The sequence below is a fragment of the Metopolophium dirhodum genome, chromosome 1, assembly GCF_019925205.1.
Source record: "Metopolophium dirhodum isolate CAU chromosome 1, ASM1992520v1, whole genome shotgun sequence".
In the NCBI taxonomy this organism is placed as follows: Eukaryota; Metazoa; Arthropoda; class Insecta; order Hemiptera; family Aphididae; genus Metopolophium; species Metopolophium dirhodum.
This window is the reverse complement of record NC_083560.1, coordinates 92,360,760-92,415,306: the sequence shown is the minus strand read 5'-3', so window position 1 is coordinate 92,415,306 and position 54,547 is coordinate 92,360,760. Positions and strand designations below refer to the sequence as shown.

General features: G+C 30.9%; 3 protein-coding genes across 3 annotated transcripts; all 3 read left to right on the top strand.

The window, feature by feature from the left end:
* Positions 1–28,186: 28,186 nt before the first annotated feature.
* LOC132945685 (uncharacterized) lies at positions 28,187–31,800 on the top strand. The gene is made up of 8 exons (XM_061015451.1): positions 28,187–28,193; positions 28,686–28,982; positions 29,113–29,207; positions 29,310–29,512; positions 29,597–29,721; positions 30,737–30,795; positions 31,015–31,139; positions 31,788–31,800. The coding sequence occupies exons 1-8, from the start codon at positions 28,187–28,189 to the stop codon at positions 31,798–31,800; spliced, it is 924 nt and encodes a 307-aa protein (XP_060871434.1).
* A 3,662-nt stretch (positions 31,801–35,462) lies between these two features.
* LOC132945678 (uncharacterized) lies at positions 35,463–36,251 on the top strand. Its single transcript, XM_061015445.1, has 3 exons — positions 35,463–35,576; positions 35,823–36,122; positions 36,243–36,251. Exons 1-3 carry the CDS (start codon positions 35,463–35,465, stop codon positions 36,249–36,251), a joined length of 423 nt encoding a protein of 140 aa, XP_060871428.1.
* A 13,124-nt stretch (positions 36,252–49,375) lies between these two features.
* Positions 49,376–49,900, top strand: LOC132945670 (uncharacterized). The gene has a single exon (XM_061015438.1). The coding sequence runs from the start codon at positions 49,376–49,378 to the stop codon at positions 49,898–49,900; it is 525 nt and encodes a 174-aa protein (XP_060871421.1).
* Positions 49,901–54,547: the final 4,647 nt, after the last annotated feature.

Below are 54,547 nucleotides of genomic sequence, written 5' to 3'. Positions count from 1 at the left end.
GCATAGAGGGAGTCTAACCACTCTCTCTTGCCTTAATAGTTTTTTTGATTATTATGAAAATATGTTTTATTCAAATTACGTGTATCATTATCAGGCACCTGACCGATAGTGTGCTGATTCATCACGTTATTTACGTCTACATTATTTTGATTGATACCATTTGTAGCATGCGATGGATTTTGATAATTTTGGCCTACGTTTTGTTCGTTAAAATTTGCACCTTGATTACTATTATACACATTATTTTTATAATATTGCTGACTTTTTTGGTTAGGCCTATTTTTATACCTATCATCCCACTTTGGTTGTGTATAGCCATTATTACTATTAAAATGATTTGGAGGGTTATATGTATTTTTTCGATGGAAGTGTTTATTAGGATCTATATATTGATTCGGTCTAATTTCATTATTTGTGTTGTAATTATTATTTGGATAAAAAGTATTGTTTGGGTGATAATTTAGATTATTAACATAATCGTTTGGAATAAATGAATTATTCGAACTATAGTTTTGATTACTAAAATTGTTGTTTGGATAAAATGAATTATTTAAATTCTGTTTTTGATTACTATAACTATTATTGTTATTATTGCATGGGTCGTAATTGCACATATTATTATTGAATGCATTGTTTGGATTATTTTGAAGATTGTGATATGGGCTAGGACTATTCACATGCATATTATTATTAAATTTCTTTTTCTGGTTAAAATTTCTATTACCATTGTTAATATTATTTAATTTAGATTTTAAAAATTCATTTTCTTTCCTAAGAGTGTCAATATCTACGGAACTTATATTTTGAAAATCTGTGTGCATCAATTTCGAATTTTCTATTTTCTTTAAATTAATTTCCAAATTGTCTAAAGTGTCATTATTCATAATAGTTACGGTGTTATAATATTCTGGTGTAAGTGCCTCTAATATTATATCAATTTTCTCGGTTTCAGGAATGGTGCAATTTGTTTGACTGATTAAGTATAAAATATCTGCTAAGAACTCCGATATTGTTTCTGTCGATTTTAATTTTTTATTTCGTAATTTGTTTCTTAACATACGATTCCTAGCCGGCGATGCAAATTTTTCCTTAAATATTTGTTCTATTTCATCAAAAGTCGGATATAAGTTATTAATTGTTAATGTCTTGTATAATTTATAAGCGGAATTTTTTAAATATAATGGCAAGTAAGTTAGTTTTATTTGCGGAGACCACTCATTAGCAGTAGCTACCACGTTAAAGTACTCGAAAAATTCTAAAACGAATTCATCGCCCGAACCGTTGAAAATATTAGGTACAAATTGTTGAGGTCTTGCCATTTTATTTTTCGTATTTAATTTAACTATATTATCAATTTTTGAACTAGCGTCCAATTTATTATTTTGATTTACCTCTACGGATTCAAATTTTAAATTATTCGGTTGCTCAGTATTTTTAATTGGTGAAAGTGATTGGTCTATTAAGAGATTTTCTAACTGTTGGGCCACGTCTTTAGGTCCAACCGTATCGGTACCCTTATTTTCTAATTCTACCTGTGAGTCTGGTTCGCTAATATTTTTTTCACAATGATTTTTCTGGCTATTATTGAAATCTAATGATAACTTATTTTCAGTAAAGGTAAGATCTGCAGTACTATCGTTATAATTATCTTTATCTTCGGTATCAAGAAGTCCAACTCTAAAAGTTTTTATTGCTGATTTCGCGAGATCCCTTAAGTGTAAGAGAGTTGACGATTCTTCACAATGTATGTTACAAAATTTTAAAAAACCGACTACTTCAGATTTATCTAACAAAAGTATCCACGATACCGTTTTCTGAAATATTATGAATTCAAATTTTTTTTCTACTGGTGTTAGTGCATTAAATTCATCTTTACTTAAACATTCGACTTCGTATAATGTGCAAAGCGTAAATTTTTTAACTAACTTAGCCGATAAAGGTATCTTTCCAAATTTCGAATTTTCAAAAAAATCTCCTAAATTATTCTCATCGATTTGTCGTAATATGCCGATCAATTCTGTTGCATTTATTTCTGAATCGAAGTGTTCATTTAAAAATAAAATATTTAATTTTGTTACTTTAGCAATCTGATTATTAGTATTTCGTTTAATATAAAATTTGACATCCATTAAGAATTATTAGGCCAGTAACTTCACATAAGATTCACATGACACCCAACAATAATATCACAACACAAGGGGTGTACCTTAGAATCGAAATTTTTCTCGAGAAAAAACAAAATATATATTCTAAAAAAAAATCGGGACTCCAGGGACGGGCGCCTCCACCAACTGTAACGTCTCCTCTTCACCTGGGCTCTTACCCGTTTCGGTGTCGTTCTGTTTATATTAACGAGGTCTCGGAGACTCGACCTCGGTGTGTGATATTATTACTAGGGATCAGGGTTACCTTATGTGAAGCAAGTACTCAACGTAATGTATATAGTTATATATATATATCTGTTATTGATGTATTATTATTATTTACTACTAGTTACAATATTGGAAGTATACTTATAAATTATAACTCCGGGCTACCGATCGGGCCATGGTGTGTCGTGGGTGCCGATGTCCAAATGTGGGTTGAGCTGGTCGTCCGCAGGTCCTCTTCAGGTCGTTGTCAGCCCTCGAGTTCCACTATCGACCACCTCACTGTCGACTCTATCATAACTGCCTCCCGCCAGGCGTCCAGGTCGGTATTTACACGATGTGAGCTAAACATCGCGTCAGCATAATATATATTTCATACATATATACACATTTGTCATTACTAACACTCAGCATATTAGCCGTGCTCAACGTAGGGAGTAATGTACGATGTCGATGACGATAATTGTTACATTATTATACTATATATAATAATATTATAGTAAAAAAACCAACTTCGTATTATTTTATTTTATTTTACTTAATATTATAATAATTTATTAAATTATATTTTTGTTTTGCGTCAAAATTGACTTGCGCCTAAAAGTGGTGGCGTTCAAATTGCATGCGTCGAAATGACGTATGCGTCCAATTGTCGTTCGTTTAAATGGCTGCGTCCATTTGACGTGCGTCAAGATTGCCGCGTTGAAATGACGCATATTCAAATTTCCCCGGACGAATGTCAAAGTCTTCCAGTCAAAACTGATTGACCGGGGAAAACCCGAGAAATCGGAGTGTGTCTGGAGTTTCCAGTAACCGGTCCGGAGTGTCCGGTGAAGTGTCCGGCAGAAGTCATGGGGAAACGTTACGGAGTAGATTTTCCGGTGGAAAACGTGTACATATCTCGGATAGTCTGCTCATTCCTCAAAATGAGTTGAATATGGCCCGTGCGTCAATACCAGAGTTTTCCGGTAAGAGGGAAGAAGACTCAGTGTGGTTTTTGCTCCAGGCTGAGGCAATACTCGAAGAAACTGGTATTCACGTAGCTCGATTGGTGACCGTTTTGGCCCCTTAGCTGAAGGCACAGGCAGGAACATGGTGGGGAAAAATGAGAGCGTTGGTTGCCAACGCAAGAGTTCAGGTCAGAACTACTGGAAAAGTTCAACGGGGACGAGTTGCAGTCGAGCCTGCAATCAGAATTGTTGAGCACTACACAGACCAAGACCGAAACACTGGGGGAGTATGTCCTACACAAGTACCAGTTGTATCGAAGGTTAAACCTTGGTCTGACAGAAGCAGCGGTGGTGATGACAGTGATTGGGCTCATGACCGAATGAAAAAATAGTTATCAAATTATAAACTAAAATTTACATTTAAGTAAATTAAGCAAATAACTCTAAATATAAATAAAACATTAATTGAGCGGGAAATTAAAAATTAACTTGGTAATTTCGTAACATTTAGTTGTACTATAGTTGGCGCTCAAGATCAATGTGTACGATTAGCTAGATAATTGCGGACCCATCCCCCGCGCTCCGCACGTTCATATGTTCAAAATGCTTGTGGTTACATCAGCGAAGAAATTAGACGAGATGTTTTTGATTCTTATTACAAACTAAAAAGGGAAAAAACATTTTCAATCATGAAAGTAAGACGCGTTACAAAGAGAAAAAATGCGTTCGTAATTTTTTGCCACACAACCGTTATGCATTAATATTGCCCACACAATGCGCCGTGTTAAGAAATTTTTTTTCTTTCATTAGTTCATATTATGGTTATTATATTTCTTCGAATGTATGATATTATCCTGAACATGATAGATTTTAAATATTACAGCTGGTATAAGTGACGACGGTGTTTTGATTGTAACTAGGTATTGAAAAACAACATAATGTGTTTTTTATACCTTTAAATTCTAATATAATACCATTTAAATATTATGTTTATACTCGTTGATTATAGTTATGTACAAAGACATAATAGCTTAACAGTTAATAGCTTATATTTTATTCGCGAATTTAAATAATCAGTGGCGGCTCGTGGATGTTGGGGTGCGACTTTAAATATAATAGCGGTAGCCATAGGTATAAACAAATAATTTAAATATACGAAAATATACATCTTACCATGACAAAATAGATCTATTTTGTATTGCATCTTACTTTTTATATAGTCGCAGGTCGCAGTAGATAATGGAAATTAAAATAATAATAATAGCGATTAGCAACCAACAATTTTAAAAATAAATTACCCAATATGAGTATAAATATTTTACTGTATAGACGACGCCACCGGTCGTCCAAACCCGTATATAACATCGCAGCAACAATAAACGTACCAGCACGCACACGATTACGCGCGTCGCTTATAAGTTATTAATTATTATACACTAATTCTGAATATTGCTTGTACGACGCTGCCGGTCGTCCAATATCCGTATATAAGAACACAGCTTAAACGGACCCGCACGCACACGATTGCAGTGCGTCGCTTATACATGCTTAAAGGTGGTTTCACACGAAGCGAATGTTCGCGCGGCGAACGTGATTTTAAATCACCGCGAACATTCGCTCAAAATTAAACAGCTACATTTAAGTCACAGTATTCAGACATAAATAATCGCTTGGGTACGAATGGCGAACAATCGCAAGAAATCAGTCTAGTTTAATTTTAGGCGAACATTCGCTGCGGGCGGCTAAAATTAAACACATTGTTTTGACTGGATTGATACACACCGCGTGATTTCCGCCGAGAATGTTCGCCGTTCGATACTTCGATCATTCAAATATCGACCACCAAAGTATCAATATTGTTGATATTATTTATTAATTTATATTAATTTAATATACCCAGTTGTAAAAAAGTGAATTTTAATCAGTGAGTTAATCAAGTTAAATTTCATATTTATTATCTTAAATTTAACATTCATATTTATTCATTTATTATTAATATGAGTTACGACGTAGAAGATGGAAGTATCTGTGGAAGATTCTATATGGAATATTAGTAAGTTATAAATATTATTTACAATTTCTGATAGAAAATTGAATATAGTTAATACCTTTCAGGGGTCGAAATTGAAAAATCGCAGTAGTTTTTGAAAGTGTCTTTAAAAACAAAAAAAAGTGAAAAAATGCTTTTTTTTTACACAAAACCAATTTTTGAAAAAATCAATTTTATTATGAAACTCAAAAACAAATACCGTAGACACTTTTTACTATTTTCACCAAATATTTATATTTGCGTTTTCCATATAATATGGTGATGTTTTCGATATTTTTTAACTTTTTTTAAGCTATTTATAAGTTTGAGGAATTTTTCAAATTTTGTAAATTTTTTTGATAAAAACTTCCACTTGGTAACAAAGCTTGAAAATTTAACACAAGAGTCCTCATAAGATGCTTTAATAACCGATCAAAAATATTAAAAATATATTATGTTATTATAAAATACAATTACTTTTTATATGCATTTAAAGTTCAAATGTTGACAAAATTCATCAAAATTTCAAATTTGTAAATTATTTTTGAGTTCAAAATTCATAAAAGTTTTTCTTTTCAAAGGTGACATTAAGTATTTTAATAGAAGATTCTCCCAAATGTCCCTACCTAAACAAAAATTGCTTATCATTTGTAATTTTATATAGGTAACTATTCTTTTATTTATATTGTTTTCATAGAAGCAAAAGAATATCATGATAAGGTAGCAAAGCACATATTAAGTTGAATGAAAGTGGCAACAGCTGTGTTGAAGAATTTTGAAACTCTTGAAGAGACAAAGAAGCTGAAACAAAGTAATTAATGTTTAAATTAATTATAAATAAATTATAATAATAGTTTGCATTTAAAAAATAGTATTAATAATAATGCTACCTATACATGTTGATTAAATAATTTAAATTTTTGATTCTGAGCTGAGCGATTAATGTTCAATACATTTTACGATGATGTGTTTTTAAATTATTTTTTTTTATGTCTGTCATCACCTTTTAGGACAGTAAAAATGCTTGGATTTTCTTCAACAGTATCTTTTCTGACAGGAAAGTGGACCTAGTTGTCAAAAGTAAAAATTTCCAAGTAGTTTTCAAAATTGTTGTAAATATTAAAATCATTTTAAGCTTTTTGACGGACAATTTCAAATTTTTTTAGTTTTATTTTCTATAAATATCAATACAATTTTATTTGTTAGGCCAAAAAGAGTGAACATTTACTACAAAGTTACTGAATTTTGACTGTCACAATAGCAGTTAAAAAATATTGAAAATACCTAGGCACAATTCATTTTTATAAGTATTTTAAGTTAAAATTTTTACAAAATTTATCAAAATCTCTAAAATTATCAATCATTGTAGGTAATTAAAAAATGTTCAGTTTTTATAACTAAGGATCAACAATTTAAAACAAAGATTCTCATAAATAGTTCATACTTTAACCAAAAATCCAAAAAATATATAAACAAAGTTATTTTTTACAGACATTATAAATTCAATAAAATTGAATGTTGGGAAAAGATAATGAAAAATTTATCTAGATAAAGATGAAAGATAATACGTGTGAATTTATTTAAATAAAAATATAATAGATAAAAATTTGAAAATATCTAGACGAAGATAAAAGATGAATACATTTTTATCTAGATAAAAAAATAGATATTTAAAAAAAAAAATGTTATTTGTTGGTTTGAATTACGAGTATTTCATATTTGAAATATCCACGAAGGCTCAATAATATCAAAAGGTATTTATTGAAGTAATGAAGTTATTTATTAAGTCACAAAAAAATTATTAAAAAAAAAATTACATATTAATTACTATAGTAAATATTGATAATAGATTAATATGTTTCGTGCTATTATATTAATTCACTAAACATTTCTACTAAAAAGAAATTTCCAAGAATTTTAGTTTGTATAATGTTAACATATCTTTATTCAAACTCTAATCCAATATAGATTTGTACGTAGCTTATTAAGCTTACGTATTGAGGAATATTATTTTAACGAACCTGGTTGAACATCCACACTCACCAACTACATATTTTTTTTATATATACAATAATTTGATATGCTTAAATTTTACAATCTAATAAAAATTAAATCGATAGCATTGCTGAACAGTAAAATATTACATTAAAATATAAAAAACATAACAATATTCGTAGTGTAGAAAAAGCAAATTAATTATATTCAATCTAATACTTTTGACTAAAATTTACAAAAAAGGATATCCGATACAGAAATTAATACATTTAAGATAATCATATACAAGTAAACAAAAACTTGCTTATAGCATATTTACATCGGATAAATTAGATCAAATTAATAATATGTTGTTGTACACAATTGATAAAGTTATGTAAAAATTTCAAAAAAAAAAAAAAAATTCAAATTATTTATAAATTTCTGATTTAAATAATTTCAAAAATAAATTAACAAAAAAAAACATCTATCATTGTATAATTAAAAGTAAATACGGAATTAGTTGATTAATTTAAATTATATATATGTTACGGTCAAAGTGTATAAATCGGGCATTGTAATACAGTGCCCGGGCATTGTACCCAATTCTCGTCATATTTGGGCAAAGCTGAATCTGATTTTAATTTGGTGACTTTGCCCGGACATTGTAATACAAAAGCCGGGCATTGTGTACAGTGCTTAACTGTCTGTGGGCAATGTAAGTTTATCGCGAACATAATATTTTTGTCTCAGAATTATAAATGTATATGTTACGGTCAATGTGTATAATCGGGCATTGTAGTAAAATGCCCGGACTATGTATACAATGCCCAATTGCAATGGACAATGTGGAAAATTATATACTTTGCCCGGGCATTTTTCAGAATGACCAAAACCCAGTGGGCAATCAAAATTAAAAATTACAATTGGGCATTGTATACAATAAAAATATAAATAAATAAATAAAATAAAATAATATTAGCCAGTTTCAACGTAAAAACCAAATACTTTTTGACCGATTACCCTGTAATCTTTATATTGTAGTCCGACCGATTCGTGAAATATGTTAATATTTTGCAAATTAATTGCAAATAATTGCAAATTGGTTTTCAGAATTTGCAAATAATTCATTAATATATTATAAGCAAAAAACCGATACGGGGGCCAACTTCACGCAGCCCTCCGACTTTGTCCGATCGATTCGTGAAATATGTCAATATTTTGCAAATAATTGCAAATTTATTTTTAGAATTTGCAAATCAATATTTTTTTTTTGGCGAATTTTATAAGTATTTTTGCTAGCCCCCTGACTTAGTCCTATCGATTTGGGAAATGTCAATATTTTGCAAATTAATTGCAAATAATTGCAAATTGTTTTTTAGAATTTGCAAATCACTCATTAACATATTATAAGCGAAAAACCGTTACGGGTGACCAACTTTAGAATTTGCAAATCAATATTTTATTTTGGCGAATTTTACAAGTTTTTTCGTCAGCCCCCCTGTTACGTGCTGCCCCTTCAGGGATTCACTATGTAGATGATTTGAAAATAATAGTAGTCAAATTAGATTTATAAATACAATGTTTTATTAGAACAAAATGAAATGTATAGTATCGCCGTGGTAATAGTAGTAGTAGTAGTTGTCGTCCTGTATATGGCTAGTGGCGTGAAGTCGCTTCTGCGTTGCTGGTCCAGGTACATCTGTCTTTACTGTGTTCCCAGCCCTCATATATATGATGTCGGTTCCTTTGATGGATCCTGCGCATGGACAGGGCGTCCTTGAGGTGGATGTAGCTGGTTCAATAAGTTGTTATTCTCGCAACCGTCGCCTCGTAATGATAACTTGTTGTTGGCCGCTCCCTTGATTAGCTTGCCAAAATAGAATGTGGTTTCTAACTATGAGGTTACGTCTAGGAGATCATAACAACTCAAGGAGAACTGCCTCTGCGAGTAGAATAATACTTATACACTAACACGTGAATTGAGTACGTAAAGCTATTCCTTTACACCTCCCTGCCAAAAAAAAGATTATTAGCCTGTAAGGTTAAGAATCTTTAACAATAATATTTAAGTTCAATAGTCAACAGTAGTTGATTTTACAATTTGGTATACATTTACATTTACAATTTGTTATAATATTTACATTTCATTACAATCTTGTTTATAACAAGTTACAATAATTGATAGATATATATGTTTTACATTTACAATTTTGTTATAATAGGTTACAATTTGTTATACATTTTGTTGCGTTTGCTTTTTTTTTCAGAATACATAATAATATAAAATTTTGATTACCTGAAATTATAATATTAGAAGTGTTAAAATGTTAGTTTATTATATAATATAAGTTTATATTTCCCCTTTTGAATACAATATTTGTTAGTGATAATAAATCTTCCACCAATTGAACAACATAATTTCATTTACTTAGGATATTCGAGTATATAGCTTGGATATCTTGTTTTTTCTATTAATTTAAGTAATTCCTTACATTCTCCGTTACAATGGTCATTCATATAGTTCAATAAATTTCTGGTTATCTTATTTAATTTTTTGAAATCATAACGTTCGTTTAATCTTTTGTTTGCTTTTAATATGTGCCTGTTAAAGCATACCGATTCCATCTTATTTTTCTTAAGTTTATAAATATGTACTTCGGTGCTTAATATTTTTTTTAATTCTTCGATAAATCTAAAATAATATAATTGTGTTAAGTCTACGTAATTACCTTCACCGTGAAATTATCCTAAAAATCTCTATATATATTTTTATTTTTCCTATATTTTCTACCTAGTCTATACAAATATATCGGCCTTATTTTCGCGACTACATAGTCAAAAATGACATCAGCAATTGGATCGTGACAATGCGTGATATGATGATTCGTCTTGCACACCAATCCATGTGCTTCTAATAAGTTTAACATCCTGCCGTTTTTATTAAGTTTTCCTATGTACCCTGAATATAAGGTTTTCCTTGTTTCTATGTTAGTTAGTTTTAAATTAAATTCATTATTATTCCTATCACTATATGCTGTTATATTTAAAAACGCTAAAATACCCCTTAACCTTAAACTTTTTACAATTGTTAGATCTGTCGTTCCGTTCAAAAAAACTATTATTGGCTCCCTGCTATCGATGTGCAAATATTTATGCCTAAGTTAGGAACAAACCTATATTGAGACTGACTATTTATCTAAATATCTTGCAAATAGTTTATTTTAAACCACGATGATTAAATAATTCTTAAAGAATTTTAACTGCTAAGTTTATACTTTGCATGTAGAGATTACAATCCCGGGATCCCGACTACTTTTAGGTACTGAAAATACCGGGCCCAGTATAAATAATCCCGGGATTGTCGGGACTACGTAACAGCGACTTTATAATTTAATTCCCCGGGTATTAATTCCGATTAACGTGTTTATAAGATAAGATAAGATTATATTATGTTATAAGTTATGACTTATGAGATTATATTTACGACCGATCGGTATCCGTATGAACAAATTAGTATAGGTACTACACTGTTCTCTGAATACATTCAACACGTAGCGCTACAGTTAAGAGTCACGCTTACGGCTCACGAGTCTTTTTTTTTGTATGTTTAACTGTGAATATTTTACTTTAATACTTAAATTATAAAATGTCACACTCACTTGATACTGTTTTTATTAAACACAAAAAGATTTGGATATATCGTCGTTGTGGAGTCATTTCCTAATCGCAAACGATGGAAAAAGTGCGCGATGTAAACGATATCCAGCCGTATTGAAGACGTTAGGAGGATCAACAAAAGGTTTACATACCCATTTGTCATCAGTACATAATTTTAAAGTATTATCTGAAGGCAATCGTTCATTAACTGGGAATGGACGCGGAGAACCGGTAGAAGAAAATTCGACACCGCCAGCTAAACGCAAGTTTGTTGAATATTTTATTTAGAGTGATACACTGGATCATGTTTTTGGCTCGAATGACAGCTTTGACTGGTTTTCATTTTATTGCTTGTATAACTTCAACTGATTTAAGACAGTTATTAATATCCAAAGGTTACTCTGATTTATCAAAATCAGCCGTAACAATTCGAAATCGTGTAATAAATTTTAGTTTAACAATCAGGAAAAAATAATTGACGAATTGAAACAGTTAAAAAATACAGGTGAACGATTTAGTTTAACTTTTGACGAGTGGACTTCCACGGCTAACAAGCATTTTATGAATATTAACGTACATTCGCAAACAAAATATTGGAGCTTAGGTCTTATTCGAGTTAATGGTCCAATGACAGCTGAAAACTGTATTTATGTATTGAAAGATCGACTTAGTCGATTTGATATTTCACTAGATATTGTCGCAATTGTAACCGATGGACCAAATGTAATGTTAAAAGTAGGAAAACTTGTTAACACTGAACACCAGCTATGTTTCGCACATGGTATTCATTTAGCTGTTTGTGATGTACTTTATAATAAAAAAAATGTCCGAGATGAATCAACTGCAAATGATATAAATGAAGATGACGATGAAGATAATAATGAAGATGACGATGAAGAATTAGATTTTCCGGATTCAGGTTTAAATATTCTTCCGCAAAATGATATTATTCAAGACATGCCAGATTTAACCAATGAATATAATATTAATGTGGTAATAAAAAAAATACGCAAAGTTGTAGTATATTTTAAAAGATCTTCGACAAAAAATGACACTATACTTCAATAATATGTTAAAGCAGAGAATGGAAAAGAAATAAAACTACTCCTGGATTGTAAAACGAGATGAAATAGTCTTCTTGCCATGTTAGAACGTTTTATTCTTTTAAAAACCAGCATTCAAAAATCGCTCATAGATCTAAACCACCCAGTCAGTTTAGACGATTCTGATTATAATTTAATTATTGAGATAACAGATATACTCGCCCCCATTAAATTGACAGTGGAAGCAATTATTGGTCGTCGTGATTCCAATTTGTGCACAACTGATGCTGCTCTTAAATTTCTTTTCAAGGAATTGTTAGAAAAAAATTCAATACTTGCGAATAAAATGAGGACATGCTTGAGTGATCGTATAAAAAAACGGCGACGTCCAGAGTTATCTGGCGTACTGAATTATTTACAGAATCCTCATGATAACTATGATCAAATTACATATTTGAAAGATTTATTTTCAATCCCTAAAAATGATTTTATTAGAAAACAAATAATAAAATTAATTGAAAGGATACATAATCCTATTAGTCCTACTCCTAATGAAGAAGAACAAAATTGTATTGATCAAACAATAAGTGAATCTATTACACTCACTCAATTGACATTACAAGAAAAGTTGGAGCTTGAAATAGGAAAAAATAAAAGAACAATTGATCCTCAAACACAAAAAGGAACTGATTTCATTAAAATAATCAAAAAAGAAATGAATCTGTTTGAAAATGGAGGAACTCGCGGGCATCATTTAGAGCTAGCATTTAAGTATTTAATGTCTATTCCTCCTACTAGTATCGAGTCAGAACGTGCATTTTCAGCAGCTGCCTATATTGGAAATAAGCTAAGAAGCAGACTGGGAGATGGAACATTAGACGCTCTATTATTCCTGCGTTCATATTTTCAAAATCTGTAGAACATTTAATTCTAATGTATAATAATTATAAAAACCATAATAATTAAAATAATTAAATAAAACAAAAATATCCATAATGCTTTTAAATATTTTTTACCGAATTTCGGGATAATCCCAGGATCTCGGGATCGTAAAATAGGACCGGGATTGTAATCACTATTTGCATGCGATACCTACCAATATAAGGAACCTATATGGTTCAAATTTCAAGTTATTAAAGTTAATTATAAGAAAAAAATATTTAGCTCTTGTAAATTAAACCTATATCAATTATTTCAATTAAAAGTATTAATGCACATTTTACTAAACTTTAGAGGACCATAGTTAATAAACTAGCGAACCAAAATTGATGATTTGACTATCAACATTTTCAGGAAAAAAAGGTTTACCAGAAACCATTAAAAAATATAGTAGTTATTGAAAAATAAAGTTGATTTTGCTATTGGTACACCTGCGTGCTTAAAAATTTTGAAATTGTTAGAAAGAAATTGCCTGTTAAAAATAAAAAAATACGTCTTCGTTTTACCAAAATCCTATATAAAAATATCCATTATCGTTAAAAACCCCCGCGTACAATGTAAATTACTCTATTCACAATAATATCATCATAATATATTCTTAGTAATATTGTTGGTAAACTGACTGACCGACTTCGCTCAGAATCGTTTTTCTTTTACAATTATATCATTAAATTCAAATTTAACATAATATATTACAGTGACCCACTTGTAAGCTACTGTACAGCACATTGACACCCACTTGCCCACCTTCTTTTTCATGACTATTTGAACACTTCAGTGCATATATTAATCCATATTTAACATTTCATGTTTGGTTGGTTTTTAATGCATACATATCCATGCTCTATTCATGAGTATGTATAATATTAAATATTAATATTGTTGGAAATGCTCATAATTCACTTAAATTAAGAAATCGTAAAAAACTGACTGAAGAGAACACAGATAATTTTATTACCTCAAAGTTTGATAACAGGTCAATTCACTCTTATATAAAAACTAACAGAACTATTGTAGGAAAGAGAGCACTCAAAATAACAAGTATGGTTAGCGTATACTGTATCCTATAATTAATTGTATATTAGATCATAAATAAACACAATAAAAAAAAAAACACATAACACTCTACCACCAGTATCCTGCCTCTCTGCACACATAGAAATCTGGTGTTGAATTTACAATAAAACGTGTCATTATTGAACACATTTGAGTGTAGATTTCCAGCTGGAGTAAGCTTGGTGTTGAAATACTATTAGCAAAAAGTTAAAGATAATTTAGTTCACCCAACACTTATTGAGTGTAGAACCAATCATTTACTAGGATCAATTTGACTTATTACTTGATTTGAGATAACAATACAATAGTGTTAAAACAACGGCAAACGTTAGTTATTATAAATAAATATTACTTTTAAATACACCCAAATTTGATGTTGGCTTGGCACTAGTTGTTGTTTGTATCACATTATAAATATTTCATTTTAATTTATAAATAATTGTTTATTCAACCATAACTGTTGTTCAATTTGTTTTAGGTACTTAAAGTTAATTTGACACCACTAAATGTGTTTTTAGTGCTATTTTTGATGTAGGAATCTTTGTTAATATAACTACCTATGTAGTGAAATTTAGTTTACCGTAGTTGTCAAAGTGACACTAACTGGTCTTAACTGGTTAACAACTTGTTGTTAAAATTAAATACTATAAATTATATATTCAAATATAATATACATAATAGAGATAATATACAATTTGTAGGTACATTAGGTAATGTAATATAAAAATCATTTTTAATAGGTACACAATACTAAATACAAAATTTGAAGGTCTACAACATACATCTTAGAGTGACAAAAAGTTTTCCATTACCTAAAATTCTAGAAACTGTAGGTGTTGTATCTGCTAATTCTGTCACATAATATCCAATAAGTTGGGGGTTACAAATTTTATTTTCTACTCCATATGCTGAAAAATGTGGATCAAGTCCAACTGTCAATAAAGGCTTAACTACAAAATAAGGGATTCTTGTGCTATTTATTAACATTTTATGTATTTCCCCAAACAAACATTCTCTTGATATTACTTCTAGAACTAGTAGCATGCCATTTTTATATTTTATACCTTTATATTCCAACCATGTTGGAGAAAATGAATCACATTCAAATTCTGGGGGTAAATCAAATAAGTTGTTTGAATGGTCTTCATTAAAAGAAATAGAGCTAAATTTTAAATCTGGTTGTAAACCTGTACGAGATAAAAACGATTAATCGAGATAATGTATGGCCCAAGTTAATTCTACATGGTATTGCAATGGCTATTGCTTTTATAGTCTTATGTTTTGCCTCAAATCTTATACTAGATGTTAGTATAAGTGGTCCATTTTTTAGAAGCAAATGACCATAGTGTAATAAAAAATGGTATTTAGGTTTAAGAGTGCATTTTGATATTGACATATACAGTTCGTTATGTTCAGAAACCAACTTATTTAATTGAACATGACACTCTGGTTGCAAACATCTAGAACAACATACATCTACTATTTTATGCAATAAATTATACAAGTGCCAAACTTTATTTTTTCTTGGTACCAAATCGCCCATAATGAGGCCAAAATATCTAACAAGGCACAACATTTCAGAAGCCGACATGATAACACATCCATTTATTAAATTAGTTGAACTTATTTTTGGAGGAGTATTTTTAATTTCAGTGACTCTATAATCAAAAAGTTCTAACCTATTATTCAAAACCTCAAGTGAAAAGAATTTTAAGTCGATAAGATTGCTTATGATAAGAGCCTATGATATGGCAACTCCTTCTGTTAAATCATGCATGAAGTCACATACCGAATTTCTTGTAACATGATAGCTGGGTACCTCGTTAAAAATACATATTTCTTTTAACCCTGTTAATGAATAATTATTATTATTAATATCAGTAGCGTAGTTCATTTCATTTCTAAGCGTTTCGGGGCATTCATTTATCATATTTTGGAGTACAGATTTTGGTGATCGACAAATGTGGCAATAGAAATTTGAAGAAAAGCTTTCAACAAACCCTAAAATGGAATTATGCCCTAAGTTGTCACCTAGAACTAAACCTAGAGCAAAATAAATATGATGGATTTCAAAATTTACACAAATTGAAATTCCATTTGTCTGTAAATCAATTAATTCATCAATAAGAGCTCTATACATTTAATAATTGTTTATTTTATGAGTTCCTCTATCATCTGAATGAAATAAATATGCTACAAAAATATTCTCTAATGATGATAAATATTCAGGAGGTAAGGCAGGAACTGAATAATATACACAACCCATCTTATGTATCCCTGAATGTGACCCCAAGGGGTTACCCATTTCACAGTCATCGTAATATAAAAAAAGGTGGATAAGTGGATGTCGCTCTGCTGTACAGTAGGTTACAAGTGGGTCACTGTAATGGATGGTGTTAAATTTGAATTCAATGATATAATATATCCTACATATATACCCTATAAGTATTGTAGTATTTATTGGAGATTTCATAAACGGGGGAAAAATGAGGACGATTATTATTGATTAGGTATACATAGTTAGAGAATAATTTGGTTTGCAATAATTTTGAGCATATTTTGGGTTCAAAGAATAATATTTAGCTTATTTCTCATATTTTAGAATATATTGTAGTATTTTTATTTTTAAAAAAAAATCATAATTGTTTATCTTACCAGTTACAAGTCAGGATTTTTTCTGTTACAGAAAAAAAATCTTATTGCCAAAAAAATATGAAATTATTCTACAACATGTTTGAAATATTGAGATTTATTGTTCATCTATCTCGAATACCGATGGTCAGTACTCAGTAATTACTTTGGTAATCTTTGTCACTCTACTCTCGGACTGTGATGTGAATAATACATTTAACAATCATACAATAATACAATTTTTAATTACAAAATAATTATTAAATTTTGTCAAAATTTTAACTTTAAATACTTATATTTTTTTTATTAATTTATTACAAATTGTGCATTTGTATTTTTTAACTGCTATTGTAACAATATATCAGGAGCCTTGCATTAAAGTTTTACGCTTTTTTACCCAACAAATAACATTTTATTGCTATTTATAGAAAAAAAATTGAAAACTGATAATATGTCCGTAAATAGCTCAAAAAAAGTCAAATTATTTTCAAAATTATATGGTGGATAGAAAATGCTAATATTAACATTGAGTGAAAAAATTTCATGTAGTTACCTACGGTCATTTGTTTGAGTTGCACCAAGAACCAAAATCGATTTTCTCAAAAACAGATTTTGCGTAAAAATTACCGTTTTTCCATAATTTTTCTTTTGTTTTTCACGGCGCTTTTAAAAACTGTTGGGAATTTTTTACTCTTGACTCCCCAAAGTACCAACTAGATTCACTTTCCTATCACAAAAGATACTGTTGAACAAAATCTAAGCACTTTTACTGACCTAAAAGGTGATGAGAGAAACAAAAAAAAATAAAAAACACACATCATTGTAATATCAATACATTCATCGCTCCGCTCAGAATCTAAAATGTAAAGGATTTTAAATTGTACTTAAATAATGTTGATCTTACACAAATTTATTTTTCATTAATCAAAAATGACGTAATTTTTTAACTATATTTTAAAAATATTTATTATTGTCAATTGAATTAAAATAAAACTCCCCATCACAAGCTATGCTTATTAAAGGAGTTTCAAATTTTTGTATTTTATCTTGTATGTACCATATGTACGTGTTTCTTAAAATTTGCGAAATATACTATTATTATTATTATTATTATCATTATTTTGTACTATATACCTACACTCTACAGATATTTATTTAGTTTGACTAAGTTAGTTTATTTCAAAAATTTCGAAAAACTAGATCCATTAATCAACAAAATATATATAGCATTCAAGACAATGTTATAAATATTAAGCTGGTCAAACTGTAAATGTTAATTGATAAAATGTGCCATAATGGGAATTAAAGAACCAAGTAGGTAAAAAGGTGGATAAGTGGATGTCGCTCTGCTGTACGGTAGGTTACAAGTGGGTCACTGTAATGGATGGTGTTAAATTTGAATTCAATGATATAATATCATTGTATAAGAAAAACGATTCTGAGCGAAAACGGTCAGTCAGCCTATGATTTTACCAAGTATATTTGATGATATTATTGTGAATAAAGTAATTTATATATAACCTATTTACGTGGAGCCTTGTTTTAAATTTTCAATCCTTAGCCATAAAAGTTAAACATTTTATACATTTTTAACTACAAAATAATTAATAAATTATAAATTTGATAAATGTTGTCAACATTTGAACATTAAATGCTTATAAAAAAAAATTGTGACTATGTATCTTTAATATTTTTCAACTGCTATTAGAACGATTATCAGGAGCCTTATATTAAATTTTCACGCTATTTTACTCAAAAAAAATTTTTTTATTGATATTTATAGAAAAAAAAACTAAAAAAATTGAAAACTGACAATGTCCGTAAACCGCTCAAAAAGAGTCAAAATATTTTCAAAATTTTATGGTGTATACAAAATAAACATTCAGTGAAATTTTCAAGTATCTACAGTCATTTGTTTTAGAGTTACACCAAAAACCAAAATCGATTTTCTCGAAAACAGATTTTGCGTAAAAATTCCCGTTTTTCCTTAATTTTTCTTTTGTTTTTCACGTCGCTTTTGAAAACTACTGGGAAATTTTTACTTTTGACCCCCCCAAAGTACCAACTAGATTCACTTTCCTATCAGAAAAGTTACTGTTGAAGAAAATCCAAGCACTTTTACTGTCCTAAAAGGTGATGACAGACACAAAAATTAAAAAATTAAAAAAAAAACACACATCATTGTAAAATCAATACATTCATCGCTTCGCTCAGAATCTAATGATGGAAAAACAATTTTATTAGTAAATAAAGACCTAATCCTTTTCCAAGTATTACCATTTAAAAAAGAAGTTAACACATTTGTAGTATTAATAGTCATTAGTATACTTTAAAGCAGTTTCTATACATTAGGAAGTTCAAAAAAAGCTTGTAAATTGTTTTTTAGTGAAAGTAAGTGTGCTTGAACAGGTATCATCATTAACCTTTCTACATCGGATTTTTTTATTTTTTGTTTTGTATGGCCAACTACAATTGTTTTAGGCTTAAAAAAGAGATTGTTGATTTCAAAATATTTAATTCTTAAATATTCACTTTTAAAATCCATAAATGCATTTTCAAGTACCACAACCATAAATATCATTTATTTCAGATTTTTCAGAACAATTAGTTAACAGAGGTAAAATACTACTTTTTAAAATTTATGTAATATCATTTGAAAATAATTGACTGACTTCATCAATTATATTTTGTACTAATATACTAGTTAAATTTGGTTTTAAATATAAATTAGAAATACATTTTAAGATAATACTTGTTACAACATCTTTAAAAGTTGTACCATCTTTAGAGTTAACATTTTGATTAAAAGTGTCTTCACTATCATCTATTATAGATTTAACTTTGTGTTGGTCAAAAACATTTGTGTTTAGTTGATCAGTAAAAATTTCGTCAATATATTCATTGATATAACACCTATTTATATATCGATTTATTGATATTTTTAGATTCTGAACGGAGTGAGGAATGTATTGATTTTCAATGATGTGTGTTTTTTTTTTGTGTGTCTGTCATCACGATTTGGAATAGTAATAATGCTTTGATTTTCACAAATAGCACCGTTTCTGAAAGAGTAGTGAATCTAGTTGGTACTAAAGTGTAAAATTTCCAATACTTTTTAAAAGAGTCGGGAAAAACCCTAAAAAAGTAACAAAAAAACGGGAATTTTCACGTAAAACCAATTTTCGACAAAAACGAAAATTTAATTTTACTGTAACTCAGTAACTAACAACTGTTAACACTTGAAATTTTCACCAAATGTGTATATTCTGCGTTATCTATACAGGGTTAAATTTTCAAAGTGTTTTGACTTATTGAGCTATTTATAGACAATTTAATTTTTCGTTTTTTTTTTGAAATATGAATAAAAAATATTTGGCTCTCCAAAAAATCTTGAAAATTTAATACAAGGTTATTTATGAGTTGTTCTTAGTGTAGTTAAAAAAAATCAAAAATCGTTTGTCACAATTTTTTTATAAGCGATAATAGTTCAAATTATTACGAAATATGACAAAATCCCAAAAATATGCAAGTAATTTGGCAGTTAAAAATTCATAAAATTTTTTCTTTTCATACCTAAGGTTAAAAACTTCAACACAAGGTTATCCATAACTTTTTCTTCAAGAACTTTAAAAAAAACTCGATCTGTGGTTTTAGAAAAAAATTTTATGAACGTTTGAAATTTAAATTTTTACAAAATTGCGTAAAATAACGATGTATCGAAAAATGATTTTCGATATTTGTTATTATTCAAAAAGTATAAGTCACAGAAACTCGAAAATGTTACCAGTTGTTTAGATTGGCATTTTCATTATATAATTTTATTTTCAAGATATATCACTATTTTTTAAAATATTCGATTATTTTAATTTTTTTTTTTAAATTTTGTTAAAAAAAAAACTCGCTGGGACAAAATACTTGAAAATGTAATAAATGATTCCACATGAGTTGTTCTTACTGTCATTCAAAAATTATAAAAAACATGTGCACAAATTTTTTTTATCAACGTTTGAAATGCATATATTGACAAAATTCGTCAAATTCATGAATATTTGTTAATTATTCTGTACTTAAAAATGTATAAATCATTTTTGATTAAGCTAAGAATTGTAAATTTAATACTAGGTTGTCCATAAGTTGAGCTTAGAATAATAAATAATAAAAAAAACTGATGATTATTCAATTAAAAAAATTTTACGAGTGTTTAATTTTTAACGAAATCAAAATTCACGCACTAAAATAAAATAATAACAATATTTAAATATAATATATCCTAGACTGACAAATCATCTCCGTTCAGAATCGTTTTTCGTATTCAATGATACCTATTATTGCATTAAAATTAACAAACACATTATAGTGACCTACTCTATGACCGAGGTTCATCCCACCCCCTAATGTACAGCAGAGCGACATCCACTTACCCGCTTTTTTTTACGTTAATTCTCCATCTCTAGTCTAATGTATATAATATAAACAACGCAATAAATACTATTTTATTTAATATACAACTTACCAAATATTGGAGATAACAATCGGTTATATTAAAAGCTGCTGGTAGGTACTAGGTACTAGAGTAGGTAGTGAGTACTGTCACTTCACACAGCCAAAGTAGAAATGATTGAAATATAGAAACATTAAAATGTAAAATAATTTTTCAATTAATATTTCTTATTATTGTGTTTACAACTGTACCAATTCAAAATTATATATTTTAAGTAGGGAATATGGATTAGACTGTAGACTAGACGGCTAAGTGATGTTTATTAATTATTATATTATGACTATCGCTTATATTATATTTATAATAAAATATGTTATTACGATTTACGAATGATGACAGTAAACCCAAAATTAATTAATATCAACAGTCATCGTGTGACGATCAGTTTATTACTATAGAATTTATAATCAATTACCTAGCTAATAGCTATTGCATACTAGATACTAGGTAGTACTCAGTACTCATAGTTCACAGAAGTCGCTCAGTAGTTTAATTAAAATAATAATAATAATAATAGTAAAATACAAATATTATTGCTATACAGTACCTAATACCTATTAACGACGATATTTGACATAGGGGCCGTCATTCCGATAAAAATAAAAATAATAATAACAAATCATACTAATTCTATTTCCTAGTACTTCCGACGTTTAATTGTAGATACGAGAATAGGACCATAACTGAACTGATGTAATTTCCAAAATCAAAGGACCGACGAAGACTGGACCGTGTGTTCTTTTAAATAAAAAGACCGGCAAATACTGGACCATGTATTCTTTTAAATAAATAGACCAAAAAAGACCATTCATTATTTTTAAATAAAAAGACTGACTAAAACCGGACCATGCAGAGCTCTACCCTAAACATCATTCAAAACTTAAGCGTTATTTTAGATAGATATAGTATACTATGCATATAACTTAGATACTAATACATATACTTGAATTTTAACAATGAAAACTCTTTATAATGAAACTTAAAAATATTTATTTTAAAATAATATATCTATTTTTTTGTGCAAATAAATCTAGTATGGCTTCTTTATCAATTTTTTTAGAAATATCATTTTCAATACTAATTATAGCTAAGTTATTAAGAGGACGCTACACATGTATAAATTCGTCCGTAAAAACCGTTTCACGCGGGATAGAACCACTCAAGTTGTAGCGATAGTTAAGACTCCAAATTAATATAAAATATAGTTGAGAACATTATCTGTGAAATATCGTTTTTATTTTTTTAATATCACTTATACGAAAAAAGTTCTCATTATTTCAAAATCCATTATTTTTGTGTTTTTTAAACTTGAATAACTTTTTTTGTAGTTCCGATATCGAAAAAATAAAAACGATATTTCACAGAAAAATGTCTCCTTTTTATGTGATGAAAATGTCGTTTCTTAGTTATGACTGTAGCCTTCTTGGTTCTTTCCCGCGCGAAACAGTTTTCACGTAGAGATTTCAATTTTATTAAATAACTAGCTCTAAGTGAAACTCTGGGAGAGTTGGACTCGCTGAGAGTGGGTACCAATTTTGGAGACAATGTCGTTGGAATTATAAAAGTCACAAAGGCTGTAGGACGAAAGTTTAGGATTTGTGATAAGGATAAGTCAAAATCGATTAACATCCAATTAGCCACCTAGGTAGGCAATCCGAATTCGTCGGATCGCGGACAATGTGCTACAGCATATCAAGTAGGCAATCCACCTGCGGTGGATTGCAGACCCGATATTGGGCGGCTATAATTGAAAACCCTATTACACAACTTACGAAATAATTTACGAAAAATACAAACTATAACTATACAATATAAATACAAACAAATATAATATATTGTACCTATTTATTATAATTCATAAAAAAAATAACATATAGATACATAATATTATATTAACCAATACAATACATATAAACATGTACCTGTAATGTATATATAATTATATCAAAAAAAAAAAATGTAAAAACCTGCATGTTTAAGTGTTAAGCAAGTCATTTCTAACCACTGTGTGACGGGGAGTTATAAGACCATTCCCTCGGGGGTTTTTACACCTTTAGCCATATGTCGCGCGGGCGGCTCCTTCACGCCTTTGGGTGACGCGGAAACATCCCTCCGACGGGTTACGTCAGGGCGCCCTGGCGCCAGGCTGACGATCCCCCGCCGGCTGCTCTCGTTAAGCAAGTCAGTCAGCACCGTCTAAGACGAAATCAAAATGAGCAATCCGTCGACTGCGGATAGAATGGTAAGTATGTGCCGTCACATGTCCGGTGCTTTTTCTTATGTAAAAAGTGTAAAGTCGAAACCGTGTTGGAGTGTCTAGAAAGTCAGTCATATCAAGTCAAAATCTATTAACTTTAAAGTTCGTCAGCTAGGTTGGCTAGCTAGTTGGATAGCGAACAATGTGCTGCAGAAAATAAGTCTAGTATGTCTAGCTGCTATAAGTGAAGAGAAAAAATAGTATTTTCCATAAACCCAATCACAGAACATTCGAAATAACTTACGAAAAATAAATATGATTATTAGTATAATTAGTTTGATATAATAACAATGACAATTTAAAGAAAATAATATGTGTTGAATTCCTAATAATTTAAATAACATATAGGTACATAATATATAATATACAGTCATATAATGTAAAATTAACATGTATATTATTATATTATTCATGAAATATAAAGTGAAAAAAAATGCAAAAAAATCAATTGACGGGCGGCCGTGCCATAGAATACACGGTACAGTCGTTGCCGCCCGAAGAGAGCTACGACGGTTTCGAACCCGGTCCTACCTATCATCCTACGTTTGGGGAACCTACGCCTAACATATCGAGCCACAGTTTGTGATGCCAATAATGGTCAAAACTTCAACAATTAAGCTGTATGTCTACGGAGCTGTGTGTCTACGTATTCTATGTATCTACACGGTTTAAACTTTAATTGTATTTTATTCACTTATCTGACCGTTATTATGTATGCTTGAATAATACATTTAATTGTGTTTACGTTAAGCAATATACCAGCTACGTTATTAAGGACCAAACAATACGTCTACAATCACATAATGCAATATTTATTGAATCAAAAACAAAACAAAAAAAAACAGTATATATTAATTGTGCACTTGTGCGTTGGAACGAAGGCCGACTGACATTTCGTGAACGCGAATTTTTAAGTGTACAAACCGCGTATTCACGGGGTTCAAAAGAAATAAACTTAACAAATAGAGCACAAACGGCAATTGAAAAGACGAAACGAAAAGCGATAATAACGACCTACGCTGGCGTCGATTGCGATGGCTATGGACCGATATCGCGTACAAACCACACGGCTTTTAAAAGAAACGAACTATATGTGAAAATGTCTAAAAGTCGAAAAACAGCGTAAAAAGCGTAACATTTTTCGAAAACGTTTAAAAACCGACCGCCGCCGCCGCGGCGAAGGTACGCGATTGGTCGCGCTATAGGGAATCGACGGGATCGGTCCGGCGGACTAGGGAAACGGAGCGGTGTTTAATTTTTTCAACCATGAGATCCTCCATGAATTCCCTATAGATCAGCTGTTTTTCTTGCGATTTTATAGAATAAGAAGATTTTGGCTGTAATGTGCTGCTGCCTACGGTCGTTGCGGCATCGAATACGATTTCCCCCTCCATGATAAACTAAAATTATATTTGTCTATATCGGCGATCAGCGCGCCCGCGCGCGTAATAATTTCCAGGAATATTTTAGATATTATGTAATAATTTAATTTAATTTATTGTATTTTACGTGTTTCCAATACGTAATTGCTGGATAATTCTAAAATTAAAATACACACTGATACTGTTATAATATTAGGTATATAGGTAATCGTACAATACAAATATAAGCACACTTCCTAATTGCTATAATATACCTAGGTACCTACCTACTATGTGCGGGCAATATTCAGCAAATTACTTTTAGTTGGGTCTTGGGTGTTTGTTTATTCAACAGTATTGATTCATCAAAACTTGTCAATTTAATTTTAGTCATTGTTTTTAACTGTTTTAATTAAATTACAAAAAAGTGTTAGTGTTTTAATGTGCGTTTTCGTGTAATTTATTTTGTGTGTTAACGTATTTAAATGTTTGGTTGCAACTGACTAATATTTATAATGTCACCAAAAAAATTACGTTAAAAAAAACGAGCTACTGGAAAGAAAGCAGTTAGTAAGCGTATGAAAAATATTAAACTCAAAAAAACGTAAGTAAAACATTTTAATTAATAATAATCCGTCTTATGACTTATTTCAGTACCAGCTTTAGATACTTGCAGGTAAATAATTATAGTATTGGGATTGGGATCAGGAGATTATTATTTTTGTTATATTTAAATGATTGTTAGATGTAATTATTTTAGTGAACGTCTATTACTACTACCAGCTAATGGATTAGATGACATGCCTGCAAATCCTGCCACGGACAATTTAGATGGAACTCTAGAATCTTCTAATTTTGAGTACCTATACATTATTACATTACAAATACATATAAAATTGTTTCCTGAAAATAATAATTACGTTTTAGTGAGTCAAAATTAACTTTTCACGTCGAAGATACATGTAACGATACATCTTTTATTTGGAGCTCACCGTCAACGTCGAGGTGAATTAACTAATTTATTTAATTTAAATATAAAATGAAATATTTACCAAGACTTATATATCTGATACAAAAACATTTATTTTTTATTTTTTGAGTGAGGCTATAGCTATTTAGATATTTTTTAAATAATTGCCATAAATAAATATGAAAACTACGAACTATTTATTATATATATTATTTAGGATACCTACGTGATACGTTTTAGTGTTTAACGAATAGTTTTGATTTGTCTTGGAACATTTCACATTTTTTAAGTTATTCTAACTTGTTAACAAAAAGTGTAATCTATTAAACTATGTTATATTTAAATAAATTTAGGAGAACAACTTTATTAGATACACCAAATTCTGATCAATCCAGGCCGAAACTTTTAATTGAACTTCCGCAACATAATTTGTCTTGTACTAGTTTGAGTGAAACATTCGATACAGACGAAATCATGGCTCATAATTTAGAAACTGATTATTCAATTTCTAACGATACTACTGTTTCCAAGTATGAAAAGATTAGAAGTTGTTTTCAAAAAATTCTAAAGTACCTATACACATTTCTATGTTAATTTTATTTACAGTTTACTTGAAGGACGTAGAATAGTCGATATTAGCTATGTGTTTGAGCAAATACAAAGTATTCGTCATGACAAATTTGACTGTTCATTCTTAGATATGGTATTCCAGCATGAGTGTCGCAGAGGGTATACATCAGTGTTTACATTTAAATGTAAAATGTGTAATTTTGAATGCACTATATATTCAGAGAGAACAGTACAGTCAAATTCTTTAGGAATAAATAAAGCTATTGTAAATGGCAGTTTAGCTATTGGTAACATATATAATACATTATTTAAATATTTAACTTAAATATTATAATATAACATTGTCCATAACATTGTACCATTCTAAATCATGTAGGAATTGGCCATGCTCAATTAAGCGAACTCTCTGCTGCAATCGAGTTACCAAATATATCATCGACGTCTTATATCAAACATCTTTCGATGCTTGGTGACGATGTAAAAGATTCTGCCTTAGAAGAGATGATAAGGGCAGGTAATGAAGAGCGGCAATTAGCAATAGACAGTAATAATTTAGACACGGATGGTACTCCTATGTGTACTGTAATTGCAGATGGTCAGTGGTCTAAGCGAAGTTACCGGACAAAATATAATGCTTTTTCGGGAGCGGTAATAAACTTTTTATTATGTTATTCTTACTTTTTATTGTTATCAATACGATAACATGATAATTATTTAAAAAAAATATATTGTATTAATCAAATAATTTTTTAAGTATAGGCTGCAATAATTGGTTATAAGACTAAAAAAGTTTTATTTGTGGGTGTACGAAACAAATACTGTTCTGTGTGTCAGAGAGCCCGCACAAAAAAGGAAGAACCATCAAAACACAACTGTTTTTTAAATTGGAGTAAGACATCGACATCAATGGAAGCTGATGGAATCGTAGAAGGGTTTATGAACAGTATAAATATGCATGGGTTAAAATTCAATAAATTAATTGGTAACCAATAACACTTACAATATTTAGATAGTTTAATAGTTTTGCAATTATGTAGTTTTATTATTTATGAAAACATTTTAGGTGACGGTGATAGTAGTGTAACCAAACGGTTAAATGAGACGTTACCTTATGGAAACGACTTCACGATTAAAAAAATTGAATGCAGAAATCACCTTCTGCGTAATTTTGCTACTAAATTAACAGCACTAACAAAAAATATTAGTTACCCGATAGTTATTCGTAACTTCATAAAGTCAAAAATATTACGTTTTCGGTCTGATATAACTAAAGCTATTTCATATCAAAAGAGACGTGATTTGCCGCTCAATCAAAAAGTTGCAGGTTTTTATTGTTATAATTTACAAAAATTACCCTCTTAGTTATTAATTATTATTTAATGAGAATAATGAACTTTTTATTTTTATTTCTATTAGCACTGAAACAGGATATTTCTAATAGTCCGTATCATCGGCTAGGACAACATAATGGATGTGCAAACTACTTTTGTCAAGGAAGCAAAAGTGGTGAGCCTAATTTGGTCCCAGGTGCTGAAGAGAGTGGTTTAATGGGAGAAATTAGAAAAACTGTGTATCGCTTATCAAACAATGCAGAAAGTTTAATTGAAGACGTTGATAATAACCCTTGTGAACAATTAAACAGTTTGATTAACAAGTATATCGGTGGGAAGCGAATTAACTTTACACAAAGTCATAATTATCAAACACGAATAGAAGCTGCAGTTGTAGCTTTCAATTCAAAAAACTATTTACGTACGATACAAAAAAAAATTACAACTAAAAGTCCAGGTAAGATTAATAATTATTAAATAAAATTATATTATTATTTATTAGATTCTGATCGGAGCAATGAAAATGTATTGATACAATGGTCTATATGACCTGTGTTTTTTTATTATTATTTATGAAAGTATCATTAATAGGTGGTTGCTTTCTACAAAATACTTCATGTTTTACGTCCAAGTAATTGTAAACTTTTTATTTTTCACTCTATGTTGAATTAGAATTTTCTATAAACCCTACAATTTTTAAAATATTTTAAATCATGTTGAACTATTTATAGGCATATGACATTTTCAATTTTCATTAGTTTTTTTTTAATTTATAGCGATAAAAAAATACCTATTTGATTGGTCGAAAAACTCGAAAATGTAATAAAGGTTCATTATAAGTTTTTGTCTGTGGAAATTATAAAAAAAGTTGAGATCATTCATAGATTTTTTATGAGAGTTTGAAGTTTAAATTTTTACATCATTGGATATTCACCCGATTTCTCTTCTAGCGATTTTCCTATTTTGTTGTAATTCAAAAACGAATAATTTTAGGTACTTGAAATGTACACCAATAATATATAAACACTGTTTTTTGTGACAAAGACCAACTAGAATATTTGACGAGAGAACAAAACCACAGTCAAAAATGGTTTAGTGAGCGAAAGAAGAGACTTACAGCTTCAAAATTTGGCGATGTATGCAGAATGAGAATAAACACAAGCTGCAAGGTCAAAGTTCATAACATGTTATACAAGTCATCGATAACAAGTAAAGAAATGACACACGGCGTTGAAAATGAATCTTTGGCGAGAACACGGTTTCAGGATTTGACAGGAATGACCGTAAAATTATGTGGACTTTTTACGGACAATGAATACCCATATCTAGCTGCAAGTCCAGGTAAAATACATTATTTTATATTACATTTTTATTAAAATTTAAATACCCAGAGAATTCTTTGGCCAAGTAGACATAGGTATTCCTTTAATAATTTAACTATTATTTTAAATAAAATTTTGAACATTTTTAGACGGATTAATTGGTGACAACGCGATTGTTGAAATTAAATGTCCGTATACGGCGAGAGACACAAATAATGCAAAAGAAGCAATTGAAAGTAAACTTGTAAGTAATACATGTTATGAAAATAATTATATTTTAAATACATTTTTATTTTTATTAGTTATAAATTATAACATATTTTTTACATATTTGTTACACCTGCAGTTGCAATACTGTATTATAAATAAAGACGGAACCATTAAATTAAAAAAAGAGCATCCGTACTTTTATCAAATAATTGGTCAGTTACGGATAACCGGGAGGAATATTTGTTTTTTTGTAGTTCATACAAACAACTGGACACATATAGAAAAAATTATTTATGATTGTCAATTTTGGGAAACTGAAATGGTTAATAAACTTAAAAAGTAAGAATTATATAAGATAATTTAAACTTTAAAGTGTTAATTTTCTATCGATTGATCCCTATTATATTGATGTGTGTTTTTTAGGTTTTATTTGGAATGTATTTTGCCAGAAATAGTTGACCCATTGTACGGAAGGCGGTTACAAATAGCAGACATACGAGAACCACTCCATATATTAAAAGCACAGGAAGAAAAAAATAAAACAAAACGTTATTCGTTAAAAATTAAATAATTAATTGAACCTATAAGTTACCTAAATACCTAACAATATTAAATTATATTATTTTATTATATTATGAAACATACATTTCGAATAATAACCCTCTACAACTACTACACATTATAATAAAATATATTTTTGGATGCTCGCGTGAATCCTTTGTTTGCAATTCGTAAATCGTGGGTATAAAAGGATTTAAGCGGCATCATTATTTAGTGACATTAAATAAGATAAATACCAGGTAGAAAGGATTTTATAAATAATAGATCTGTATGATACATGCTTACACAAAAATGGTCATATAAAAAGTATATGTGGTAACAGGAACACGTCATACAAAATTATAACGTAAAATATACGGAAATTCGCAATACATATTATTTTTGCTTACAAGAAACCCAACATTTATTTATTTGGGTAATATTAGTTTAGGTTGTTGTTATAAATTAAATAAGTATTAATTACTATGTTATATACCTTTTTGTATTAAGTAATAGTATCTAATAATGCAATAAATACAAATTGCATAGGTACCTACGCGCGGATATTATAAAACATTACAGCGGCATTAAAACGTATATGAATTTCACGCAATCAGTCACAGACGAAGGTTCAGACAATAATAAACATCGCTTTCGAATAAGTAAAATCGTCTGCCGGCCGCCGCCTTCGAGTAGTGGGCGTGGTTAAAACGTCGCGTACTTGCGGATCGCGAAAACACTTAACAGCGCGTTCTCTCGGCCGTTCTATACGTTTCACTTTATGTGTAGCGTCCTCTTAAATCTATTCTGTAACATGGATGACCTCAGCCATGTTTTAATCCTTCTCATTGCAGAAAAACTACGTTTCCACGTTGACGAATTTATAGGAAGAGTAAGTGCAACTTGCATAAGCTTATACATGTTAGGGTATATTGTTTTGGAAAGTAAATATGACTGAAAACCCGGGCCTAAATTGTTAAATTTCTTTCAACAACTGTATTTTTAATCATTTACTATTTACAGATGAACATGTACCAGACATTACTCAAATGTTGATGAATATTGGTCATATCTTAAAAATGGTATACATCACAGTTTAAATTATATTTATTTTAAATACATTTTGTTTATTAAGCTCTTTTATCAGTTGTAGGACAGATAAATAAACTAAAAAAGAACAATGAAACATTAAAAGTTGACCTTGCCAAAAACCAAGAATATCTTATTGATTAAATCAGTATGGTAAATAACAAAGAATAAAATCTAATTTTAAAATACCAGTAAGTTTAATTATCAAATAGGCTCAAGTACTTCGCAGAAATGGGAAATCATTTGATTCCAAGCGAACTACATATCAAAAACTTAAGATATTTATGGACAATAGAGTTGCTGAACATTTGAATGACAATGGCAAAAGAGGCATAAAGTTAGCATTTGTTAAAAGGACTTATACACTATTTTAATAGGTAAGTTCATTTATATTATTAAAACAATACTATACTGATTAAAGGATTGATCAATCTAAACTATCAAAACTATAAAACCTATTCAACTTATACATTTTTCATCTCTATATATAGTTCTGTTATAGATAGTGTGAAACACTTATTTCCAGTGTTGGGGAGTAACTTAACTTAAGTTACAAGTTACTGTAACGAAATTACTTTTTAAGTAATTTTATGGTAATTTAATTACATTTTATTTATAAGTAATTTAAATGTAATTTAAGTTACTTTTTTGTAGTAATTATTACTAAATTACGTTATTTTTTTTTTTTGGTTTAATATTGATAATGAGTGTAAATATTAAAATATATCATATACCTAATTATTATAATTTATAAGTAGAGTTTTCTGAACTTGTGATACTAAAATACTTTTGTTATTATAGCTATTGACTATTTGACGATAAAGTGTTATTTTTAGAATGGAATTGTTATCTTTACTCTGTTGTGTCACCTCTGTTTACTGCCAACTAGCTATTCTATTTAAATACAATTTTAATCAATTATGCTAAACAAGTAATTAATAATGAGAAAATCTTAATATTTTAATATTTTTATGTGTGAATGCAGAATTGCCATGTAAACATATGTATCAATTCTCATAACGATTTCTTACAACAAAATTAACTAGAAAATTACTGTTGGTAGTTAAAATTGTGTAATTTTTTCAATGTGTATTTCTTTCTGAAAAAAATCGTCATTTTGGACAAACCCTTAAAATTTGGGTTAACGATTGTCGATTAGTGACTTTTGTTTTAACTGTTACGTACTTTAGCTACTGTTTCTCATCCAAAGTTTAAGTTCTAAGGTATGTCAGTAATGGAAAAAGAAGAAGCCACTGACATCCTTCAAAGTGAAATAGAATATTTCAAACCTGTTAATGATAATACTTTAGAGCAAAATCAACTTGAGGAAGTCAATGATAAAATTATTTTTGATGAAGATATAGAACAAAAGCATTCTAATGCTGAACTTGAACGTTTTTTATTTATTCCTTTTAATGGTGATTTAAGTGTTTTAAAAAACATGCCAATAATGAGATTAATTTTTTTTTAAATATAATACTGCTTTACTCTCAAGAGCTTCTGTTGAACGTTTGTTTAGCATAGCAGGAGATATATGCACTAAAAAGCGATATAAAATTAATGACTGTAATTTTGAAAACGCATTGTTGTTTAAAATAAATTTGAAAAATAAAGATTAATATTTAATGTGTAGCAAAATTAGTATTAATTGTTAGTAATTTCATATTGTTGATTGTTATTATTTAGTTTGTGTATTGTCATATAGACAAAATAGTTATTAAGCTCCAGTGATATTAAAAAAAAAGTAACTTGCATTGTAATTGAATTCATTTTTAAACTCAAAAGTAATACAACTTGACAAATCGAAAAAGAAGTAACTTAAAAATAATTTAGTTACAATTTTGATAAGTAATTAGTAGTGTAATTTAAATACCCAAAATAAGTAACTTCCCAACACTGCTTATTTCCTGATGAATCTGTACCACTCATAAAAAACCAAATTAGTGATTGGTTAAAACAAGCACCGAGGGAAAGTGATAACTTATAATGTTTTTTTTTCGTTTAAATATAATATCTATATATGGAATGAGTTTTTAAAGTTTCTCATTTTAATACATTTACTGTATCGCAATACACAGTGAGATACTTAATAAGTAAAAATGTATTTATTTAAAAGTATCCTTTCTGTTTTAATATCTATGTGTATCAGACATGATATAGGTACTGTATAAACTATAAAATATATTATAGACAACATTAATATAATATTGATTACATGATTTCAGATTTAGTTAAGGTAATATACATTTTGTATCTAAACCAGTTTTATATGAAAAATTAAACTATTCTTAAACTAAATATGAACGTATAATATACGTAGGTTTTTATTTAAAGTATACGTATATTATACGTATTATACGGATGTTTAGATACTGGGTATTAGAATCATGGTCGTGAAGATTAGGCCCACCCAATTTCTCTCAAACCAATCTAACCTATATCAACATTTAGCAAATAATTAGCAAGTTAGGTTTTAAAATTTACAAGTCAATATTTTTAAGTACGGAACAAAAATATAAAAAGGTGGGCCAATTTCACGTAGCCCACCTACGAGCGTAAAGTTGGCACCCCGACTTTGTTGTAACGTCTTCAAATTGTTCCATCTTTTTAAAAATTAATTGTAACAGTTTAATTGGATAAAAAATTAATGTAATTTAAACAAAAAAATCTAGATAAAATTAAAAAAGCTATTTTCCATAAAATACTAATTTGGATAAAAAAAGCCTTAAATTTTTCATGAAATATAGATTTTAGGTTTTTTTATTCAATTTAGATTTCTTATCCAAATTAGTATTTTATGATACAAGTTTTTTAATTCTATCTGGATTTTTTAGATAACATTATTTACTAGAATTTGCTTAAATAAAAGTTATACTACAAAAATCAACAATTGTAAATTATAAAGAATTAGTGGTCTTGCCATTAAGACTATTACATAAAAAAATAGCAATGATGTTCATTATTAAACAACTCAAAATAATATAATGGTAATAGTCATAAAAGAGAAGTTAGAAAATATAATTTTTCAGTTAAATCATGCGTTGTACCTAGGACCGACTTATAATAATTATACTTATAATAATTCTATGCTTCTGGATTTTAAAAGAAATATTATTACTAGTGAAAAAATTAATGTTATAGGATTATTATATAAATATATATTTTTAGAATTGAATAATAATGTGTTTTAGTATTATAATATCTTTGTCGTAAATTATTGAACTACTATTTATATATATAACATTGTATTTGATTGCTTAAATGTTGTATCATCTTAATCTATTGTTTACTTATGTTAAAACTTTGTTTTTTTTTATTATTATTAAATATTTAAAAGTAAACTTGTTCCTTAATCTTCCTTTCAATAGTACTATGCAAATAAATAATTAATATACTTTATATTATAAGAAATTACCTAAATGTATTATTTTATCTGTAAATGTCATAACTTCCTTGCCACATGTCTCGGTAGTTGATAGGTTCCTTTGGTTTTATTTGGCAAAAAAAGTAAACAACTGTTGCATAAAATCCATTTTAACAGTGGATAGTATAAAGTTGATAGAAGTGTTTAGGTGCATATTGAAATGTACCATCTGGAAATAGTTCTGAACAATTCATCATAAACTGCAAATTGTCTTTAATTGTAAGGCAAACTAAATTTTCTTCAAACAACATACAACAATATTGTCATTTTTAATATTATCCAACTGACTTATGGCATCATTTAAATAACTCGGAAATAGTGGATACTATTGTCTTCTTTTATCGTGCATAGCTTTTTGAACTGAAATAATGTTGATTTTGAAATTACATCTTACATTATTCATTAGTTCTTTTCTAAAATAATTTCGATGGGTTGCGTTGAAATTCCATCTTCTGATTGTCTTTTACAATTTTCCCGCAATATTTGACGTCTATTTTCACATCAGATCGATGTTCATGCTTATGATCTTAATAATAATAATAATAATAATACTTACAACTGAAGTTATATGATCGTTAGTAACTTTGCTTGAATAACACGTTTTTACTGTACGAAATATTTTTGCATTCCATCAATGCGTGTTCTTACATGCCTATATTTATTCTTATTTAAAAGAACTAACGGTTCTCTTTTTTCGGATTGTATAAGTCTTATCTTATTTTCCATATTACTACACATTAACACATTACACACGAGAGACGATCAATGACGAACTGAAAGCCATAAAATACCCTATATATCGGAAATAACGAGATTTCGTTATGTCTGACAGATATATTTGCCATCATTATATATCATTAACAATAGGCGTAGGTAATAAAAGCTTAATAATTGTGAAAAAAAGCAAAGTACCTATTTATAAATTATTTTTAATGTAGTCATGTGGTATATACTAGTATGAAAATTGGCAACAACGCTTAATAGTCCGTACGCAATCGAGTAGTTAAAAATCAGAAAAGAGCTTGATAAATCAGTTCATGGAGCAGATGTTGGATAGGTTGGAGGGGTTGGAAACAACAGTCGACAAGTTTTGGACACCCGAAAATAACCTCCAGAGTGAGGAGTTTTCCGGTGAAAACGGTCGAACCTCCAGGAAAACACCGGAGAAATCGCCAAAGCCACCCGAGAAAATCCATTAAAAACGACGTTCCGGTAAAGTAACCACAGTTCATGACGATGGACCGGGTAAATGGTTCGGTGATGGAAATGTGTTCCGACCAGCTGGACAACAGGTCAGGAAAATCATTAAGGATCGAAAATGTTCCGGACAAAATTGAAAATCTCACCGAGGTGAGTTATTTTTCCTATTAAAATGTCGCGGACAGCATTTCAAGTGATGCGGAAAAAGATGAGTTAACACAGGAGTTGTCAATTTCGTCCGGTCACATCCGAAGATTTTTCCGAAGAGTGTATTCCTTATCCACGGGAAAAGTGCAAGAGATACGGACTCAGTATCTCAGATACAGTTTGAGTTGAGAGAACGCTTCTCGGATCTGCGGACCAGAGTGTAACGCTATGTCCTACGTGAACGCGTAGGTGAATTCTATCACCTATACCCACAGTTGCGAAAAAAAGAAAATTTCTAGGAGAAAACTGTTGAATGAATTTGGCGAAGGCAGCAGTATAACTCAAAATTACTTTAGTTCATCCGATGATACGGAATTTTCAAAACTGTGTGATGACAATAGTGATGATGATATTGATGATGGAGGAGAAACATGCTTGATATGTGAAGAGAGGGGAAAGAATGAGATTTGGTACAGGTGTACAATTTGTGGTTTTTGGATTCACTCAGAGTGCAGTGGTGTAGTAAAAGACTATGAGTGTGACATATGCGTTAGTAAATTGAGAAAAGAGGCGTTCTTAAAAAAAAATAATCATATAAATATGATTCCTATATATTTTTGTTTATTTAAAAGTAGGGATATTTATAAACTATAAGACTTATGTGATTAGAGAAACTGATTCACTAGGTATAAATTAAACAGAGATATTGTTAATTTTTTTTTTTTACCAAATATTTGGTTCCTATTAAATATTTATGTATTTTATTCAAAATTGTACTTAAGTTTTAAGCAGATAATTAATAATTTTTAAAATAACATTGAGAATAGGTAATGTTTGTAATTTGAGAGACTGACATCTATAAGCTACTCAGTGGCGTACTTAGACCTGAACTTGGGGGGGGGGGGGGTTAATTTTTTTAATTAACATATTAGATGACGTGACACCTGAACATAACAAAACATATCGTACATTTTAATAGATTACTAATTTTTATTCGTGATATTATTTTTCATTGACATGTGATAATTAATAAATATGTAATTACTACTTAACCATATGTATAAAAAAAAAAAATGATAAATTATTTAATAATAATAATAAAAAAAAAATAATTTAGATACTTATATTTTTTAGAACATCAATTTTCTATTTTTTTCTGAAAAAATATCGACCACTTCACTACTTTTTATTGGTATTTCTCTGTGAATACTTAGATGAGCCAATCCATTTAGACGATTTACTCCCGTGGAATTCCTCAAGTATGATTTCAAACGTTTTAACGTTGAAAAGCTCCATTCAACGCTGGTAACTGTGACGGGCAACGTAGCGCCAATTTTTAAATATTGGTATACTTTAGGAAACAGTAACTCATCACAACAATTTATGGCATCTATAAAAGTACAAGGGAGTTTATCTTCTGCAGCGGCTATCCATCTTTGTTTCCAAAATAGAACTTCTTTGTTCACAATATTGTCACATAAGCTTATTACGACTGGTCACTGTTTTTCAGTGTTGGGAATAGATAACTAATAATTTATCTAGATAAAGATAAAGATAATTATACTAAATTTTATCTAGATAAAGATAAAAATTAGTACTATTTAGCTTACATTTAAATAATAAAATAATAATACATTATTGTCTTTTTTTAAACAAATTTCAAACATTTTAAAAACAAATATAAAATATAAAAAGTTTTTTTTTAAATAAACTTCATAGGTATGTGAGTTATACAAGTAACAAGTAATTCTCTTACTGAATAAAACAAAAAAACTGACATTTGAAAGAAATAAAATTAATTATGTTAATATAATTATATAAACAGTGCATTATTCAAACCATATTTGATCTTTTTTTTTTTTTTTTTTCCGTTTGAACCGACAGCAGAGGAGGATCTGTGTGAACACTACTACTCCTAACCATATTTGATCTACAACATAATATCATGTCAAACACTTTATCACCTAATCTATTACGCCTAAGTGTTAGGACTTGAATTGCTTTACTAAACAATCTCTCGACTGGTGCTGAGGATGGAATCGTGGTATTGTATTTTAGGAATACCTTTTTAATGATAGGGTATTCATTTAAAACGTCTAATTCTTTTTTATTAGAACTTAGGAAAGATATAACCTGTAAATTTGCATAATTCAATCTTTTTGCTTCTGAAGCAGTTGTATTATCATCAATTTTCTTTTCTGTACTACAGATATTCCCATAAAATTCATTGTCACTACTATCAGAATCTATTTCTACAACAACAGACTTCATAAATTGTTCAGAAGTGGCAGCTACAACACTACACTCGTTTAAAAATAGTGTTTTACAAATATTCATAAACCTAACTGGTACCCAACTGAGCTTAAATTTAGGATGACTTATGGACGAAATAATGAAACTTTTACTTTCCGGACTACTTAAATCAAATAAATAACTAAATCTAGTTTCTATGGCTTTTATAATTGTAAGACTTAATGGCTTCCAATGTTTTTGATTTTGAAATGCTATTAATAATCTCCTTAGTACTAAAATAGTTGGTGGTACATAGCCCAAAAAACTCCTATTTTCCCCTTGTAATTTGTCCAACGATATAGCTAAGGGTTCCATGGTTTTGCAATGTTCTTCTAAAAATACCCATTCATTTAATTTTAATTTAGTCAAATGTAAATCATCAAATAATTTGTGATTTGTGTTTTAAGATTTTCAGTGATGCATCATACAAAGAATTCCAGCGCGTTATAACTGGTACCGGAAATTTACAACCACACATTTCAATTAATACTTTATCTAAAGCAACAGTGCTTCTACTGACTAAATTCCAAAAACTATGCAATTTTTTAAAAGTTGATTCAGAAAGTTGTAAATAGTTAGTATCTGTGATTTTAGCAATATCTGTGGTTGCAATCAAATTTAATGTGTGTGCACAACATTTTAAATGTTGTGGTAAATAAAAATAATGATCTGTATCATGTAAATCAAGTTGCTCTTGCTCCAAATTAATAAAAAGTTTCTCTACATCCATTATTTCCATACTATCTATTTCTAAATCAGAATTATCAGAATCTGAACTATTTTCATTTGAGTCACCAACTTCTGAAGTTGACTGAACTGATGAGCCTATTGAAAATGTTCTAAAACTCTTTCCAAAGTTACTAGCGTTGTCAGTCACTGTATGAGTAATTTTCGAATAATGGATTCCATAATTTTGTGTTATTTCTGTCATGACTTCAGCTATATTTAAGTAGTTGTGACTTCCTTTGATTCGTTTACAGCCTAAGACATACGATTTTCGTTGATATGTCTCAGAATCAATCAAATGACAAGTCATTCCTAAAAATAACAACATTAATTAATTCATTTCTATCTAAATTAATAAGTTTAAATTATAGTATAAAATATTATTGTTGAAAACTGACAGATAAGTGATAACAAGTAATTTCATGAAAAATAACTGATCATAAATTACAATTATTTAAAAAATATTGTAGGTTTAATAAATTAATAATTTATTAGGTAGGTATCCGGTGTGCAATTGAGTGACTTAAACTACTAAGTGATATTCTGTTTAGATCTCAAATTTGACTTCCCCGGTTTATGTCTATTAGCTATCCCGTGGATATTACTAAAATCCCATCTCAAAAAAGACTTCCCTGCGTAGGCTTATTAAAATTTAAATTGTAATGTAAAAGTATGAATCTCTATGTGAAGTTGTATAAAGGTCTCAAAATTGACTACACATTTAAATTATATTTATCATCGCACGGAGTTCACTAAAATCGTATTACAATAAGGACTTCCGTGCGTTGTGAAATTTGTAATTCCTATGTGATTTATATGTATAAATCTGTTGTTTTATTTCTCGAAAGTCCCGATGTAACTATGAATGATGCAAGCTGAGATTGAAATGTTATAGGAGTATTAGTACTTTGAATTGTATTGATTTAATTAAATTCTAGAGAAGATTCATTCTGCTCAAATTCAGGTAAATTCCCAGATGGAATACCAGTAGAATTGTCATTACTGTTATTAGAAAATGAATGGTTACAAATAATAGCAACATTAACATTTTGTGAAATAATATCACAAATATCAGTTCTAGGTGATTCTTGTGTTGTCTTTGTTATATTACTAGATTGGGGTATTATACAAATATTTTTCTGCTTTTCCCTGAGTTTTTTTGATTTTTTGGATAAGCAGCAACTAGGCTTAAAAGCATACTTTGGCATTTTTCGTTGATCTATGAACAAATTTTTTAAAAATTCAGAAAAAAATTATACAAATATTGTAATTTTGGAAAATTAGAGAAGTAGGTTCAATCATAATTTATAAGCGTCGTAAAAATTATTGAATTAACAAAAGAAACTTAATTACTATCAATGTAAAATAAATAACATAAAATATATTAGGCTAGGTTCCTATATCTACTCCTATAGCGCATATATGCGAACAAAATATAATAATATATACTAGTTCTAGTACTATATATTTATACCTATAGGTAGATGTATAATTTCTTACTAAATAATACTAAATACTAATTTTATATGTTCTAGATAAACTAAAAAGTCAACCCTAATTTAATGATGAAAGTAATGTGAACATTGTGAAACATCAAATATTATTATGTATCTACAATTTTGAAATAATATTAGGCTTAAGGGGGCTGGAGCAGGTACAAATTATCACGTAAAACAGGCCAAAAGCTAGACAAAACTGTGGGACTTGGGTTTGACGGATTTTAATTTTGAAAACCAATTGAAAATCTTCAACAACTCTTCTAAAGCATGGCCGTGGAAATTTATCATTATTACAAAAAATAATGGCGTACTTAAATATATAAAATACAAAAATTCTTATTTTTTTAAATTGTCAATATTTTATCGAAGAATTTTTATTAAGAAAATCCCCTCGACCATTCCCTTACTGACATAATGACTAATTAATATCCATTTTCAAAATAAAAATCCGTCTAATCCAACTCCCACAATTTTGTCTAGCTTTTTGGCATTTTTGTCATTTAAATAGTGTGGTGTTTATTTGACAAAATCTATAGCATTGACATGTGCCTGCGAGTGCGGAAATGTATCGGCTCGGCGAATTTGGCGATAGGTACTAATTGAAAATAAACTGCCATCATATTCCTGGAATATAATGTAAGATAAGAAAACGTGCGCCGGCGGCAGCGGCGGTGGGCACAATATAATAATAATTAATATTGTCTGGCTCAACTGTTTCGGTCCGCCACCGGTCGTTGGTACTTATTATTCTACGGGGAGTAAAAGTAATATTCTAATTTTGATTTTCGAATTTCGAATTTCGATTAGTCAGACGTCTGCTGTTGTTTGAAACTAATGCGCAGTCCTTATAGTGAGAGATTTTTTTTGTGAAATAAATATTTGACATCTTCGATACTATAGACAGTAAAAAAGACTGGCGTTATGGAAAAAAAAATAAAACTCTTTTATCCAAAAGAAAGAAGAACAAAGGAAATATTAACTCCCTAAATAGATTTAAAAAAGTAAGTATAAAATATATTACAAATCTATTGTATTAATTAACTATTGGATGATATTATAATCATACTGAAAATTCTAAATATTAATTCAAAATATATGGTGATATTTGTATTTGGATTTTATATTTGAGTAATTAAATATTGATATAACTCCTGAGATGATGAACATGCTCTAATAATATTAGTTAATTCAGTTTTAGTATGTATTGATTTTACTATGTTGTGTGTTTTTTTTTTATAAATGAAAATACAATTTTATTCGTTGGGTAAAAAAGCTTCAAATTTTGATACAAGACTTCTAATATATTGTCACAATAGTAGTTAAAAAATATTAAAAATACATAGTCATAATTTTTTTTAATAAGTATTGAAAGGTCGAATTTTGACAAAATACGTAAAAATCACGAAAATTTGCAATTTATTTTTAGTTAGAAATTCATAAAAATTTTTCTTTTAAATCTAAGGTTTGAAAATTCTATACGAAATTCTTCATGAGTTTGTCTACTTAGAGTATAGAAAATGTCAGTATAAACAGTCAGGGAAAATTGCATGTAACTACGATAATTTTTTAGTCTTACACCGACACCCAAAATCGATTTTTCGTAAAAATTACCGTTTTTCCTTATTTTATTATTTATTTTTTCTGGCGCTTTTGAAAACTACTGGAAAATTGAGATATTGACCTCTCAAATGCACCAATTATTACTTTAGGACATGTTTTACCTATTTCTCGTATCATGACTAAACAATTGACCTCATTGAATATAAGTACTACCTACATAGTAGTATAAAGTAGGTAGGTACTACGTACGTAATATAAATTTTCATTACAGTGCAATGCAAATGTAATTTAATTTGTAACTAATTTTTTTATTTAAACATTTTTTTGCACAGTATATAACAAATATAACTTCGTTTTTAATAATAATTTAAATTTATTTAATAATGAATTTTTTGAAAGGCTTTTTTTTTATACTTTTACCGCATTTTTTAGAGTTTTTAGGTCATAAACGCATTTTTTTTAAAGAGATTTTTTTTATATTTTTAGAGCATTTAAATCTGAGCCCTATTTATTTCTTATACAGACATAGCCTAATAGTAAAATAAATAGGTAAAAATTGGTAATACAAATTGGCCGACAAACCGTCTTCGACCAGAATTGTTTTAATATACAATGATATTATATCATTGAATTAAAATTGAATACCTTTCACTAAAATAACTAACTTATAACCTACTGTACAGCAGAACTATAGCCACGTATCGACATTTTTTATTCAATCAATATTTTATAAAGTTATAAATTGTTGTAGGTAAATTGTATTGGTCAAACGCCATCAACTTCTTCGAATACAACAAATTCACAAATTATACCGGAAGATAATTCCCAAAATAATGTGACATCAGTACTCTTAACTCCTCAAAAACAGCATGAAAATGACGAGTTGTGTAATGATGACCAATGGGCAAAATTAGAGGGCAGACGTATTGTAGATCTCAAACATATTTTTCAATCTTTACAGTCTATACAACACTTGGGATTTGATTGTTCATTTAGAGATTTAGAGTTTGTGAGAGAAAATAGAAAGGGATACTACAGTACATTTCAGTTTAATTGTAAAGTGTGTGGTTTAAAAGAACAAATAGATAGTGAAAATGTTAAAGGCGAAAATGTTAACATTAACATGGCAATAGTAAGTGCTACTGTAAATGCTGGTCAAGGGTACAGCCAACTCGACGAATTTTCTGCAACATTAAATATGCCAAATATGTCCAACCGATTATATCAAGAACTTCATTCGAAAATTTTTATGTATGTTCATGACATAGCCTGGAAAGAAATGGAATTAGCAGGGCAAGAAGAAAAAAGATAAGCGATCGAAAAAAAATGCCCAGCAAGTGCCAAAGATATGACTCCAGAAGAAGGAATAAATAGTAAAAAAATAAAGAGTTGTAAAATATTAGATGACAAATTGCATTTGAAAAGAACAGATAATTACTATTATCAAGTGCAGGGTCAACTTCACATTACTCGCAGAATGTATTCTTATTTTTGTATTTGGACACCGAAAGGTATATAAGATATTTATTTACTAATTTATATAAATTACTTTATACTACTTAATTATATTTATTATTTTATAGGATTTTTATTCGAGATAATTAAAAGAGACGATAGTTTTTGGAATGAAAAAATGGCAACTCAGCTTACCACATTTTATATGGACTTTCTGTTAAAACAGTTAGTAAAAGATGAATATTAAAGTAAAATACTATTATAGTTTTAGTTTTAGAGGTAGGTACATTTATTTAAAAATGTCTTACCAATGATAAAATTACAATAATACCTATATTTAATCTATTGTCTTACAAAAATATAAGTGTAACGAGTTATGAAAGTTTATACCTAATAGATGTATAGAAATTAAATTTTTATAATTATTTTATAGTAATACATAAAATAATTTTATATTTTTTATAACGATAAATATTTTGTAAACCCGTTACTACTATATTGTATTTTATCAGTTTTGTAAACATTAACTAAAAACAATCATATTGTATCCCTACTATAATATGCAAAATCAGTGAATCACTAATTGTAATCACAGATACCTGAAAAGTATCAGAATATAGAATATAGATTCTATATTCTATACTATTATCAGAGTAGGCCGTTAGTTCCGGGAATACGTAATGTGGTCGATATGCGGGCGGTGAGCCGCCCGGTGAAACGAGAACGCGATTATGAATTTTACGAATTACACACACTAATATTCATTTACTTCTCACACAGCAACACAGCTTAAATATAAATGCTATATGAAATGCCTAAATATTACTCCTTAAAACATATCACGCTCCAGCCACCTTAAGCACATCGCAATGTGCATATTATGTATTACAAATACTATGTAAAACTACAAAGCATTAATTACCCAGACAGAAATGTTTTGATTAATAATATATCATTATAACATTGTAATAATGAATAATATTAGTATAACGTTATTATAATACTATTATAATATTATCATTACAAAATGCTGTCTGGGTATAATATAGTTTATAAAATTTTTACCTGATTTAATAAGTCGATATTTTTGTTTTTTCGGTAATAACGTGTTGGCCAGGCTCAGGGTGTGCGAGCGCAACGGCGATTACGGTGGCGTCGGTTATGAGGTAACGCCATAGAACAATAGTAACGCCCGATCCGCAGACAAATTGCTTTCCATAGATTAGTATATATTCCGACACGGAAAGCGATGCCGTCGCGTCCGTCCATACGTATACGTATATATAGAGTACTCCCTACCCGTGCCACAGAATATATTATGAAATCAGAATAGACACGTCTTCGGCCGCCTGAAAAACAGTCCGCCATATTACGCCCGTCAAGTTGGCACCGGCACAATACGCTAGGACTATACATCAGTTATTAAAAAATTGCTAGGAATTTGCTAGATTTTGCTAGGTCATTTTCAGAATTTGCTAGTATTTCGTTTAAGTGTAAATCAAAATTCAAATATGCCGGTGTGACCGGTGAAATTAACTCCCGGTGATTATTACTCCCCTAGTAAAAATCACTGGGAGTAATTATTTCCTAAGCTAGCCGGCGATTATTACTCCCTCTATATTTTAACTCCACATTATCTGGGGAGTAATAATTGTCGGGAGTAATTATTTCCTATGTGAACTAAAAAAATTAAATAACTATGCGAAGTTTTATTAATGTCTCAAAATCAACTCCACATTTTAATTTCTATCCGTCATCACATGGATTTCAATTTGTGTTGATCAATCTGTGATTACTATAATTATTATACTATGTAAAGTAAAAATGTAATCCCTATATGTATATATTTTTAGAGGTCTCGAAATAAAAAATTTCTATTCTTCATATTAATAAATATAAATTATATTTGCTTATATGCATGAATATAGTTGCATAAATAATAACCACGGATATATAAATATATTATTGGTATACCTAAATAGTATATAATAATAAATATAATACATCGTAACGTAAGCGTAGGCCATGGGCGACGAGCGTTATCGGCTATCGGTTTTCGTAAAATTAGTAAATCTATATAGCTGACTATAATATATAGATAAAATAAAATAATAACGCATAATGTATACTCTAAAAATAATATAATATATAATGTATAATATGTACGAGTAGTATGACTGCCCAGGGTTTTATCCTGATGGTTTTTATCGTTCAGATTGTGTCTATTGAGAATTCATTATAATATATTATAAAGTATTTATAAATATTGTTATCGATTTGACGATGTGATGCACTGTATTTTTAGAAATTAAAAGACGGCCAATCGGTATTGGATGTCCGTGACTCCGCGTTGTTTACCACTTCACCATCAGTTGACACTTCGAGTTTTGACGGTTATCCGTTGTCGTCATCTACCTATTTTGTCATGCTCATAATATTTTGCGGTTAGAACTTTCTTTATAATCGTGAAATGTCTATCCTCAGTGTTTAATACTTAAATACCTGCTGTTTACTGTTTGATCTGCGTCTCTGTGACTCGTGTACCTACCTACTGGCTACAGCAGATGTACAACTGTGCAAGTTATACCAAGCATTAGGTACCAGATAATATTTAGTATATTGTACCAATATCGTATTGGTATACCTAACTTGCAACGACTACACACTAAAAATTACGATGGCTACAAAACAGGTAATTATATTGTTCAATTAATATAATAATAGTTTTAATTATAAATCTACTTATATCTACACATGTTTGAGTTATTTTCTTATTACCTATATTATATTTAAACTCTATATACATATCCCTTCATCCAACACATTATTAACTGTATGTATGTGTATATTTGAAGGCAGGTGTAAAAACAATTATTACCAATAATTACAATTTGGTACCTACCTAATATATTTATCATGATGAAATTGAGCATTATAAACAGGACCAATCAATAGGCAATAATTAATATACATGTGTAATAAATATTAATTATTAATTTAATAGGTAATAAAATGACTAATGAGATACATTTAAATACCTATATAGTCCTATAAATTGTTTAATTTGTTTCTATAGTCATGGACTATAGGTTTATTTGAGGAGGAAAACAAGTACTCTGTACTTCCATCAAATTGGTTGATCTGGGTTGGTGAAAATGTATTTTGTCAATGGCCAAAAAAAAGAATAACCGATTCAATGATTAAAATGGCAGAAAAGCCAACAAAAGAATGGACACTGTTTCCGGTAAAAGTTATTGAAGAATATCGTAAGTAATTTTAAGTACCTATCTACGACCTACTTATATAATATAATACTATTTTTTAAATATATTGTAATATATTATAATCATAGACACACAGGGCTGTGATTTTTTAGGTGCCAAAGGGACTTAAACCTGAATCATATTACCCATATATTTGTCATAAATAGGTACCTAAAATACATTTGTACTAAGTGTATTTTCACAATATTTTTGTGTTTATCAAAATGTTATAATATAATAAAATCTAATATTAGCATGGTAACCATTTCATTTTATGATTAGGATTCCCAAAATATTGTGCGACAAAATAACAACAATAAACAATTATTGGTATTGAAAAACTGATAATATTCAGAAAATAAAATATCTTACTATACTTGCGCCGGCGAGAGAACGCTTCTCGTTGGCGCATCCAAATGACGAAGCTTCGCGGTTTCGTACCCACATTTCTCCCACTCTACCACCTAGGCGCCGCCGTAAATTCTCCTACTCGCTACGCGTGACCAGCGGCAAATATCACGGCCGCCGTTTGTATACACCGGTTCAAGTAACACATCGCGAAAAAATTAATAGCTGGCTATTGGGGCACCTATTATGTATTCAATAACAATGCAAATAATATGTATGTAATATCATATTTTATTTATGCATTTATTTATGTATACCAACAGCATAATACGTTGTTATATAACATAATACACTTTATAATATTAATTTACTTAAAAATATTCAAATACAAAAAAATCAAAATAGTTGATATACAAAAATTTGAAATGGTTAAAATACAAAAAAAAAAAAAAATTCAAGTACAAAAAAATCAAAATACAAAAAAAATCAAAATAGTCAAAATAGAAAAAAATCAAAATCGTTCAGATTATTCAAATACAAAAAAAATAAAAATATTTGATATACAAAAAATTTAAAGAAAATTTTATGTATGTATACGTAAACGCGTAATATTATGGTAACACTATTATAGTACACGCTGTATACAAACACTGACACAGTTTTAAGGGCGGCGGCGGTGACGGCGGCCAGCGTTCGGGAAGGTTAGGTGGTGAGAATGCGCGAGATCGGACGAATTTTGGTCGCCGCCCAAAAGCGTTCTCTCGCCGGCGCGAGTAGTGTTACTAGTTAGTGTTGTTAGTTTGTTGTTCGTGACACGTTGTCCGTTCACGTTAAATGTTTTGATATAATATTCTCACGTATTTCATGAATTTTAAATAACACAATTTGTTATAATGGATGATTATGAAATTGAAAATATTTTAATAAATATGTCAGATGATGATGTTTACTCGTCTGACGAATTCTCTGAGTTTGACGACACAGACGCCGACGAAGATTACTTTCCTGAGGTAATAACCACTTTTTAAATAAATTATTTATTAAATTCATATTAATTAGTAATTACAACTACAATTTTGAAGTATTAATAATTTTTTTGTTTCATTTATTTTTAATTATAATTTATTTATTTATAAATAGGGTATTGAACATCTACAAAATAATAGTGAGTCAGAAGCAAGTATAACAGATGAAATTGCTACGATAAGTCGTCAACAGATTCAACCTGATCAGGTAAGATCACCTGATGTGTCTATAAATATTCAACAAACAAATCAGAACGTAGCAATTTGGGGAACTATAAATACCACAATTAATTATTCAAATTTCACTTATAATTCTACAAGAGAAACTGTAGGTATTAATCCGGATATTTATGAAACCATGTATGGTGGAAGCCCTTGGGAATTTCTTTCCCTTTTTTGGATACCGAAGTTTTTAATCTCATTGTTACTGAAACTAATAGATATGCTGGTCAATTACTTAGTACTCCATTTCGTCGTCATTCGCGACTTAATGCTTAGAAAGAAACCAATGCTGCTGAAATTAAACGATTTTTAGGTATTATAATGTGGATGGGACTAGAACACCTCCCAACAATTCAGAACTATTGGGCTAAAAAAGGGATTTACTCCTCAAAAATTTCAAAGTATATGAAAGTTAATAGATTTTAATTATTACTCCGAACATTTTTTTATAGTAACAACCATGAATGTCCTCCTGGAGATAGACTTTTTAAAGTTCGAGGATTGGTTGATCTTTTAGTTTCCAAGTATAAACGTGCATATATACCTGAAGAATCGCTTTGCATTGACGAATCTGTTATACCATTTATTGGACGCCTTTCATTTCGACAATATTTGAAAAATAAACGACATAGGTATGGTGTTAAAATATTCAAATTATGTGTACATGATGGGTTTACAGTTGACTTTCAAATATATGCAGGTAAAGAAGCTGTCCAAGGGTTGGAAGTTTCTACAAAAATAGTTATGGAGTTGACACATGAATATTTAAATTTTGGTAGGACAATTTATACGGACAACTGGTATAGGTTAGGTTAGGTTCGAAATGATCATGAGCGCCAAGGAAGCGGACGAACGGGAGGAGCAGCTGCACCGCTGAAGACAGCGGACGATGAAGAACGGCCCGAAGACACTCTTCGAATTCGCAACAGCGACTCGTCGGAGGTGTCACCGACCACCGTTCTTCATCCCCCCACCTGTGACACCACGGGAGGGACGACGATCACGGCATCGGAGGACCAAACGAGACACCAGAGCGGCGGACTCCGGTCGGCTCGCGAAGGCGGACCTGTACGAGAACGCAAGGGCGGCGGACTGCGGTCGGCCCTCGAAGACTGAGGAAGCTCCACTTATTTAAATAAATCAGTATAACATGTCATGTATCTAAGGGGGCGGTTAGTCGGGGATTGTCCCGTCAACCCCCCCGCGTATGTATAATATTGTTTGTAGTTTTCAAATAAACGATGGCGGCGTCGCGGAAGTAATGCGAAAGCAATTCCCGCGGCGCCGTCGGTTAAACCAGAAAAAAAAAAAAAAAAGGTTAGGTTAGGTTAGGTTAGGTTAGGTTAGCTCTTACGAAGTTCGAGACCCCAAGGCTGCTACTTGATGGGCAAACCATCCAGCCTAAAGGCAACATGAAGTACTTGGGGATGATAGTGGAGCGTGGCCTACTCTTCAAGGACCACATTGTCGAAGCTTCATCCAAGGCGGAAAAGATGGCAAACGCCCTAGGGAGACTTATCGGAGGCCCAAAAGAGTCCAGAAGGAAACTCCTCTCATCAGTCACAATGGCAATACTCCTTTACGGAGCACCATCCTGGGCGGAGACAATGTCCCTGGTCCCGAGAAACAAGGCACTAGTCAACGGCGTGCAGCGGAAGGCGCTACTCCAAAACATCTGCGGCTACCGCACAGTGTCAGAAACAGCCACTAACATCCTGGCCGGCTCGCCGCCTGCCGACTTACTGGCCGAGGAACGCAGTGCCTCGTTCAGCCAGAAGAGGTCTGGTGTACGCAGCGAGCACTCTCCCCGTGCCACCACAATGGTGAAGTGGAAAGCACGCATCGCTGAGTCGCTATCCGGTGATTGGAGCCAGTGGCTAATCCCGGACGTTGAAAAGTGGTGCCTCGGCAAACAAGGGGACCTAGACTACCATTAAACGCAAATCCTTTCTGGACACGGTTGCTTTGGAGTCTACCTCCACAAAATCGGAAAGGAAGAGTCTGATGCTTGCCACCACTGCAATTCGTGCTGCGACAGCGCGGAACACGCGCTGGTCGAATGTCCGGCATGGGACTACGAGAGAATTCAGCTGGAATGTGCGATCGGGTGCACAGTAACAGTAGCCAGCCTCGTGCCCGCTATGCTGACCTCCCCCGCCAACTGGCAGGCCGTCAAAGATTTCTCCAGAGCAGTAATAACAAAGAAAGAGTCCGACGAAAGAGACAGGGAGTGACCAGGTGGATCTAGAGCAAGAGCAAGAGTAGGGAGGGTGTTGTACCCTGTATATACTAGACACCCTGTATGCGATATGTGCGTTCGCTGGATAACGCAATGGCCTACGTGACTGTGGGAAGTGCGTTGGTCAGCGAATTCGCCGTGCAAGGACCCATACGGTTTCCACGGACGGGGCCGTGTCGGCAGTCGGAGTACGGACTCGAGTTAGACAGAACCTCTATAGTGTAGACAGAAAATCTTAGTTATAAGTTTAATCGTGTTTGAGTAGAAATAATAAAATTAGTGTACGTGAAGTAATTTAACTAGTGTTTTTATTTATAAATCATTAATTCCTGATTTCAACGATAATACGGCGTTAGCACACATCATTTGGTGGCAGCGGTGGGATCTCCAAAAGAGAAAAACTGTTGTACTTTATTCTACGGCAGTGCAATTTTGGAGATCACTAACGAATCTACGTAAGCTATCGTCGTCGAAATTTAATTTCAATATCAAGGAATCGGAATAAACACTCGTAAGTGTTGTCATAATTGTCACGTAATATAATATTCGTATTATACGCGTCGTCGCCGCCGCCGATACGTAGTAGCACAGACGAGGAGAGTTCGGTCGTCTTCGTCGTTGACGTCGTCACCGCCGCCGGGACAACACGTTGCCACATTATTATACGCGTTGTCGCCGCCGCCGATACGTAGTAGCACAGACAAGGAGAGTTCGGTCGTCTTCGTCGTCGACGTCATCACCGCCGCCGGGACAACACGTTACCACATCATTATACGAGACAGCGCTGCGTGCACATTTACAAGGGGAGTTCGGTCGCCGCCGTCATCGTCGTCGTCGTTGCCGCCGCCGTGTGGACAGTGCCACCGCCCAGTTCCTGTACGCGTTGCCGCAAGGGAGTAGGGCAAGGTCAACGCCGCGTCAGTGGGTCAGTATATCAACACCGTGCCATTATCAGCAGCAGCGTTATCAAGTTAAACAACAACAGTCGACATCAATCATAATGCAACAATATTTTTATGTCATCGTTTTGTAAGTTTTAATAAATATTATTATAATAATATTAGTAATATAATATATAGTATAATATTTAGTAATATAGTTTATAGTAATACTATTATTGTTGTACTCTTGTCTCTCATTAATGCATGTCGAATCCGGGGGCAAGCGATAGTGATAATTCAGATTTAATAGATTTATCTAGTCCGGCTAGTGATACCTCTAGTGGGGAATTATACATACCACACAAAGTTTTAAATAGGGAAAGGGACTGTTTAGATCCAACAGGGGAGATTGTAGGTACATCTAGGTATCCATTACGAAGTCAAATTAGTTCAGAACATCTAGCAGGTACAGAGCATCTTTGCAAATCAGAGCATCCAACTAAACCAGAGCATCCAAATAATTCTGAGCATCCATCAACCCATTCACAGAATCCGAATCAACGACAGACTAAAAAAAACATACAACAATCGAACACTATTTTACACGAAGTTCAAGCGACACTAGTTAACGTAGATATTGCAATCGAGCAGTCAACACAAGTACTCCAATCAAATAGAAAACCGACGCCAAATCAAGTAGTAAAAATGTCTAAACACATGTCTATAGAACAAGCACTAAAATTAATCCCAATGTTCGACGGGGAAAGTTCAGATTCTAATCATGCGTTCCAAAATTCCTGCGATTTTGCACTGCAAAATATTGACCCGAGTGAAAAAGAGAATTTTGTTAAAGGAATTACAACAAGACTTACTGGTAAGGCATATCGTGCAATACGATATAAAGACATTAAGAAATATGAAGACTTGAAAACAATATTAAACTCAATGATTGAAAAAAAATTCACTTTATCACACTTACACACGAAATTATCGATGTTCAGATTAGCATACGGAGAAACGATACAACAATACGCAGATAGAGCAGAACAATTATTTTACGAAATTCTCGAAACATCAATATCTACGGGTAGACTAGATAACCCAGATGATATATCAAAAATAACAGCGATGCAGATCCTGACTGCATTCACAGAGGGCCTGCCTCACGACACTAGGATAATAGTCAAGGCTAGAAAGCCGAACGATTTAAACGAAGCTGTTCAGATCGCAATCGAGGAGGAAACGTCACGCTTATCACAAAAGGAAATGCGTAAAAATAACATTCACCAGAAAGTGGATAATAAATACAAATCGAATCAAAATCCGACGGCATCTCACAGCAAGTCAAGTGGCGCGTGTTTCCTATGTGGACGAACAAACCACCAAGCTCGACAATGTCGTGCGTCAGAAGCAGAGAAAATTCGGTATAAAGAGTCACATCAGAAAGGAAAAACTGAACTACGCGATGTGAAAACAATTACATGTCGGTACTGTAAAAAACTAAATCATACATTGGAAGAATGTCGATAACGCAAATATGTTAATGCGAAGAAAGAGCAGGAAAAGCAAGCATCGGCATCGGGAAACGAATCAACACCGGGCCCCAGTGGCGGACGCCCGGTGGGACAAATCAAGACAGCCACTCTCAACCTGCAGGGGTTCTCCTTTTCGAAGCAAAATTAGTGGAGAATCATGTCTCTTTACAAATACCACAATGCGTTCAGGGTAGTGCACACTTTCTACTGGACACCGGAAGTGATCTAAACATGATAAAATTGTCTAGCCTACTTGACGAGGTATTTGTCGACGAAACCCAGATTTACCAACTGAAGGGAATAAATGAGTATCTAGTCCACACTCTTGGGTCCGTAACTTTGGACGTGCAATTTGGAACAAAGGTGCAGCCAACGAGCTTCCAAGTCATTCGGCACGATTTTCCAGTGCCTCATGAGGGTATTTTGGGCAAACCTTTTCTGGTTGACAACGGACTTATTATTGACTATCAAGCTTCGAGAGTCACGCAAACCAATGAAGAGCCAATCCAGGTGGCACCACGTACGGAAACCATAATAGCAATTAGCACAACAGCAGCGGAAGGCAGCACTTTTGTCATTCATTCCCAACCTATCGGAGGAGAGAACATACGCTTGGGGAATGTCCTATCTACAGTCAGACAAAAACAACTGTTGGCAGTCGTAGTGAATGGCACAGATAATCCAGTAACACTACAACCGCTTCAGCTAAAGGATATATCTTGTAGCGAGTACCAAGAATCCACGACGCTAGTTGCTACACATTCACAAAAGGAAACGGGGGACACAAATCGTTTAAAACGCATTAAAGAGACATTACAGACAGAGCACTTGAATCCCGAAGAATGCAACAGCTTATGGAAGGTATGCCGTGAGTTTACGAATATATTTCATTTAAGTGGAGACACTCTTACGTCCACAACCACCATACATCATGAAATTCGTACCCCGGAGAATGCTACACCTATTAATGTACGTCCCTATAGGCTTCCGTATGCCCATAGACAAGAAATTATTAAACAAACGAAAGAGTTAGAAGAAAACACAATAATACAACCTTCTGATTCTCCATGGAATGCACCACTAATCGTCGTACCAAAAAAACCTGATGCGCAAGGGAAACCTCAGTATCGTGTATGCGTCGATTTCCGTCACCTGAATCAGATTACAGTGGGAGATGCATTCCCAATACCGTGAATAGACGAAATTTTAGATCAGCTAGGTCGTTCTCGGTACTATTCCACACTAGATCTGGCCAGTGGATATCATCAGGTGCCGATACGGGAAGAAGACCGTCAGAAAACTGCATTTTCGACGGACAAAGGACACTATGAGTTTATACAGATGCCATTCGGGCTGAGTGGAGCGCCCAGTACTTTTCAGCGTCTGATGAATTCAGTTTTAATCGGAATCAATGGTGTCAAAGCTTTTGTTTATCTTGATGACATTATTATTTATGCAACAGATTTAACGGATCATGAATCAAAGTTAAGGGAGGTATTTTCTAGACTTGATAAACATAATCTTCGCCTTCAAACATCGAAATGTCAGTTTCTCAGAAGAGAAGTAATATATTTAGGACATCTTATAACCGACAAGGGTGTCGAACCAGATCCAGAAAAAATACGATGTGTCAAGGAACATCCAACACCTAGAAATGTGGTGGAAATAAAGCAATTCTTGGGTCTGTCAGGGTATTATCGTCGATTTATCAAAGACTATAGCCGAATTTCAAAACCTCTTACTTCACTCTTAAAGAAAAACGTACCATTCGAATGGACGATTGAAGCTCAAACCGCGTTTGATATGTTAAAAGAAAAATTAATTAATGCTCCAATTCTACAGTACTCTAACTTTGAAAAAGAGTTCATTCTGACCACAGATGCAAGCCAATTCGCGATCGGTAGCATATTATCCCAAGGTATTCCAGGA

Bases quoted from the DNA above. Each gene is read 5' to 3' on its own strand.
- LOC132945678 (XM_061015445.1), top strand. From the start codon at position 35,463: ATGGACCGGGTAAATGGTTCGGTGATGGAAATGTGTTCCGACCAGCTG. The intron at 35,577-35,822 runs GTGAGTTATTTT...GTGAACGCGTAG, and splicing joins AAATTGAAAATCTCACCGAG to GTGAATTCTATCACCTATAC.
- LOC132945685 (XM_061015451.1), top strand. The intron at 29,208-29,309 runs GTAAGTAATACA...TTACACCTGCAG, and splicing joins AAGCAATTGAAAGTAAACTT to TTGCAATACTGTATTATAAA. The intron at 30,796-31,014 runs GTATACATCACA...ATTATCAAATAG, and splicing joins TTGGTCATATCTTAAAAATG to GCTCAAGTACTTCGCAGAAA.
- LOC132945670 (XM_061015438.1), top strand. From the start codon at position 49,376: ATGAAGTACTTGGGGATGATAGTGGAGCGTGGCCTACTCTTCAAGGAC.